This window comes from Mytilus galloprovincialis, chromosome 14 (assembly GCF_965363235.1).
Source record: "Mytilus galloprovincialis chromosome 14, xbMytGall1.hap1.1, whole genome shotgun sequence".
In the NCBI taxonomy this organism is placed as follows: domain Eukaryota; kingdom Metazoa; phylum Mollusca; class Bivalvia; order Mytilida; family Mytilidae; genus Mytilus; species Mytilus galloprovincialis.
Genome location: NC_134851.1, coordinates 49037042 through 49109130, shown reverse-complemented (window position 1 = coordinate 49109130; position 72089 = coordinate 49037042). Strand labels below are relative to the sequence as shown.

The 72089-nt window shown below is 32.0% G+C and overlaps 2 protein-coding genes across 3 annotated transcripts; both read left to right on the top strand.

The window, feature by feature from the left end:
- The first annotated feature begins 6586 nt into the window (after positions 1-6586).
- On the top strand, positions 6587-12717 carry LOC143058354 (uncharacterized). Of its 2 annotated transcripts, XM_076231828.1 has the most exons (4): positions 6587-6871; positions 10287-10406; positions 11030-11084; positions 12540-12717. In XM_076231828.1, the coding sequence occupies exons 1-4, from the start codon at positions 6865-6867 to the stop codon at positions 12715-12717; spliced, it is 360 nt and encodes a 119-aa protein (XP_076087943.1). In that variant the 5' UTR covers positions 6587-6864. The 2 variants fall into 2 exon arrangements, 1 of the variants encoding a protein (XP_076087943.1); XR_012973022.1 differs by lacking the exon at positions 11030-11084.
- A 31471-nt stretch (positions 12718-44188) lies between these two features.
- LOC143059555 (perlucin-like protein) lies at positions 44189-64291 on the top strand. Its single transcript, XM_076233074.1, has 5 exons — positions 44189-44387; positions 47282-47355; positions 54725-54806; positions 61316-61525; positions 64182-64291. The coding sequence occupies exons 1-5, from the start codon at positions 44195-44197 to the stop codon at positions 64187-64189; spliced, it is 567 nt and encodes a 188-aa protein (XP_076089189.1). The 5' UTR covers positions 44189-44194; the 3' UTR covers positions 64190-64291.
- The last annotated feature ends 7798 nt before the right edge of the window (positions 64292-72089 follow it).

The window sequence follows — 72089 nt, the reverse complement described above, 5'->3', positions numbered from 1 at the left end:
GCCACAACACCTCCTCCCCCCCCCCTTCCCATTATTTTAAGACTTACAGACAAACAACCATAAACTAAGATTAAGCAACAAGATCAAAAGCAATTATTAATCGTATCTTTCTATTTGCGTTACTAGCATCGGGTCTCAATTTTAGTAGCAACGCAAATGTACACTGTTAGAGCTGGAACAGTCTATCAAGCATCAATTAAAGCGGCCTCAATTTTTTGTCGTATTTGACGTTTAGCGTATATTTTATTTTATGGTCTGAGTAGTGGTTTGCCACGTTATATTTATCTGTTCGCCTTATATGTCTTTCATTAAATCCAACGAGTGTATCATAGCCATTATATCTTGGCATCTTATCAAATTGCGTAAAAAGATAATGCGTTATTTATTTCCAATGTTGTAAAGTTTGATTGGAACAATTTTGATCGTACGTGTTTGAAGAAGACAAGTTCATGCATTAAATTCCCTTTCTGTCATCTTCTTTATTACATGCAATCTTTATATTTTAAGATGAAAATTATGATATGAACCGACATGATCTTTCAATGTTAACAACACGTTACAGAAAACTGTTTGACTCGGTAACCTAAATATGAACTTAATTACAATTTTCAAAAAGTAACGTAGGAAATATGAATAATGCATAATGACAGGAAATGGAAACATGAAATACCAGGAAAATAAATATTTAAAATATCTATGAAAATAAGCTGATTTCAAACATGGACAAAACGAGTGATACATTGGTATATACATTTTTGCTATTAATGTATTTTTTACGTAAGTATAATTAAAATGACTTATTTTAGAATAATAGATCACATATAACAGCAAAATAATCAACAACAAACTAAGGGCCTGTTTATTGAAGATATCATAGGCTATTTCCTATATGCGAATTTAATAACTCAAGTCGACATCAAGCGATATCCTATCATCACTTGTTATGAAACCTGAAATTACAAATAATGTTGACAAACATTAAGAAATGATTTTAAAAAACTTACAGGGAAATCTAAACTTCCCCTACCAAAACTACTCATTTTATTAAATAATGATCAAAGCTCTTGTTTTTGCCATTTATAGATGCTATTCTCTAGTACCGATTTTGACACTTATACCATGAAACATCTTTGCACATGTTCACCCTAGATCTGATCTAACCAGTTCTATTTTAATTTAGATCAGTTTTGGGAAGAACTACCCTAGAACGGATTTTGAAAGTTCTATTATTCTAGAACAACTCCGAACCGTTAAATGAAAAATTATACTGAAAGATCATAAGATAGACTAAAAGGGATCCAAACTGTTCTCTAAACTTGCTATAAGGGGAGACAAATCTCTGCATGTGTAATATTTTATGGTTGTCTATGGTATTTTTTTTACATTTTATTAAGAGTTTTGATATAAGTTCAATCTTATGAACTCATAAATGTAATTCAGTTTAGATAGTCGTGTCTCAGTAGTTTAATCCCAAAATGCTGTCAATTATGATTCATATTTTTATGGTTTCTGTTTGATATTTTTTGTCGATCTGATAAATCAAGACTTTTCCAGGGGGAGTAGGTGTAGGTAGATCCCTCTAAACTTTAATCACCCTTCGTGTTCCTCTTTGTAAAGCTTGTTTTAATATATCCGCTCTGTTACAATACTATCACAGGGGGTGGGTGCTTTCATAGCTAGAAAAGTTTAATGCTTTTCTCCGTCGTATTCCGTATGCTGCTGATTTCAAAAGTTTAACAGAAAATATAAAACAAAAATATTTTAGGACAATAGAAATTTCCACAAAAAGCACCAGGCTACATTGAAATTATTTAAATTAAAAAAAAAGAATTATAACGATCAATATGCAATATTCAATAATTGTCAAATGTCTTAACAGGGCATGCAAGCTCTAAAATAGTCTAGAATATTTGTGCAGTTCATTCTCATTATTGAAGAGCTTTATTAAAACGAGCTTCCCAAAATAAATTCTAGACTCATATTGCATTTCAATTTATCTACACACACAAAAATAATTCATCGTTAAACAAATTTGGTGAGAACCCAGCTTCACTAATTTGGTAATTTTTTCGAGAAAGAAGCTCTGTGATACGAGTACTACGAAATTCAATACAAACTACACTAGGACCGATCTGTTATAAATGTTGAATATTTGAGAGGTAATGTTGATCGGCTAAATCGCAATTCTATAACAATAAACTACAAAAACACACAAAAAAGACCCGTGCTATGTTTTAGCCATAAATATACTATGCCTTCACAATATATAATACACATGCTGGTCAATTTGCCGGGTTTGTTTCTTTTGTTTTATTTTTTATCTTTGGTAAAAGTTATGGTTTCGTCGTTTGAGAAGAGCCGATAATCGAATTGCTGCATAGACTATATACAATAAATTTTATTTTTATGTTAGGATCATCTTTACAAATAGCAGTTCACCTAAATGGAAAAAATATTATGAGAAAAGGCAGCATCCTACCATTAAACTGTTCAACGGATACAGTACCGATAGATCAAGGCACGGATATCCAAATAAACGAAGCATCTCATAATTATATACGGTTACGAGACGGGATGTGTTTGTCAACAGTTTCAAGAGGAACATGTTTATTAGACCTTTGTCAATGCTCGACACAAGGTTTATGGTTTAGCTATAACTATCATATCGGACAGCCTGAAGGCATCATTAATGTAACATGTGCCATGGTATTTGGATCTCGAGGTTTATTTTCGGATACCATTCAAGTACAAATAATTGGTAATTAAGTTTTTAATCATAAAAGCAGAATTTATTTATCTAGATGTAGGAATATGTGGTATGAGTGCCTATGAGACAACTCTCTATCCAAGTAACAATTAAAAAGTAAACCACTATAGGTCAAGATACGGCCTTCAACACGGATCCTTGGCTTACACCGAACAGCAAGCTATAAAGAGCCCCAAAAATTACGAGTGTAAAGCTGTGCAAACGGGAAAATCAACGGTCTATATAAAAAACGAGAAACGAGAAACAAGTATAAATTACATAAACAAACGACAACTACTGTACATCAGATTCCCGACTTAGGACAGGTGCACATATTTGCAGCGGGATTAAACGTTTTTATGGTTCTAAACCTTCTTTCTTTTCTGAAACGATAGTAGAACATCACAACATAGAAAGACACACTTTAAAGTATCAATTGGAAGGTTTAACTCAATAAAAAAAACAAGAATGTGTCCAAAGTACACGAATGCCCCACTCGCACTATCATTTTCCATGTTCAATGGACCGTGAAATTGGATAAAAAATATAATTAAGCATTAAAATTAGAAAGAAAATATCAATAAGAACATTTTTCAAGTTGATTGGACTTCAACTTCATCAAAAACTACCTTGACCAAAAACTTTAACCTGAAGCGGGACAGACGGACGGACGAACGAACAGACAGATGAACGAACGGACAGACAGACGAACGAACGCACAGACCAGAAAACATAATGCCCCTCTACTATCGTAGGTTGGGCATAAAAACGCAAATTAACACACAATAATGAGCGAATAAATTTGATCTGTGATGCCTGCATGCAAATCAGATCATGATTTAATCATTTGATATGCTATGTATTCTCTTTTTGTTGACGTCAAAGTAACCAGTGCCAATACCATAGATAAAATTATCTTATAAAAACTATATATTTATATTATTCTGTTGGAAATGTATTTGAAAGTTAAATAACTGTCAAGTTTTCATGGCTCTCAATTCAATGACAGAATTCGAAGTTAAGATATTGTGCTTTTGAAATAAAACATTATTTCGTTTTTTAAATATGATTTTCAATTGATCTATCTTCTAGATTTTAAGGGTCCCAATCTAACCACAAATGCAACATTTCCAATGGTTGCCAACTCTGTAGTTGTTTTTTCTTGTAAGATTGAACAAGCATCGCGAACAATTAAAGTGCGATGGGAATGTCTTGACAACGACACAGGTACAGATAGAATGTCTACTAAATACATGTACATGTATGCATCAGTTATAAAACGAACAGCATATCTTCGCTATGACAATCAGACGTGTGATTGCATAGTAGATATTGATGGATACATCGCAGTAGCTTCAGTTCAAATACAAATTAGCAGTAAGTACAATTGTTTTTCAGTCTTTTGTTATACGTCGAACAGGCCATAATTACCTTGAATCCGGACTTATCACCGACGTCTACAGGAAAAGTTTGACCGAATTTATCAAGACCTCTTCCGTGTTTCTCGTTTAGCAACAAAAAACTACTGTTTTCGCTTTTCATTTGATACCTTAAGGTAGATTGATGGTATACCGCCATCTTGGATTGTACAATTACAGTACAAAATCGGTCTAGTTATTTGCCTAACTCTGCAAATTTAGACACAGATTTGCAATTCAATAGTTTGACTGTTTTTTCTATTTGAAGAAAACTTGTTAATTAATCCTATTATACAAAATATTTTAACAAATATCAATTTTTTGGTTTTAAAATAAAAAAAAATCAAATAAGCCATTTAAGGAGAGATAACTCTTTTAGTACAAAATTTATACTGGGCTAATAGGGAAATTTTTTATTTTTACTTGTAGCAAGAAAATAAGTTCGGTGACACCATGTTTTCTTTTTATTTTCTTAAAACATCTTATAAAACCTTTCTTCTCACAATTTATTTCAAAATTCTATCTCATAGAATTTTTTTTATGCACACTAATGTGTTTTTATATGAACAAACTAACCAAATTTTGGCAATTTTCAACGACTCATAGCTTGAAAAATAGTACGGTGACCTATTTTTACTTAATTTTTGAAAAGAGCATAGTAAAATCTTTATTTTGGCAAATTATAAAAAAATTCTGTCTCAAAAAATATATACTTGTGATCTACCTTAATTACCAAATTATATTCTACATAGTTTTATATCTACACCAATAATTAAGAACCGTTTAATGTGTTTAAGTTATATACTATTTTCCAGCACCTTCCTTTTTGATAGGGCCCGAATAGGTAGTGTTATATTTGTACATCTTAATAAGTCCATCCACATTACCTTTGCAAATAATTCCGCTCAAATGTGTGATAAATGCTGTTTTATTATAAAACTTGCATTGAGGTGAGATTTTTTACCACCGTGTTAAAAGCCTCACTGTGATATGGAGATTAAGAACAACAATAAAAGCGCTGTTCCTTCGGGTTTTGTTTTGTGGCTTTTGTTTTTCTGTACTGATTTAATGTCATGGATGCATACCCTATGTCATTTGTTTTTCTATCAGATACAGTCCAATATTTATAATTATCATTAAGTCTTTATTTGAATATTGTATAAAACTCACTGTTCAACACAATATGAAGCCTTCTCGACGAATGCGTCTTCTTATTCGCTTATTCTGTAGTATTGTTATCATTTTCATTAACTCATCATATTTATTATTGCACCAACCACAGAAAACGCCCTTCCCCTTTACATATGAAACAAACACTCAAGAACAAACATACAAAACAGCATCATTTGCCGCATGGCTGCAGCTGTGTTTTGAATCTGATGTAAACAAATCAGACGAATTTTTCAATTTTGACAAAATGGGCATTTGTTTCGATATAGATTGTGTGGTGTAGAAACTGCATTTTTTATAGATATCGTTGAGGTTTGCGTTCGACTGTATTGTTCAATGGAATAAACTCGTCATGTTGATGTTACCGTTGATTCTCGTATAGTTCTGTGGTTTTAGTTTTCTTCCTTTAAAACATATCTTATAATTTATGTAGATTGTCATTTCAAACAGTAAAATGAACACCATAACACCATAAGATATGATTTTTCGTATGTTTTACAAGTGTCATCAGAATAAACACAATCAGGAACACCCAAATATTACATTAATTGAGAATATGAACCTGTTAAATTTAAGCATGTTGTAATTATTGTATGATTTCCAGTTTCATCCGAGTTATTTTTTAATCACAATTACTTATATTATAAAATTGAATAAATAATACCAATATGAATATGCTGTATTTTTCTATATTTATTACAATTATTCTCAGATTTTGCAAATTTAAAGTGTTCAGTTTATGTTATAGGTTGCATTTCTGTAAATATTGACAATGCATTTTCCCATAGGAACTCCTTTTACGGCTAAAACTGTACCACTTTTACTATGAAGTTTTGAAAAAATCTTATCTTAGAATTGAAAGTTCATATGCACCACAATTTTTTTCAAAGGTCAAAACATAGGGCTGTGCGGCATATTTTCAACGTTTATATGCCCTGAACTTCTCAGAGTTTAAACTTACACTAATTTTCTTAACTACCCCTACCTCGAATGAAAGGTTACCACAGATTTCAATGTAAACAATATGCACGTGTTTATTTACTGGTAACATTCCCAATTTCTATCTCTGCGATATGGAACACAGAGAGAATAACTGGGAAACAGTATGTAAACAAAATTATTTTTCTATGAATATTCAATTACTCCCCAAAAGAGGCGTGTTTTGAGAAACAGCTGTATTTACAAAGTGCAACCTATAAGTGCTACTTATGATTTTTTTGAAAACTAAAACTCTTTTTTTTCCCAGAAAGACCAATTATTCTTACAGATGAGTCAGTCAGTTGCACACGTGACTTATCCGTTACACTATCTTGTATTATTTCCAATCCATTTCCGGACTTTGGCTTCGGATCATGGATACACGGATACGATGGAATATTTATACGCAACGTAACTGGGCAAAATCAAGGAAATAGGTCAACATTGACAATTGATTCTTGCAGTCAAGAAGACACTGGGAACTATACATGCTTTGCATGGAATGAATACTCCGGAAGAAAAATTTATTCAAATAAAACCGCTTCTCTCACTATGAACGGTAAGAAATATATCTAGCTTTTTTCTTATACATCAATATAATATTAATATAATGTATGTTTATATGAACAAAAGAAACGTTAGGATTCAAGTCACAAGGAATGACATCAAGACGTCATATTTGTCTTTAAATGTGGGTCAACTAGCTGTCTTCATCCAAAGCATATGTCTCTACATTGTTGTGAAGCTTTAAACACGTACGGTGACTTATAGTTGTAAATTTCTGTGTCATTTTGGTTTATTGTGGAGAGTTGTCCCATTGGCAATCATGTGAAGTTATGATTCTAAATATAATTGTGAGTCAGTCACTCTAATATCGGTTACTGAACACTACACAACACATGGATTTTATACAAAAGCATCATACACGCTCCGTTCATTCTACACCAGCTGCCTTATAACAATTGATTACTTATCACCTGATTTTGATTATTGTCCGGTTTTTTTTCGAGAGAAACTGTGAAATCGTCTGGGTTTTTAGACAAATGGTCCGGTTTTTTTTACAGAAAATTTGAATAAGAAAAAAGGTATTCTAGACTTTAAAAAATAAATTTTCTAGTTTATACCTGTAATCTAATGAATGAAAATATTATTTGTTCTCAATAAATCATTAAAAAACATAATACAACATTGATCAAAACTAACCTGTTTGAATCTAATGCAAGTTTTCTTTTCGGAAATCGTTCTACCGCAACTATCCAATATTAAATAAGAAATTATTAGATCCTTTATAAAAGATATTTAGAACAAAGTGCAGGAGGAATCATAATCTTTTTAACTTCATTTCATTGTATTTTTGTTCGTTTAAACATATTTATTAATTATAGTTGATTGGGAAACAAGTTATTACAACTTATATTAACCCCTTTCCACTTTAGTACTTCTGTTGTCAAAGTAAATAAAAATTCATGGTATTATGGTACAACGTTGTATATTCGTCCATCGTCCATCGTCAGCATGTCAGACAAAAACTCAAAAACGCTGTAACCAATTTACATTAAACTTCGGTGAATTGTCTTTTGAGGTATTATCCTTTTCGCATCTTTAGAAATTATTGATTTTACGTTTCCGAGTTATGGGATTTTATAAAACATTATAGGATTTCTGAAGAGTCTGTGTCACTCACCTTAGTGACAATGTATTATTGTCATTTTATTTATTTTCTTTTGTTACATCTTTCGACATCAGACTCGGACTTCTCTTGAACTGAATTTTAATGTGCGTATTGTTATTCTTTTACTTTTCTACATTGGCTAGAGGTATAGGGGGAGGGTTGAGATCTCATAAACATGTTTAACCCCGCCGCAATTTTGCGCCTGCCCCAAGTCAGGAGCCTCTGGCCTTTGTTAGTCTTGTATGATTTTAAATTTTAGTTTCTTGTGTATAATTCGGAGTTTAGTATGACGTCCATTATCACTGTACTATTATGCATATTTTAGGGGCCAGCTGAAGGACACCTACGGGTGCGGGAATTCTCGCTACATTGAAGACCCATTGGTTGCCTTCGGCTGTTGTTTGCTCTATGGTCGGGTGGTTGTCGCTTTGACATATTCACCATTTCCTTTCTCAATTTTATTAGTCTATTTGCTGCAGTGCATGTCTAATAAAGGGCACTCTTCAACATTAAAGACAAGAATAGAATTGATTCATGGCAAAATTATCTGTTATGGTAATGGTGACTTGTTTGTAAATCTTATTTTACTGAACATTCTTGCTGTTTACAGTTATCTCTATTTTTAATGAACTTGGTCAAGTAGTTTCAGACGAGAAGATTTTTGTAAAAGTTAAGTTTTTGACATTGAGAAATTATTTATAGGTGTCATAACGAGTTATTTAATTTCAATATAATAATATACGAGCCTTTGTTGAGTTCTTATTACTATTTGAATCAAATAACGAGTTGATATCAAGTGGTATCCCATTCTCACAAGTTATTAAACCTAGATGTCTAAATACGGCCAACACTCTCATTGCGTTAAACTAAAAATTCCGAGAATTGTTGTTCTAGCATTTTGCACACGAAATGTACATCGTCATAACCTTTGAAGGTCATCAATGACCTAGCTAGTGAAAATGCTGTAATATTGTCTTATGATGATGTATAAGGTGTCAGACCAATTAAAATTCCCTATCTGTTCTACCAAAATATCTTACCCCAAGTTTAACTGCCTAGAAACCAGGTATTTCCTGATATGAACATTTTTTTGTATATGTATCATCTTTCTACATGCCAATACCCTTAAAGCTTTCTAAGAAATAAAACTTACCTTCGAATAGAGGTACTCCAAAAATAACCCTGGTCTTCTCTAAATCTTTACTTAGTATACAATGGAACGCAATAATCCTCAATTTTTAATTCTAACTCACAGACAAGTAAATTTTGGCTCAAAATTGTCTAAATATAATTCTCTTTTACCAAAAGTTTGATTTTTGAAAACTTGTTGGTTAGTTTGAGTAAACAAGGACATCGAAACAAGATGTTTTGTAAAGTGTCTGTATTTCTAAGGATATATAGATTCCATGTATGCTTTTCCTTCAACATTATCAGTGTTATGTGTATAAAAATGGCTTTATTCTGTATTTTGGAACTATTTTTTATCTTTATTGAGAGTATGAAAACAATTTTAATGGTGGAACTGTGATTTTTATTTACGATTAACGCCAAAAATGGGTAAAGGTTGTTGAAAAATGGGAAAATCATCAACATTTGGTACTTTCAAAGGGCCGTAGCAAAAAAAAAAGAAGTGCACCACCATATGATTTTCTCCTCACCAATTATTTTTGTACAGTCATATTGACCCAAAAATCAGGTTTAGAAAAAAAAGTTTAATTCTAGAAATTTTTGGCTCCTCAGAGGTGTACATCCTTAAGGCTTATTTTAACATTTTAACGTTAAATAATGTCGGGTTAGTAATGTTTTCCTATATCAAATACTATCATACATAATATAACTTTGTATATTAAACACAAGCGTCTATATCACGTCTTGTTTGAAATGAAGTCTGTTTGTTTACATTTTTGTTCATATTCACTCGAAAAAAAGTGGTCACACTCGAAAAAGCCCGATCAAATCACGCGAAAAACCACGATTCTAGCCGGACACTTTACCTACCGTGGAATTAAATTGTGCACATTGAATGGAAAGAAACGTTCATACAGAAAGTAATATACATGGATATTAGAAAATTAGCTACTTTCTCCACATTAACATGTCATTGCTAAGCATGGAATAAAGTTATAGGTCATATCAAAATGATCCTTCTTTTGTCAGAAAATATCAGATTTTTAATTTATCTTTATAACCTATAACTTAAAATTATTTGTGATATCCAATAAATACGGTTTGAAGTATCACTCCATAGTTTGAAAGTTCTGTTCTATTCCTAAGCAAACATATACATATTCAATTAATTTAGATACAGATCTCCAAAGTTCGTTCGAAATCCAATCAGTTATTTTTGGAATCGTTGCCATTGGAATATTCATTCTGACAGGGACTGGTACTGTTATGTTGTCTACAAGAAGGAAATGCAAGAGTAAGTGGGTAACTATAAATCTTTGTGCACGATGTGGATACTAGTAAGCGTTTCACATTTTGAAGCCTATAAAAACTATTACATTTTAGTGACCTGACTAGTCTACGCATTTATTTGTATGATAATATATAGCAACATTGCGTAGGTTCACTTCATTTGGATTCAGTTTATATACAGCTATTTGAAAATAAAACCTCATCTTTTTTATATACACAAGTCAATAGTATCGGTCAAATGTCTATGCTTTTTTCAATTGGAACTTATGGTTCAGCCCCTTTTCTGTTATGACTGTAGTAAATAAATTGTATGGTCCTTGTGTGAAACATCTGTAGTGAAATACAAAATTTTTTAATATAAAATATTACATTTTTACATGTATCTGAGACGTCTCCCACTGCTAAAGCGCATTGCTTCAACTACATGAGAGCAATGAACACTCGATAGGAAAGAATAGGAGTCCTTTAAGCTATAATTTTGATATTGAAATTCTTCCAACAGATTTTTTTTTTAAACGGACAACGGTAACAATAAACGTTATTTTATAGAGGTTAACTCGAAAACAAAAAGAAACATACAGCTGCTGGGTTTTCGTAATACTCATATTTTCAGTAATATTTTTCCAGATATCATACTTATAGTTGGCCCTCACGACCTACATGTATCTCCTTCTATACCAATGTAAGTATAAATGGAATAGTAATGGTAATGTTGAACAAACAAATTTAGATGAAACATTACCTTTGCTGATATAACTTTACCGTTGCTACGTATTTATACATCATCGGCTGTAAAGTACAATGTATGTTTGCGAGTTTGTGAGTTCGTGATGAAGTTTAATCCAGTCAATCGCTTCGAACGGACGAACTTCATAGTGTTATTTTTTTATTAATATACACAGTTGAACAAAGAGTTAGGGCTTCTATTTTTTTAATTCAAAAACAAACTTTTATCAGTTGTTTACAATATTTTATAATTATTGGCATAAGAAAATATGGACTGAACACTTTTGGTGCTACTGTAACATAGAGTAATTCAATTTAATCAGACCATCGCATTTATTCCATAATACCAGAACTCATGCTATAATAAACTAAACTAAACTGGAAGTCCAATACTTCTTAACCTCAAATAAAACATTCGAAAAAGAAATTTTATTACGTTGGATAGTTAAAATTGTAAATCACGTGTTCGCTGAAAAAAAATATTTATACTCAAACTCTTATATATTTAGTTTCATATTGTACATGTTGATATTTTAATAAATAACAATAATTTCATCAGTCCTTGACAAATCATTCTTTTCTGGATTCATTATGTACATATCAGCGTCATTTTAGTCATTGGCGAATATGTGTCTCATTGGCAATTACACCACATCTCTTTATTTTTTCATCGTGTCGGACAATGCTGTTTTACTCTTCTCCTTTTTTGCCTTCTCCTTGGAAAAAGAAACACCAATATGCATTATGATCTCAATGTATAATAGATTAATTATCGAGGAATAGTTACATTAAAAGAATGGCTCTTTGTCTTTTTTTTGTCGGGATGTACAAGTACCCGTCCACGTCCAATTGTATTTTTGTCCATCTGTTGAGTTAAGCCTTTTTCAACTGATTTTTATAATTCGTTCTTATGTTGAACTGTTATACCACTGTTCCAGGTTAGGGAGAGGGTTGGGATCCCGCTAACATGTTTAACCCAGCCACATTTTTTTAGTATGTGCCTGTCCCAAGTCAGGAGCCTGTAATTCAGTGGTTGTCGTTTGTTTATGTGTTACATATTTGTTTTTCGTTCATTTTTTTTATATAAATAAGGCCGTTAGTTTTCTCGTTTGAATTGTTTAACATTGTCTTATCGAGGCCTTTTATAGCTGACTATGCGGTATGGGCTTTGCTCATTGTTGAAGACCGTACGGTGACCTATGTTAATGTCTGTGTCATGTTGGTCTCTTGTGGACAGTTGTCTCATTGGCAATCATACCACATCTTCTTTTTTATACTATGAAGTCATTTCCAACAACATAATTGATTTGTAATTTGTACTATTTTACATAACTAGATACAGTTAATTATGAATGACATCAATTTGCGTTTAAAGGTTAAGCTATTAACGTTTATTTTCCTTTATTTTTAGATACCATTCAGCCCCAGGCTCAGAAAATGTACCTCAAATTTATGATACTGCTAATTCTGGATACCTTGAAGTTGTCCATGATGGTCTACAACAAGCCACTTCCTTTGAATCTGACGAGGACATTAAAATCGAAAACGAAAATTTAAATGTCATAAATGTTTATGAAGAAATAGACTGATATACCCCGTGGGTAACTCTCGATTAATACATGTACCTAATATAAAGAGGGAACGACATTTCTATATTTTGAATTATATTGTAAAACTATTCTCGTTTCAGATCAATTGCGACCGTTATACGAAACTAAATATGTTTATTGAGTTTGTCATGGTTTCAAAACATTTAAAAATGCATATCATGATTTCTACTTACAATGGGCAAGGATTCGTAATACACGAACTTGTCTACAGTAAAGAGACCGTTAGTTAGCTAAGATTCTAATTGGGCAATTGGTCTAGGTCTGGGATTAAGATGTATCTTGGGTATCAAAAAAGGGGGGTTGTGTTTGCTATATCGAAACATTTTGAAGTTTGTATTTTTGGAAAAGACATTTCCAATTATCTTAGTGAATTCAACAATTTCAAATAACTAATATTATCATAATAAAACAGAGCACATGGGAAGCGTGACAGTTAAAGGAATTGAAAGATTCATGGTAGTAGTTTTTATATTTTCCATGTGTACCCATATGTTAATTAAAATATTCCTTTAGAGTTATTAAATGATTTATTGTATTAAATTTGTTCTGACAGAATCTGAGGTCGTGTGTTTACATTCTTTCATCACGGTTTTCCCCAACGCACTTATGCTGTGCGGTGGCCGAAGTACATGTAATAACGAGAGGTCTCGTAGTTAAGGTCGGTTAAGGTCGATGTGGATACTTAAAAATTCCAAAGATCTTTTAGAGTACATACAATCTAACTCTCTTTCATCTTATAACAGTATTAAAACATTTGACTTTTCTACTCTTTACACAAGTATTCCACATTCCAAACTAAAAGACAAATTGAAAGAGTTGGTATTGCTTTGCTTCATAAAAAAGAATGGCCAACGTAGATACAAGTATCTTGTCTTAGGGAGGGATACATCCTACTTTGTAAAGGATCACCCTGATTAAAACATAAAATTCTTTCAAACTGATATTATCAAGATGCTTGATTTCTTGATTGACAACATATTTGTTACGTTCGGAGGACGTGTTTTTCAACAGACTGTCGGCATTCCAATGGGAAAAAACTGTGCCCCTCTACTTTCCGACTTGTTTCTTTATTATTATGAGGCTGACTTCATGCAGGAACTTCTTAAGAAGAAAGATAAGAAGTTAGCAATATCCTTTAACTCTACTTTCCGCTATATAGATGATGTTCTTTCACTAAATAATTCAAAATCTGGTGACTATGTGGAACACATATATCCCATCGAACTAGAAATAAAGGATACTACAGATACAGTAAAGTCGGCCTCATATCTTGACTTACATCTAGATATTGACAATGAGGGTCGGTTGAAAACAAAATTTTACGACAAAAGAGATGACTTCAGCTTTCAAATTGTGAACTTTCAATTTCTAAGTAGCAACATTCCAGCAGCACCTGCATACGGGGTATATACATGTATCTCCCAATTGATACGATATTCCCGTTCTTGCATTTCCTATCATGATTTTCTTGATAGAGGGTTGCTGCTCACAAGAAAACTATTAAACGAAGAGTTCCAAATGGTGAAGTTGAAATCATCTCTTCGTAAATTTTACGGACGCCATCACGAGTTGGTTGACCGTTACGGAATAACCGTATCACAAATGATATCGGATATGTTCCTTACGTCGTAACTACAATCCCCTTCCCTTTCATGAATGTGACCTACCGAATTAGACTATTTACCGGATTTGTTATCACATAAGCAACACAACGGGTGCCACATGTGGAGCAGGATCTGCTTACCCTTCCGGAGCACCTGAGATCACCCCATGTTTTGGTGGGGTTTGTGTTGTTTATTATTTAGCTTTCTATGTTGTGTCATGTGTACGATTGTTTGTCTGTTTGTCTTTTTATTTTTAGCCATGGCGTTGTCAGTTTATTTTAGATTTATGAGTTTGACTGTCCCTTTGGTATCTTTCGTCCCTCTTTTATAAAGATTTGGATAAAACAAACCAGTTTCTTTTAAACAAAAAAAAAGGTAAATGTACATGTTCACTTATTATAGAGTAAAACTTAGCCCTTCAAGTATATAAAACATGTTTAACTTTTTTTTTAAATTTGAAGTTTCAAATGACTTTAAAGTATATGTACATTGTATATCATTTATTTGAAATATACATTTAAGAATTGAATGCTTCTTTTTGTAAATTTATTGGGGTGTAAAAGCGTTGACCGAAGTACATTTTGTATTCTAAAAATGTACGCACGGTCAACGCTTTTACAAACCTATAAAGTTACAAAAAGAAGCATTCAATACTTATAATTACATTTTTTAGCTATGATTATGAAAACACGAATTTTATATATTTTATTGTTGGAGCACGTGTTATCATGAATGAAAAGTTGTATTGAGCAATGCAACTGCTTACGGAATAACACGTGATGTGCAGTTAGCCAATCAGAATAAAATATTATAATGAAATATACATCTAATGTAATTATTTGTTAATGTAACTGTTACGGTAGTTTTGTGATAAAGTGATCCCGTGAAATGCGAAAAAGCATGGGCGATTTAAATCAAAGACTCTAAAATGTTGGTATTTTCCTCTCTTTGGCTAACAAGCTGAATTTTAGAGTAAATAAAAGGTAAAGTCTCCAATTAGGAACAGAATTAAGATTAACTTTCTTTGTTGGGTATTATGTCGTTTGTCGGAATGTTCATTTGGTTTTAGCACGTTAAAATCCATCTTAAGGTTGGTCTTTAAGACAGCAGAATATTCAATCATATTTCATAAGCATATTGTCATCTACAATATGCATGTAATACTTGACACTGAACACGACGAAGCCTTCAAACATTCAGTCATGTGCGCACATATATTTTTAAGACATATTCTTTTTAAAATGGCAACTGATAAAGGGACATTATTAGTTACATAGTGTGCTAGTGACCTAATACGGTATATATGGGGTCAGTTACTAACCCAATATATACCGTATTACGTCACTAGCACACTATGTAACGAATTTTATCTTACGGACTATGTTAACGTGTGAAATTTAGACTAGTGACCAATCAAAATGAGCAAGTCTTCAATACCGTTAGCATTAAGAAACTACTTCCATTGATCCTACAAAAACAGATGCCAACAATAACAACTTGTTAGGTTTAAATGTGTTTTATGAATTTATTTCAATCTTCATCATCAATTTCTTCGTCTGTTTAAACCTTTAAAATTTTTTCTCAGTACCGTTTTGTTTTTATAGAGGGCCATAACACCACTACTAACCGTGTGTGAAATAAGCCTCGCCTCCCTACTAACCTTATATGGAATATACACGGTCTCAACGCGGACGCTTTTAACCAATCATATTTCAAGAAATGTATAGGAGGTAAGATAAAAAGAAATGCAATATCGTTGATACTTTTTAATAGTTTCCAATACTATATTTCGGACTGACATACCGGGGTATATGATCCATCATGGTTGTATGAAGGCTATACATGTATAACACCTATTTGTTTTAGATGATGTTTACACACGTGCAAAAGTATTAGAAAAACATGTGTGTAAAATTGAGAATGGAAATGGGGAATGTGCCAAAGAGACAACAACCCGACCATAGAAAAAACAACAGCAGAAGGTCACCAACAGGTCTTCAATGTAGCGAGAAATTCCCGTACCCGAAGGCGTCCTTCAGCTGGCCCCTAAACAACTATAACTAGTTCAGTGATAATGAACGCCATACTAATTTCCAAATTGTACAAAAGAAACTAAAATTAAAATAATACAAGACTAACAAAGGCCAAAGGCTTCTTACTTGGGACAGGCGCAAAAATGCGGCGGGGTTAAACATGTTTGTGAGATCTCAACCCTCCCCCTATACCTCTAGCCAATGTAGAAAAGTAAACGCATAACAATACGCACATTAGAATTCAGTTCAAGAGAAGTCCGAGTCTGATGTCAGAAGATGTAACCAAAGAAAATAAACAAAATGACAATAATACATAAATAACAACAGACTACTAGCAGTTAACTGACATGCCAGCTCCAGACTTCAATCAAATTGACTGAAAGATTATGATTTCATCATATGAACATCAGGGACAATCCTTCCTGTTAGGGGTTTAGTATCATACCATCATAATATATATGAGAAGAACACAACCCGTGTCATGCCAACAACTGGTTTTTTAATATATGTGTTTAGTTCCGATGCAAAGACCCTATACATGTAAGTGAATCAATATTAACGCCAAAATATGCAATCTTTTATGACCTGACAACAGTATCGTAACTATATCCCTTCTTAATAAGTCTATTCAAAGGTTTTGTTAGTTTTTGAGGTGAATACTGACACCTTTGTGCTTTATAAAGAATATTTCCATAAAAAATTGGATGTGAAATACCTGGACGTATAAGTAGTCTGTATGTTGAGCTATATTTACGAATGATGTCCTTATACAGATGATAAAATGTAGTAAATGTTGTATGTCAAAGCGACAGGAACCCAAAAACTGAAAAATGAAATACATTAAGAAATCAACACAAGTTTTCCAACAAAAGACAAATGTTTATATAGTTTTATCCTGTTTGGGCCAAGCTCTAGATTGGAATCTTAAAGATAATAATTGTAACAAGGAACACCAAAGATTTGCGATCGACATCAAATCCCCTTTTAACTAAGTATTTGGATATAGTTATATCATGACAGTGAATACTAACAAACTGTTTAACTGGTATAAAATAAGGTTGACTGGGGAATAGAAATATAGTCACTTGGTCTTCTTCCGACCGGCAGTAAAACGTTTGGCTGTGCGGGATGTATCAAGTTTGCAGCCACGTCCGGTCAGAATGGGGACGTTAAATCCGATGCCTCGTGTAAAGAGAGTGCCACGCTCTTTGCACGTTAAGAACCCTTGCAACAATTCTTTGAAGGGCCCGTAGGTGGCCTGTTGACAAGGCAAAATTTATGTCCCTATCCAATATATACCCTCATTTCTCCAGTGGCAGTCTAAATTTCCCCGACGATCATCCCGGATGGCCTCTATTACAAGACCTACCTAATGTACTTATTGTTAACTTGTTTTCGTCCTGAACATGCATGAAATGTTTGCCACTGGACGTTAACATGAATTTAAACTAATGTAATATAAATGACAATAAATTTTCCTACTGTTATAATGGTTCGATTCCTGTTTTTATCTTGTCAAAATTAACAAAATCTCCCCCCCCCCCCAAAAAAAAAAATTTAAAAAAATATGCCACTGAATTGATCATACTTTAAATTATTTCTTCCCTGAACCTTATTCGCAATCAACAACCATTCAAATTGTTTAATCGATTTTTTTACAGTTAGAATATAGCAAAGTGCTCTCGACCAATGAAATTGTAGGATTCGGGGTCTCTTAATTGTGAAGAATGACTGAAATCATGTTCTTAGTAGACATTTGCGGAAACTAGGTATATACCTAGGATTACACTTAGACCTACGATTACAGTTGACTAAAAACAAGGGGTCATCTCAAAATCAAAATAAAATATAGAGACTACATAGTTAAATCAAATCATTTTTTTTTTTGTATTGAAAATAGGTCTTTAATTCAGCGTATATGGTCACAACAGATTCGAATCGCTGTATAAGATGTCACCAAAAATTCCCCATAATTTTGATTTTTTTTTTTAATTCTCCGACGACATGTTACTCTATACTCTATACATTTTTAAAACTTTATAGTGTGTAATAAGTCTACTTAAATTTCTACTCATATTCTACATATTCTGGGGGTTTCGAACGATCTGTTGTCTTCTATAAAGTGTCAATACTGGATGTCTGTTCGCATATTTTTGTCGCTCACGAAAAAACTCCAGATAACCATACGATCTCCACGAGAAACGGTGTTTCTCTGTATGTTATCTTTAAAATTTTGTCTTCATTATCTTAGTATAGACAAAACAGCTATCCCCAAGGGTGACTGGGAAAATGAAATATGGTCACTTGGTCCTCTCCTCTCTTTCGTCAAGTTTTCTTTGCTTGATGGAAGGTAATGATCATTTTTACTTCTGAATCAGTATAATCCAACCTCAATTAATTACATACAGCGACGCAGGTTCAGACACGATATTGGTCTTGTTTAATTTTTAAAGATATATATTAAACTTCCAACTATTTGAGTACACCTATTCCACATTTCAACAGAGTCTAACGAATATTTTACATTGTATATTCGACACAAAGATATTTATTGATAACAGTGTAATTTATTTTCCAAAAGTGTTTTCCTAATTCAGAAAAAAATTAAAGATAATAAAAATTTACCGAACGTCAGTACAATGCCATGAATAATTAATATATTTTTGTCTCTTAAACAACCACCCGCTGATCCCCTCATTCTCTTTTTTTTCTTTCAAAAGGTGGGAAATATATATCTATGCATTAACATTAATTATTGGCAACATGCTTTTTAATTGATCGCCTTCACCAAGTCTTGTTGAAATTTTCTAGTTATCTGAACATAGCCACTGACAATTGCGATTTTTTTTTACGTCTCGTGTAAAATTTATTAAATGATGTTTTACATTCTATAAAACTCCGTACATATGCATCATGTCCATCCTTGATAACACAATGTATAAAAATTAATGTTAACACATTACTACATACATTTTTTTTCAAACTCCGTTGTTCAACTATAGAAAAACTTCATACAATGGGCCCGAAGCACTTTGTCCACCTTGAAAGAATAAGTGATTGAAATTGACTTATATTAATTAAGTTTAAAGTTAAAATTTGAAACAAACAAAAAATAAATATAAAAATTAAATGAAGTTAACTGGTGCAGTAACATTAACAATATCAAAGCAACGCAAAAAAAAAATAAAATTATTGAAAATTGAGCACTTTACAATATTCTAACTTTGTAAGAGAATGATAATCCCTTTCTTCATGATTAAGCACGAGCGTTACATATGCTTGTTGGGAAGCAAACAATAGTATTAATGACTTTCATTAATTGGTAGTGGATTATGTTTTCTTTTTGTTACAGCGCTAAAACTCCTTTGAAACTATACCCACTGATGCGGTCACTTTCATTTAAGACGGAAACAGTCTAAAATTTAACTAAAATGCTAAAATTGTGAAGATTTCATTAATTTAGCATGACTTAATGATGCTAGTTCCCGATAAATGTGCATTGTATTGTCAAAAACAGCCCATATTTATGGCGCAGAAGCATTCTACTATCCAATAATGCCCTTAACATTCAGGTTACGTCTGTGGTTAATTTTTTTTTCAAATATCAATAACTTTCTCAAACCTTCATAAAATTTTACGAAAGTTACCGAAGCTTTTTTGCGATCTACAGTTTATACAGCGCAGAGTGCTGAAAATGTATTTTTGATTTTTTGAATGTTTCTGGTGCTAGCAATTTCGTTTACTGTTTTGTTTGATGTTTTACTTTGCCATCTTATTTTTAGGATCTTTCTTAGGCATTGGTGTTCTACAGTATTACGTTTCTTTTCTTCAATGTTTGTAAGTTTTCATGTTTCGCATCCATACAATAATACAGGTCTAACTAATGATTTATTCATATATATATATGTATTTTTGTTTTTCGGCCAATTCCTCTTGCATACCATATATTTCTAAGGCGACTTTTTCATGAAAATTGGTACAAATAATCTTCATACGTAATCCAACCGAATGTCATTTTAAAAAAAAGGGTCAATGAACTCGTTTAAAAGTCAAATCAGTTTGAATGATAAAAATCAGTCGAAAAATGCATATTTACCCCGATATGTCACAGTTCGACGTCGCGAAAATAACATTTTACATTATTATACTTCACGTTAAAATGCCATATTTTGATGAGCTAATACGAAGGTGTTGATTTACTCTATTACATGGCTGAGCGGGTGTCAATTTTTTTGAATGTTACCCTCTCGTCCGGACCAATCAGAAATCGTTAATTTAAAGGACAATGAATTGAATTAAAATCAAGTATTGTAATTAAATGCAATGCCTAAATTCTAAGTTTAGGATCAGATTTGATCATTTGACTGTCAAAAGAAACAAATAGAACATCTTGCCTCACTTTTGTTGTTTTTTCTAATATCCGTAACGTTGTTATGTACGTGACGTCATAGAAAATACGTATGTCCATGGATAAATTTATGCAAGCTTCTTATCAATGCTGTATCTCTTTCAATTAAAATACAGAAGAATAAACAGGGTCATGTTTTTCTCCAATTGGTCCCAAATGTAGTGGTCATTTTGTCGTGACGTCATATATCGAATGACGTGGTTGTTTGGCATGTTACGTCACAGACGTTGAGCTGTCGTATTTTCCGGCATATGAAATGCAACCTTGAAAAACGGTCGGCAGCAAGAGGGTTAAAAGAAAATTAATCTGTAAAAGAAAATAATGATAGGACATTCAGTATAATAAATGGAATAACACATAGCTGAGAGGGTGATAGAGCAGATTGATACCCCTCGAAAAAGCATTGTCAACCTTGGCTTCGCCGCGGTTGACAATGTTTTTCTCGGGGTAACAATCTGCTCTATCACCCTCTCAGCTATGTATTATTCATATATAAGCAACGCCATTACCTCCCCTGTAACTGTATCGTATGTCCTTAATGACGCATACGCCACTACTACCGTCGACGTCGAAATCTAGGATAGATATGTCACACTAACATTGATGTATGTGAAGTTAGCAGCCGTTTCGTTATTCGATATTCGATATTCAATATCCAAACGGCTGCTAGCAGTCACTTCGTTATTCAAAATTTAGCTGAAAATCATAAAAAAAAATAATACTTAATAACATTTAAAGCATGATTTTTATAGTTAGAGGACTGATAAAATACGTAGGAAATTGTTTCATGACCTCTTCAAGCTGTGACAGTCGTCAATTCTCGTTGTTCTCGAATATAAACCCTTTTCTAACTTGCATATTTGTTTTGATGTAATATAGATTGTTGTCAATAAAAAGACTTCAAAGATGTACTTTTATTCAGGATATTTCTTAAAAACAAAAAGAAAAACCGATAACTCTAGAAAACATTTAGGAATATAAATAGAAATATGTATGGAAAGCACAAAAAACAAATATATAGTGAAAACCTACCTGAGACCGCTTAAATGAGTGTGAGACCCCCCCCCCCCCCCCCACACCTGGTCTTTCAATGTCCACAAAATTTAATTAAATCATAGACTCTGTATATATAACGCTTGTCTTGGAAAGATTCCCCAGAATAATGTCATATTCGATATCTATGGAGGGCTTATATTGTCACTTTTCAGCTAAATATTATCAAAATTTTAGGACAAAGGGCACAGGGCAATGCTGAGAGCCCCCTGATCTCTCAATCTGCCCTACATTGCCCTGTGCCCTTTGTCCTGAAATTTTGACAATGTTTAGCTGAAAAGTGACATTCTAAGCCCTCCGTAGATATTATATATATACAGAGTCTATGAATTCGTCCAGTTTTATGTACATTGAAAGAACAGGGGGTCTGACCGTCATTTAAGCGGTCTCGGGTAGGTTTTCGCTATATATTTTGAATATTCAACTGGCACCTTGGGCCCTCCGTAAACATAGAAGACAGGAAGTGTACCCAACCCAAATTCCTTTTAGTCTCGTTTGTATCTACATATTCACTAACCATCTGCTTAATATTAGACAGATTGAGAGATCAAGGGGCTCTCCCCATTGCCCTGTGCCCTTTGTCCTGAAATTTTGACAATTTTTAGCTGAAAAGTGACATTCTAAGCCCTCCGTAGATATCGAAAATGACATTATTATCGGAAATACTTTTGATACAATCTTTATATATACAGAGTCTATGAATTCGTCCAGTTTACTGTACATTGAAAGAACAGGGTGGTTTGACCGTCATTTAAGCGGTCTCATTTAGGTTTTCGCTATATATTTTAAATATCCAACTGGCACTTCGGGCCCTCCGTAAACATAGAAGACAGGAAGTGTACCCAAATTCCCTTTAGTCTCGTTTGTATCTTTTCTCTCCTTTGAACTATGAAAATCATACTTTCAATGTTCAAATATAAGATTTTTTTATGATTTTCAAATAAATTTGAATATCGAATATCGAAAAACGAACCGGCTGCTAACTTCACATCCATCTAAGATTGTGACATTAATGTCGAAAGCCCGACCAAAAAATGCAAAGTACATATCGTATCTCAGTCGATTATGAATGTGCATTAAAAAAGGAAAATAAGTAGACTTCAGACTTTGACAGAAAATAACAAAAAAATATAATGTGGTACAATTTGGATGCACGGTAAATTTCGTCATTTTTATCTTCAATTACATGTCAAAAGGCTCATGTGATTTTTAATTTATTTAGATTAATCATTTGTCTTTCAATATTCATCTGTACTAACGGACTCCTTGACGTAAACGTAGCTAAGCGCCTTACTTGGAAAGATTTCCCAGAATAATGTCATATTCGATATCTATGGAGGGCTTATATTGTCACTTTTCAGCTAAATATTATCAAAATTTTAGGACAAAGGGCACAGGGCAATGCTGAGAGCCCCCTGATCTCTCAATCTGCCCTACATTGCCCTGTGCCCTTTGTCCTGAAATTTTGACAATGTTTAGCTGAAAAGTGACATTCTAAGCCCTCCGTAGATATTATATATATACAGAGTCTATGAATTCGTCCAGTTTTATGTACATTGAAAGAACAGGGGGTCTGACCGTCATTTAAGCGGTCTCGGGTAGGTTTTCGCTATATATTTTGAATATCCAACTGGCACCTTGGGCCCTCCGTAAACATAGAAGACAGGAAGTGTACCCAACCCAAATTCCTTTTAGTCTCGTTTGTATCTACATATTCACTAACCATCTGCTTAATATTAGGCAGATTGAGAGATCAAGGGGCTCTCCCCATTGCCCTGTGCCCTTTGTCCTGAAATTTTGACAATTTTTAGCTGAAAAGTGACATTCTAAGCCCTCCGTAGATATCGAAAATGACATTATTATCGGAAATACTTTTGATACAATCTTTATATATACAGAGTCTATGAATTCGTCCAGTTTACTGTACATTGAAAGAACAGGGGGGTTTGACCGTCATTTAAGCGGTCTCATTTAGGTTTTCGCTATATATTTTAAATATCCAACTGGCACTTCGGGCCCTCCGTAAACATAGAAGACAGGAAGTGTACCCAAATTCCCTTTAGTCTCGTTTGTATCTTTTCTCTCCTTTGAACTATGAAAATCATACTTTCAATGTTCAAATATAAGATTTTTTTATGATTTTCAAATAAATTTGAATATCGAATATCGAAAAACGAACCGGCTGCTAACTTCACATCCATCTAAGATTGTGACATTAATGTCGAAAGCCCGACCAAAAAATGCAAAGTACATATCGTATCTCAGTCGATTATGAAATTCAATGTGCATTAAAAAAGGAAAATAAGTAGACTTCAGACTTTGACAGAAAATAACAAAAAAATATAATGTGGTACAATTTGGATGCACGGTAAATTTCGTCATTTTTATCTTCAATTACATGTCAAAAGGCTCATGTGATTTTTAATTTATTTAGATTAATCATTTGTCTTTCAATATTCATCTGTACTAACGGACTCCTTGACGTAAACGTAGCTAAGCGCCTTACTAGTTAAACATGATCTTCTTTCCCTTTCGGAGCACGTGAGTTCACTCCGATTTTTTGTGGAGTCCGTGTTTCTCGGTAATAAGGCTTATATGTAGTGTTGTGTGGACTTGTTTGTCTTTTTGTCGTATTCTGTTTCTTACCGCGGCTATGTGAGATTATTTTTTCGACTTAAATGTATGACTGTTAAAAGTTCCAATGGTATTTTCTGCTTTTTTTTATATAGCTAAGGTATAATACATATTTTGAATAGGTCTAATAGGCGAGTGACATTTTCACAAAAGACGCTTAGTTAGTGACTTTAATGCACACATCTAACACACAGCTGAATTGTTTATATGTTATAGTATAGTATCTGAACTTTCTTTTTTGGTCGGTCGTAAGAAAATAGTACGGTGCAATTTTGTAAAAATTGAATTAAATTCGAGATATAATTCCGAATTGAAAAATGACCAACAGTGTTGAGGCGTGAAAAAGTAACATGTAGCTTTATTTTCTGTTGTCACAATGCAAAAATTATATACGTTAAACTTGTCAATGTATAAGAAAAAACTTTCAAAAATAAAAGAAGTAATTTTTGCGGAAAAAAAAAAGATTTTTGTAACATTTTTGGATTTTTTAATAAAAAATGGTGCCAATTTTCATTTTGTTTTCATTTCTTAGATATATTTGGCTTGAAAAAAAATTAATGATGTTCGCATTATTCAAAAGGTCATTACTTGTTTAATACATATCGTTATCACTGTTTTATTCTGGATTTTATACACTTTTACATACTCCAGCTCCCCCTTTTCAATCAAATTTCAAAAATCGCTTTGTCTGTTAATTTCCCTCAAGTTAACGGACCTAAAGGCTTCCAAAAAGAGTATGAATAACCATGAAGGCAATTCTTTTGGTATACGCAAAGTATAAAAAAATAAACCAAAAGGACCATAGAACATGTAGAAGCTGAGATGTCAACGTTTTCTCTTGGTAAAAAAACAATATCTTATTATTCTTAGTCAATTTGCACTTACAAAAGGCAGAGATTATGAATAACTATTGAAAAATACTTCTTTCTCAATTGGATCAATGCACATTTTAGTTTTACAACTAAAAGTACGGAAAAATGTTTCAAATCTGATAGTTTTCCCATGAACTTGAACGTGAGATATGTCCACCTTTTAAATTTCCTACCGTTTTAACCATTGCATACGGTAGACGTATTGATGGTGCAAATTTGATCAGTATTTAAGAGGAAGCATAATGTATGTGCTTGGGCCACGTCAAGAGCCTGTATGTTGACATGCTATAATTACTTTAATGTATGGGGATATCTATTCATTCATTGACAAATTTTTAATTCTTCGTAGATATTTGAAATACAATAAATGTTCTAACTCAGGCGTATATATTACCTAGGCCATATCTTAAATAGGATTACGTGTTTTTAAATATTCTTCGAAGTTTTACTTGGTTCGAGCGTCACCGATAAGTCTTATGTAGATGAAACGCGTGTCTAACGTAAACAATCGATCATATGCCTGATATCTTTCAAATTGATTTGTTATTCATTATAGTTGTCGTTAGTTGCTTTTTATGATATTTGCTTTTGTTTGTAGTTCTGAGCATGAATCAAGCTTTTGGGTATCTAATTAAAAAAATTAGAACCTTTATAGCTTATTATACAGTGTTGGCTATTGCTTCTTGTTTTAGGCCATACGATAAGCTATAGTTGTTTACCTCAAAGCATTTAGTCTCTGGTATACAGAAATCATAGTGTCCGTTTAATCATACTTATCAAAAGTACCGGGCTTATAATATGATATCTTCAGGCTTCTTATTCTAAATACGGATTAACAATTTAAGAGGACTAATGTCAGAGGGTCAACGATGACCTGACACTTCGTTGTATTCTAGACATGAACAACTGTGTGCTTGTTACGAGTTCTATAACCAGTGGGAATTATGGTTGGCGATGCACCATGTTAATTATTGTGCATGTATAGTTTCTTTTATTAAATATATATATAAAAAAGATGTGGTATGATTGCCAATGAGACAACTATCCACAAAAGACCAAAAATGACACAGACATATGTTCCTTCACCAGCAGTTCATGCTCTTACAGGTTCTAATAGCTCATCATCTATCTTTGTTCCTAAGAAAACTCTCTTTTAACGCTTTCGAAATCATCAATAGATGGCGGGTCTATCACAAATTAACCAAAATTCATATTGACATGTCTACAGATCGGTGCTGCAAGAAAACTCTTAAGCGTCCTTAACCAAAAATAAGTATGTATAAGTCAAATCAAGACACTTTGAGCAAGCTACATATCAGACTTCCAACCAAAAGGATTGCCATCGTATCACGCCTACCAATATGTGCATCATCATTCAAACTACATGTTCTAAAAGCTTTCAAACAAAGACATGGCGTCATATAACAAACAAATACGGCAGTAGGTTTACCCATGTATGAGTACGGATGACAAAAGTGGTCTTAATACGTCATACTTTCTGCAGGATTGGATAAATAAAGGCAACAGTAGTATACCGCTGTTCAAAGCTCATAAATCCATGGACAAAAAACAAAATCGGGATAACAAACCAAAACTGAGGGAAACGCATTAAAAATAAGAGGAGAACAACGACATAACACTAAAATGTAACACATATAGACAAAATCCCACGAGAATAACAAATATAACATATATATATAACATCAAAACCAAATACATGAATTTGGGATAGACAAGTACCGTGACACGTCATATAAATTTGTTCTTGTGAAGGAAAAATATATGCATTAGGGAGCTTGTGCATGTACTGAAATCATTGAAAGCCTCTGTTACACAAAATTATTTCAGTAACAGCGAAGTATCAGGAATTATTCCAGAAAAGTTTTACAGGCTCAGTTTTAAAATATGAATTTCGACTGTCTTATATTGTTAAAAAATCACAAAATTGAAAACTGCATTATTTGTAATAAATTAGATAAATTTCTTTTCTTTTAAAGAAATAGAATATTCACAGAAACAGAATGACAAAAAAAAAAACAGTATATAGGTTTAGCCGAATTAAATCCCGCAAATTCCACCTTCATATAAGTTGATAAATATCTATATATATATATCTAAGTTTTGAATACTGGTAAGAAATCGACGCTTGCATTTTCAACTGCAAACCTTTTGACTGCACAAATGTGAGTGAATATAAATGCAGTCGTAAAAAAAAAAATACGTTAAGAAATTAAAGTGTTTGTAAATTATATAATCCAAAATGTCAAAATAAAAGTCACCGTGGAACCTAACTTTAGTTTGTAATTCAACGCATTCTAATTTTGCATCTGGGGTCAGTTTCACAACGAATCTTACGACTAAAACTGGTCGTAAGTCATGAATAGTTCAGTTTACTTACGATTAATCTTGTCTTAAGTTTTTTTGTGAAACCGACTTCTGTATCTGAAGTTTGGTAAACCTTAGTTTTGCAGCTATTATATGTCGCGGGCAGGATTCCATTATGATTGGATCAATATCACAGTGACCTGATTTTAGTTTATGACCATCCCCTATTATATGATGTATATTCATATACTTAGTTTGGAAAAACCAGGTTCAACGGTTCAAAAGATATGGACCGGACACAAACCAGACAAGAAGGAATCAAACAATGTTTGAAAACTTAACGGCTCAAATGTCAATGCCAATGTCAAAATGAACTGATTTAATTTATGAAGAACCACGTGCCATTCAATTATACATTTCTGAAGTAAGTGTACTTAACATCAGTTCTATAGTTCAAAGCAATGCATTCTATATTTGGTTTTTGGATGAACTGTATATCTGTATATATGCATAAATTACCTGATTTGATTCGACACAAACCACAAACAAGTGGGGACTGACGGACGGACAGACTTAAAATGTGATTCATGTATCCTCTTTAACTTTGCTTGTGGTTGTATTAAACATGTACGATAGTGATTTCCGATCTTGACACGGTTTGTAGGCTGTTAACAAACAGGAGACTATTGTCACTGTTGATGTGACAAAGACGTCTACTTTTTACTCTCTTTATTGCGTTGTTTTGTCTCCCTTTTTTCGTCCAACTTACAAATATTTCATCATATTTTTTTTATTTTGCATGGCACACCATCAATTATGGTAAATATTAACACATTTAAGGTCAAATATTTGTTATTATACTTCGTTTTTGTAGAAAGTACCGTTTTACATATAGCAGAGTGAAAACGTCAAAATTTAATTTATCGCCAAACCATGAACGATATGCATCTAAGAATCAGAGAGACGTTATAATAGTATCGTGTAAAGTAAAATTTGATTTAACTATATTACCAGCTGCTTCAAAAAAGACAATAATACTACAAAAGTGTTATTCTTTCATTTTTTTATGAATGACCTTTGACCCCAATTTAAGAAAAATTGCACCATATTTCACTTTTACGACCGGGGAAAATGGAATCTACACATGTTTTCTTTTCGAATGATATATAATACATGTATAGCTGTGTGTTAGATAGGTGCATTAAAAATATTTTTAAGGTCAGAATGTCACTCGCCTAATAAGGTGTAAACTCGGCTAATACAGAATAACTCGGCCAATATAGATTTCCTGTATTGGCCGAGTTATTCCATATTGGCCGAGTTGGCACAAGTGCAGGATTTCGGAACGTATCTAGTGTTTACATCGAAAGTCATGGAAAACAGAAACTGAAAAAGTAAAAAGTTGTTTTGAAGACGCAGTTGTCATTTAGTCATCTAAACAATACTGAAAATGTCAGTATGGCATACATTTCAGGCTAAAGACAGTCACATTAATTTAAAAAGTATTTTCAAAGCAGACAATACAACTATTTCAGGTTTGGGGAACGAGTAGATTATCACAAAGTTAATTTCTTGACGACCTCGGACCTGTTTACTTTTGCTCTTTATTATGTAAACTGACATTTATTTTTAAACCCGAACAAGGCATTCTGTAATTATGAAAATGTCTGTTCTTTGGTAATTTGGCTTATGGATAGTGTTATCAATATCAACCTCTACATCATTGGCGGATCCAGGGTTGGAACACCCTTTTTTTTTTTGGCCGATCAATGCATTTGAATGGAGACATATAGTTTGAACCCCCTCCCCCCTTTTGTCCTGGGCTGGGAACCTCCTTTTTTAATTGCTTGATCCGCCCCTGTACATTTTTTAAAAATATATATTCAATTTGTTTCTGCATACAAATACACGTAAAGGCAGTACCTTTCCAATTACTATTTATGTGTTGCGTCTAAATCAAAATTGTAACACTTTATAGTGACTGGAAAGGGTAAAAAAAATAATCAGATGAGAAAATGCTGAAGACACCCGAAAACAGCACCAGATCATTATATATATTGCAACTTATAAAGAGGAAAATGAGATTTGGATAGTTCCACTTCAAGGTAAAAATATTTATCTCTTGTGAAATGAAAAAAATTAAAATTGTAACACTGTAGTTAATTAATAAAGATACTATTACGTGTATTTAGGTGTTTCCACTTTTCTGTGGAAAGACCTATTGTTTTTCTTCTGATTATTAGGTCTTTCCACTTTTCTGTGGAAAGACCTATTGTTTTTCTTCTGATTATTTTTTTTTTTTCTTCCGCCTAATTTTGTTCTTGCGATAAACATTTGTTTCGCAATATGTCGCTTAGATATTTTGTATATGATATCGAACAGTTTATGCGCTTTTGAAATTTACCCTGCGTAAACGAATACTTTTCTGTGTAGGAGTTATCTCCCCAAACACTGTTTTCCTTGTTAGCGCATCTCCTTCGCAACCGTTAAAGATTATGACAAATTTATTTTACAAAATTGCTCGTTATATCCTTGGCATGATTTGTCCTGTTTTGACCGAAACGATATGACCGCTCCATATGAGAGTTATTTCCCCTTATGCATCTGATATAAGTGATATGAATTTCTATCTTATAAATCATAAGTGATAGAGACCTAGGATCTTTTGATTTGAGGTCCTTGGTCCCAAAAAATAAAAATTAGGTCAAGGTCAAAGGTCAAGGTCATATTCTAATATTTGAATTTGGCTTATTTTCACTTATATCCAAAGACTGTATAAGATATCAACAAATTATTCTTACTAAATTGTTAGTTGCGACATGTCGTAAGATGTAAATTTTGATTGCAAGCGTACGTTGAATGTAAAAGGGAGTTTTCTCCCCTCTTGTATTTAAAAATACGCGTTTGGTGATATAACTCATTAACTAAATATAATTAAGACCTATGGTCTTTTGATTTGAGGTCCTTGGTTTATGACCTTGAAATTGATCTCAAGGTCATAGATCAATTTGACGTTCTAGTTTTTGACCTTTGCTTTCAGGTCATGTTTATACATGATATATCCATGAGACTTTTGGCGAAAGGTATCAAACCATTTAACCTTGAAAAAAACAACCGGAAGTGACCTTGTGTAAACCGGAAGTAGCTATTTTTGTACTTTATTAATAAAAAAGTATATAGAACCAAATCTTTTTGGAATCAGTGTCAATTAAATATTCAAATATTATCGGAAGTAACATTTTTTCAAACCGAAAGTAAAAAATTATCTCCCTTATTTAAAAAATATTGTATAGAAACCATATATTTCTGGAATCAGCGTACAATAACCTATCAGTTGACGATTGAAATGACATTTTAAACTTAATTTTACAACTTTCATATTAAAATACATTGTTTTCAGTGGAAAGACCTTCAATTGTTCTCTGAACAATTGGTTTTTAATTCTGTATAGGCCTTGTTATTGATCCTCGGCCAGCTGTATTGGCCTTCGACTTCGCCTCAGGCCAATACAGCAAGCCTCGGACCAATAACAAGGTCAATACAAAAACACTTACGTAATAATATCATAATACAATATGCTTTATTTTAAACACTCTCCGTCACATTGTAATGTGAAACAAGAGGAAAATATATACATAATACAAACATATTTCAACTTTTGATCTTCAGTGTTGTACAACTTTGTACTTTTTTCACTTTCGATCTTTTATATCTGGGCGTCACTTGTAAGTCTTGTGTGGACAAGGCGCGTTTTTGGCGTATTGAATTTTAAACCTGATGCTTTTTGTTATCTATTAATCATGTTTTTCTTTGTCTAATATGTTCTATTAATTTGTATTGTAGTCCTGTAATATTATGTTGTCATTTCAATGTTATATTTAACTTTGCCATTAAAGTGCGAGGTTTGGCATGCCACAAAACCAGGTTCAACCCACCACTTTTATTCCCCTTTAAAAGTGTCCTGTACCAAGTCAGGAAGATGGCCATTGTTATATTATTGTTCGTTTCTGTGTGTGTTGCATTTTAACGTTGAGTCGTTTGTGTTTTCTCTTATTTTTGAGAAATTGAGATAAGACGTGGCACGGTACTTGTCTATCCCAAATTTATGTATTTGGTTTTCATGTTATATTTGTTATTCTCGTGGTGTTTTGTCTGATGCTTGGTCCGTTTCTGAGTGTGTTACGTTTCGGTGTTATGTCGTTGTTCTCCTCTTATATTTAATGCGTTTCCCTCGGTTTTAGTTTGTTACCCCGATTTTGATTTTTGTCCATGGATTTATGAGTTTTGAACAGCGGTATACTACTGTTGCCTTTATTTATACAATCGTATTTTTTCAATGATTAGTTTTTTAAAAACAACCACAAAAATATGATGTTAACAACTTATTTTATAAAGAATATATAGTTATCTTTTTAATTTAAACACAAAGCTGCCTCAACATTTGCTTGGTAACGAAATTCCTGTATTTTTTTGCAATGCAAGTATTGCAAATTTATTGGCTTTTCTTAACGTAAAAAAGAATATGCTTACACCTTGCGTAATAAATAGTTTTATATTAGATATCACCATTTTTTCATATAGACTGTGCCAGTTTGCAAACAGTAGATAAGACCATAGCAGAATGGCAATAATGTGTTCATGCTGTTCAAGGCAATCCGCTGAAAATTCAATAAACAATTCGTTAAATTCTGAAACCTGCATCAATTCAAAAGGTAACTTTTACAACATACAAGTCAATTTTAATAAACAGGTCATTGACTGGGCGAAGATGTAAAGATTCAATGAATTTTTCATGGTGTCGCTCAAATATAGAAAGCTCGTGGCGGTAAATTTATCTAAACCAAATCATGCTGTTAGTAAATATTTGCAATGACTTAAAATGTTAGGAGAATAAGGTAATTCAATATATTGTGCTTTTTGAAATGAGGATTTTGAAGGTTTTGAATTCACTCATTATTCTTCATTTCTATGATATTGATTTTTTCAGAAGCCGATATGACACTGCCATACATTCGAGAAGTACTTAAAGATACAATCATGGCTTTTGGTATCCTGTTGATGGCATATGTAACTGCGTTCATCACATATAAGGCATTCACAAGATATTGTCAAAGATCCCACATACATACTACAAATTACAAGAACCTTATTACTGCCTAGGTAGATCATGGTACGAGTTTATCCAGCATTCTGCTGTCGATACTGATGTGTTACAATGAAGAAATGTATTGACTCTTTTGAGTAAACATTTGACCTTTCCTATTTGATTTTTAATACCTAGAAGAAAACATCAAAGACATTACTTAACATTTCAAGAAAATATGTTGTTGTTATTTACAAATTTGTGACTGTTGAGTTGTGATTATCATTCACTATGTCTTTAGTAACAACATTAACGGTACCAATTTTCCTACACCAGATGCGCATTTCGACAATACATGTATCTTCAGTGATACTCGTGACCAAAATATTAGAAATCCAAAGCTTATATAAAAGATGAAGAGCTATAATCCAGAAGGTCCAAAAGTATACCAAAATTTGTGAAAGGAATCAGAGCTTTGCATAAGGGAGATACATTCCTTAATTTATAATAATTTCTAACATTTTGTAACAGCAAATTTTGATAACACAAAAAAAATCAAAATGTTTATGTAAGTACCGAAGCCATCATGGATTACAAAACAACAGAGTAAAAATGTTTGTAGACATTTTCAAATAAAAAAAAAAGAAATTTAATTTTAGCTTTAGCTTGTCTATAATAAACGCGTACAGTTTTGATATTTTGTCGAATAAAATACTTAAATAACAATAAGGTTGAAACAGTTATCAAAGGCTTATACATGTATAGGCCAAACGCACATTTCGTCTATATGTGACTCGTCAGTGAAGCTCAAATCAAAATAGTTAGAAAACAAAACATGTATAAAGTAAAGAGCATTTGGGACCCACGTTTCAAACATTGTATTAATTTAGTGTTTGTTTCGATCTACATTTTACAATGAGTTTTCTGGCAATGTGTGGATGTTTCGATATTCTATAAGAAACAGCTACATGAGCTAATAACGTTTTGAACGTGTTCATTGTAGATATTGTCTTTTAAAATCATAGTTTAGTTATCGTTATAATTCAACAACTTTGTAGAACGTTCTACTCAAAATCGAAATAGATAATATGGACTATTGACACCTACATAAAACATACATCAGTGATTTTGGATCAATAGTAAATTTGTCACTGTCAAACTGCAGACGTAAAAGTAATGTTGTTGTTTTTTTTCTTTTCTTGTATGTTGAGTTAGTTTTTTGATGGGGTGCAATGTACTAAAAATCAGGAATTAATGTATGCCTATTGCCCCCTTTTTATAATGGCTTTCTTTCAGACAATTAACCTGATAAATGGAAATTAATAAAATACCTACGCTTTCATGTGGCTTTCCCTATTATAATTTTACATAGTGCTGTACTACTTTTGGACAAATTATTTCAAAATCAAGGAAACGTCACCAGCTCCATCTGAATGTATGGATAACTTTATGTTAGGGGATCGTAAATTTGTTTGAAAGCTTAAACAAAAAAAGTTTAAACCCTATAAAACTGGACTAAATCACTCCGTAACTTTTTAAATTCATGCCAAAATTTTTCACAATGTTTTTTTTTCGTATTCCCCTTCTTCCTATTTTAGGCATAAAACATGCAAACATAAATTATTTGCAAAGATGTAAAGAGTATAAAAAAGCAAGTAATACACTGTCAATTCAAGGGACTATATTCGAAAATCAAGAGACGATAACTGTGACCCCAGACCGTATATTATTGCAATTCCTAATAAATTTACAAACATTCTAATCATTGCAATTTCAGGTATTAGCCGCATCAAGGTGTAGGTTTCAACTGTATGAATGCGAGTTTTTTTTTTTTTTGGTTTTATTTCGAAACACTCCGAAAACCGACCTTACATTAACATTTTGTATGTGAATTACACTCCTGACAGCTTAGAAACAACATCTGAGTAAATTATGTTCTCGATAATGGCGTCAATTTTGTCATTTTGTCACGACTGTGTCCAAATAGAGGGTACACAAAACATTTAGAACATGCAACAATTGAAAATACAATTAATCAACGAGTATCATTGTAAACAAACCTTTCTTTCATGTCGTACCACAGAAACAAAGTGGAAGCGTGGCTGTTAAATAATTATCAAAAGCCCTATATTCGAAATTCGTAGTTCGGAAATAGTGTCTCTTTTGTCAAATTCTAGAATTGCTAAACGTATAAAAAATACAATCTCAATAGTAAGGAAAAGGACAATTGTTCAACTTCTTTGTAGACATTTTACTCTAGTCTTTTGAAAAAAAATTGGCATGAACAATTGAACAACACAAAGGGTACAACATGTCAACAGGGTTTTCTTACACCATCGATGATTGGACAACAGACTTACATCAGGCTAGAGAGCATAGTCAAGATAACGAAAAGCAGATGGAAACAAACAGAAGGAATCATTACCTGTATTTTACAAAACGAGATAACATATGCAGAAACCAAATTAAAAAGCATATTGGGTTTGTGCTATCTGTGACGAATAAATTTTCTGACGTCAGACACGCGAAATTGTTTCTTTTAAAATTGTAACACGAGGATGACTGCTGTACCCATATTTTGACTATTTTATTTATTATGTCTGTCTAGTTCACGCATCATTGTAAATATAACAGAATTTGATTTGATAAGCCTGTCGTAAAAAATGACAGTTGTTGTCCATTCGTTTTTGGTGTGTTTTGTCATTTAATTTTGCCATGTGAGTAGGACCTTTCCGATTTGATTTTCCTCTGAGTTCAGTATATTTGTGATTTTTTTTTGGCAAAGATTAAAGCTAAATGTTGTGGTAATTTTCGTATTTTATTGTTTGTGTAATCATTCAAATTCAAGGATTCTCTTACTCCACTGTGAGTTTTTATGTGCTGGTTTAGGTTGTTTTAATTTATGTATCCGTTATAATTCTGTAGTTAGTCACTACTTCGGTTTTATCATGAATATCTATTATATAGTCATTTTATGACAATTTACTGTTTGCAAAAGTATAAATTATTTTAAATGATAAGGATGTTTTGTTATCCCAGGCAGAAACCATAAGCCGTATTGATCAATTTGTGAAACTTTTGGTCCTCAATGCTCTTCAACTTGTTTTGGCTTTTTTTATCTTTGCGTTACTGTTTGGTCTTGTCTGAACGAAACGCGCGTCTGGCGTAAATTACATAGTACCTTTGATAACTAGTAATAAATTTTTTAAATGGTACCTATTGTTAGCTATTATTCGTATGTTTTTCTTTCCTATATGTTCTCTCATTTATCTATATTGTAGTCCTGTTATGTAATGTTGTCATTTTAATGTTATATTTAACATTGACATAAAAGCGGGAGGTTTGATATGCGACAAAAAAAGGTTCAACCCAACATTGTTTTCTTAAAATGTTATGTACCAAGTTAGGAAAATGGCCATTGCTATATTATAATTCGTTTCGGTGTCTGAATACATTCTAATGTTGTGTTTCTGTTGTATCGTAGTTCTCCTCGTATATTTGATGCGTTTCCCTCAGTTTTAGTTTGTAACCCGGATTTGTTTTTTTCTCAATCGATTAATGATTTTTTTAACAGCGGTATGCTACTGTTGGTTGTATTCACATTTATTGTGAAGGACGAACTAAAGAAAAATCCACTGTTTCAAGATTGTTTGAAGCAGTTACCACTGATGTCGGAATACTGTCAGGTTTTGTGGACTTATACCTTTTCATTAAACTTAGAGATGGTTTTCATAAAAAAAAACTTTAACATATCTAGTTGGTATATATAGTATAAAGATTGGATTTCTACATTCATTAGAAGCACACTAATTAAAGATTAACATTGATTCTAAAACCTCTCTACACAATATAACCTTTCTATTTAACAAAAGAAAGAAAGGATAACCGAAAAGACATATAGGAAGTATATATCTCCTAGTTGATATAATATTTCAGGGCTTGTATATCCTCTCACAATTTTTTGATAGATTGTTGCAGCTAACTGGAACTCTTTAAAAAAACAAATTGGCAAAGTAGAAATCACCCTGTAGTTAAATTCATGGACGGCGTCAAAAGTTGGTTGATTGTTGTTGAATATATGTACATGTATATGGATAACGATATAGCTGCTTGATTTTATTTAGTAAATGCCTCTTTTATACGCATGTCACATAAAATTGTTTTCATTGGCTCTGTATTGTCTGTTCTGCATAGTTGTATTTATCATATAGTTAATTCAGAAAAGATTGAATTTATAAAGGATGGTGTTTTGAAAATGTATAAAAATGTGGAATTGATTATTTTGATTCTGTTGAGATCTATATACATCAGCCTAACAATATTTACGAATGTGAAATTGAAATACATCAGGACGAAAACAAACTCAACTTAAAGATGCTAAGATACAATCAAGTTATCAATTATTTGATCGTTCCTCTGGAAGCTAAGTTGGTTTTCAACTACAGTGCGTTTACAGTTTTTCCTTGACAATGATATCAAGGGGTCCCTTTATTCATTGTAGTTGTACTTTAAATTGTTTACTGGTTAACATTACACATACATATGCAAATAAAAATTAGTAATGCTAGAAAATATATATAGGAAGATGTGGTGTGAGTGCCAATGAGACAACTCTCCATCCAAATAACAATTTATAAAAGTAAACCATTATAGGTCAATGTACGGCCTTTAACACGGAGCCTTGGCTCACACCGAATAACAAGCTACAAAGGACCCCAAAATAACTAGTGTAAACCATTCAAACGAGAAAACCCACGGTCTAGTCTATACAAAACGAGAAACGAGATCCACGTATAAATAACATAAGCAAACGAAAACTACTGTACATCAGATTGCTGACTTAGGACAGTTGCAAATATGTAAATTGTTGCATATTTGTCCTACTTTCTACAAACCGACACGCTAAGTCAATTGGTTAGCGTACTAATTGAGATGGAAGATGTATCATTTTTATTTGTGTTGAAAAGATAATACGATATTTATATCTAATAATGACGACATGACTGAATATACCATAATATCAACTCACAAGAAAAACGCACATTAAGAATAATAAAGATACCAAAATACCCCGTACAAGAAATTATTTAAAAGTTTTTGGCATTTTTAGTATTGAGATCACGACGTCAATGTGTTTGCTGTAATATGTATAATTCATCATTCTAACGCTGATGTTTGACTGCTCAACGGATTATTAATTACCTGAATATAAACAAATACTTTAACTCAACGCGTACGACAGCAGCAGTAGAAAAACAACAATAAATTGTTCAATGTCATTGTCAAATTGGTCTTTTGACCTACAAGACAAAACACAAATCAGCAAGACGGAGATAAGTGGAATCTGAAATATAAAATAAAGCTCACCAATTGATAATGTGGAATGAAAAACTTAACTGGAATCGACTTGCGTATTGTAAGAAGATTTTCGCACTAAGTCTGCATGTTTCAAACAACTTGTACAATTCAAACTCGTACACATTTCAAAAAAGTGCACATAAAACATGTTAATATATATTCTTCTTTAGTTTGATTCATATTAACATATCAAGTGTATCAGTGAAGATACATAAAAATAAGGTATCAAATTGTTTAGCGATTTACGCTATTACTCAAAAAAGAAAGGAAGTGAACAAATATTGAAAATACCCTACCTTTACTTTTCATAATAAATTATTTATATCTCGAGAAATGATCGACTTTGTTGTTTTAAAGAGACCTAACTTCTGAATAAACTGCAATGTAAAATTATGTGTCCTTTGAATAGCGTGAGTATACAGACAAAAGCAGAAAGTTGAAGGAATTGTATTTACATAGCAGTAAACACATGTTCACAATAATACACATACTACATGTATGTGTTCCAATTTGCTATACATATTGCGCCTCATATTGTATATAGGAATTGCCCACCCTGTTCAGATTACATCATGATGAAAACATGAATGTTTTTATTTTTTTTATTATTTGATGGTAACAAAAAAGAAATCGACAAAATTCTTTTTCTGTAGAGTGTTTAACAACCTCAGGATTGTTTGGCTAATTTGTATCTTAGCGCTTCAATGTGATTTTGTAGGAGTTTTTTTACGTTTGTCAAATAAAGTTGTCGTTATGTTTTTGAAACTCATAAACTGGTAGGTGTATAATCCTTGATTTTTTTTAATTTGAGGTTCCTGTGTCCTGACTTAGAGAATGAGGTCAGGTTCCAAGGTATAGGCCATGTTATAAATTTGATTTTACCTTGTTTCTACATTTTTCTTACACTTTTAAAGATATACAAACATAAAATAATGCAATAAATTTGTTATATTATTATGACTATATCATACATTAAGTCTGAAACAATCAAATGACATCTATTAGGATGTTTTGCTCAAAGTTAATTGACTATATATTTCATCAACTGTACTCATAATAACGCGATAGGGTCTTTAGTTAAATGTTTGACGACGTATGACCTAAAAATATCAACCGAAAGTGACATTGAGGAAAATGAAAGTAGCTGTGTTTGCATTTTTGTTTATGGAAAAGTACTTAAAATCCATATATTTCGTATTTGGCATACATACAAACTTTATTAGAGACCACAAAATTACATTCGATAACCAAGAAAAAGCCAATTATCTCCTTCAAGATACTTCAAGGTACACAAAATTAAATGGAATCCACATATTTATCGTATCAGTATATATGTTACAGTCAATAGGTGAAATTAGGAATTACGCATAATTACTAAAAATTTCAGTAAATATCTGTAATAACTAGTCAATTTAGTAATTACGTGTATTTACTAGTTGTTTCAGCGATTACCGAAACATACATTTTTAAGAAGTTTATAGGCAACTTAGCTAGCTTTTTGAGACATTAAATAAAGCCAAATAGGATTAAATGATCTTGATAATGCATTAAATCTCACAATTTTGTTAAATTAAAATCTCTATTAGAAATACTTTGCATATCGACTTACAATGACACGAGTTAAGTTCATTTTACAAAATAAGTTTAACTACGACTTCTCATTTTGTCAGACATTGGCGATGAAGCTGACATTCTTCACAAACAAAATTATACAAATTTATTGCGGTAAAAGTCACATTTTCGTGTTTCTGTGTTTCTGTGTTTCTCTTTTTTATGAAATTTTTAAGACCTCCAAACTGAGGCGAAGTTGTATACCTGAAACACAATTTTATCATCGTTTTTACCTGTATAAGAAGATTTTTTTGTGGAATGAATAATGAAACGGTCCATCCCTTTCCTTTTACTTACAATGTTGACATTCTTTTCCTTTTCGTCGAGACTGCAACTTTTGTCCCAAAAGCGAAACAAAGCGAACTTACCTTAACTCTGTCGCCAGCCGGGTCCACAAATATTCACTCGGTGGTTATATTTTTTTTTATAAATTATTCTGGATTTCTACCAAAATTGAACAGAAGCTAGTTTATGATCAAAAAATAAATTTCAAGAAGTAAATTTTGAAATAAATAAAAAGTTTTTCTGTATTTTACATAAAAATGAACTTAATTTTTATGTCAGTTAACATTACATCCACACTGTCATGACTGTGGTTAAAGTTTTTTTTTTAAATTTTAATAACTTTCTAAAATATCCTTGATTTCTACCAAACTTGGACTGAAGCTTGTTTATGATCATACGATAATGTTCAGACGCAAAAATTTGTAAAATAATATCCTTTTATCGTATATTACTTATAATAGACGGACTTTTTTTTTAGTTACCATAACATACACTTTGCAGTTAAAGTTTTTAAAACATTTATTAGATTTCAAAAACAATACTGAATTTTTACTGAATTTTGACAGAAGCCTCTCACAGAATTAGTCAAAAGATAGTTTCTAGAGGAAAATTTTAATATTTGTTTTTCATATTTTTGTTGGGCCTGTGACTCACAACAAAAGTAAGCGAGACGCTAGGTTCTGTCCGTTTTAGGAATTACTTGTATTTACTGAGTACATCGGAATTCCGAAATTTTGGTAATTACATGTAATTCCTAAGTGCACCTATTTACTGTAACATATATAAATGTATTTATGTACGGCAATAGCAATTTTACAAAATCTAGTTTACTATCAATGATTCAGAAAATTAAATTGACGCGGAATGATCTTTAACTGGTCTCTGATCAATTTGGCTTCAATTGTTTACCCTTCTGTTCGAAATAATACAAATTTTACCTAGAAGAAAATGAGAAATAACAATGAACACTAGGTGAACAGTAAAATAACAAAACAAAAAAACTGAATTCTGAAGAAAATTCTTAACTAAGATTCCTAATACAAAGATTAGAAGCTTAGATTCATCAAACGAATGGATAATAATTGTCATATTTAGAACAAGCGTTTTTCATGTAATAAGTAAGGAATAAAACCGTACATAATAACGTATGTTTCACAAACTAAAACTACCACATTATGGCCCCTGAATTATGCATTATTTGCGTAAATCAGTTTTTGCAATATAATGCATTTTTGAAATTTTACTGCGTCAATGGTCCCAAATAAATTCTGTAAAAGACGTTAGAGAGCTTAATAAACTCAGCAATTTACAGTATTTATAAATTCAGAAAAAATGTAAACGCATTTATGTACATTTTGGAATATTATCTACTTTCAACTCGAGACAACATAAGTCAACTGTGTTAGTTCAAATTTCACAAATCGATACCAATCAAGAGTGATCAGCAAAAACTGGGAACGGCAAAAGGAGCGAGACCGAATGTGTTCGAAGAGTAAACATCTTCTGCTTTGCATTCATCACCATGCAATTCTGTACTTTTTTTGTATATATAATATACTGGCCTTGTATGCAATTGTTTCACAAGTGAGAGGTTTAATTAGCTATACAAATGGGTTTAACCCGGCATTTTTCTACTTGGGGAAACGCCTTTTTCACATCAATAATAGGAAGGTTGTTTTCCCTTTATTTGCTGTGATGGAGCTTTTGATTTTGCAATTTGTTAAGGGACTTTCCGTTTTGATTATATATATATATATATAATTCTTTGTATGCGAAACAAATTAGGAGTACTATTTATCATATACGAATAACCAAACTCATATTTGTATCTTGGTGTTGGTGCTGTTTTCTTAGCAGATCATTTAGTATTAAGAATATCGCATTTGTACTTTACACAAGTAAAATCGCAAAACAAAGTAACACATGTTGCCATATTGCCATGACATCACGTAAGAATCGTTGTTGATCTAAGTGTAAAATTTCATTTCATATGTTATTATCATGTTTCCGTTTAATTTGATTGAGTCATTCACGTATTCTCTGTTATAGCAGGTAAGTCTTCTTTTTAACTGTTCTTTATTGTTCTTGTGTACAAGGTTTAGAACTTTTTTCCTACATGATTTTAAATTGATACTATTCAGACGATTTATTACTTTGTGGTCAATAAATAGAAATCAAACAATGTGTAGTTAAATTGTCTACAACCCAAAATATAAAATTAAAACTTTATCAACAAAAACAAATATAAATTAAAGAGAGTTAAATAATATGCATGCCGTATATTAATATTAACTATCAGAACTATCAAATAGTATTTTATTTATACAATTATAAAGTGTTATACCTGGTCTCACTATTTTAAATATGTACATGTACCACCACTGATAATCATTAAGTATGACGATACATTGTCACTGCTGATGAACAAAAAAAATGTTTACTTTGTAAAAATATATCCGTACTCCTATCAACAAAATTATTATATTCAAAAGTACCTGTGTAGGTTTATATTATGTAATACCATTTTGTACAAGGTCTTACATTGTTTTCCATCACTTCTTTTTTTTTTTTTTTTTTTATCCCTTTTGCATTTGAATTGTAAAATAGATAAAATGTTTTCGTTCAGTGTATGTTTATACTTGTTTTTGTTTATATGTCCTTGTAATTGAGCGGAGTCATTTCAAGTGATATTTAAAAGTGTGTCTTCGTAAAGATTGAATTCTATGTCAGGTTAGAATGGATGTTTTCGCCTCAAACGTTTATTCCCGCTGCATTTGTTTGCACCTGTCCTAGGGAACCAGTTTTATATTGATTGATTGATTGTTGTTTGCTTCATGCCAAATTAACACAAAAAGGCTATATCGCGGCGAGGGGTAATTCGAATATATCTACAATTTTAACAACTTGTTTAAGTAGATGGTTTTCAATTCTCGTTTCTCTGTTTTAATAAAGCTTAGACAATTAATTTCCTGTTTGAATTATACACATTGTTTACACGAGTCATTGTTTATACTTTACACTTGCAGTTCGGTGTTAGCTAAGGTTTCATAAATCATGTGAACCCATATAACTAAACCAAAAGGGACAACTAAAACGAAGTTAACTTATGTTGTACTGTTATACTTTCCCCATTTTTGAAGATCGTACGATTACCTACATTTGTCAATTTCTGTGTTATTTTCTAGTTGAGAGTTGTCTAATTGAAATCATACCACATTTTCTTTTTTTATATTAACCCTGATCACTCTCTCTCGCTTAGATACACTATTCTTATTTACTGTTTAACACAACGAACATTTTCCTGTAGTGTTTGATTGATAGTTTAAAATAATAATAAAAGATATAATACTTCCTATAAATTAAAAAAAATATCTTAAAGTATCTTAAAACGTAAAGAAGGTAATTGAAACAATAAATAAAAATGATTGAAGCAATAGAAGAACAGATTACAGATAAAAAATGTTTCGAGTTATAAAATCCTACAATAACAACAATTATGTAAGCATATATTCCTCAAACAAGCGGTGCATTATTAAGGACTTTTTTAACCGTATTTGGAACTTCACTACCTTCAATATTAGCGAACGCTTCTTTGTTGTGTAATATACATAACAGTCATAGAATGTCAGATGCTCTCAAATGGTCTTAAATTCGTGTCTATCTTAACTTTGTCCCTTTTTAATTTCAAAAACAACTATTTACGCATAAGATTCGTAATTTTAGAATTATTTAGTTAAGTATTCACGTATGCGAGAAACTATCAAATATTGTTTATCAATATTTTTGGTAACATAAATACATAAAGTATCACTAATTCTTGAACAGTACATATAAAAGCCTACTCCTTATAGTAAACCTGTCCCAGCGGAAAAACAATGAGTTTGTCTAGATACAAATGTGTATTTAAATGAAGAAAACATTTTTTTTTCGAAACATGCACTGACTCTGTATTTAATGGTGAATGGTATAAAAATACGAAAACAGTGACAATTTTCCCACATGTAAATTGCATGTCGCATGCAAAAGAACAAAGGAGATTTATATTTTTAAAAGTCAAATTAACACGAAATAATGTCAGACAAGTTAAAAGAATCCAATCACTTATCAATATATTTAGTAATGTGATTTATATTGATAACGTTTTTTTTTATATAACTGTAAAATACTTTCCTTTGAATGTTTTCTTAGCAATGTATGTGTTAACCTTCGTTGTTATTCTGACCCTGGCAACATCTGATGTCTCCTCACTGCCATGTCTTTCAAGCAAGGCTAAGAAAGAGTTTGAAACTGTAAGACAAAAGCTCAAAACTTTACATGCTGATCTCGGGAAAAAAGTTCTAGGGCTTGATACTGATTTAAAATCCATGGAAACAAATTTAGCAAGTAAGTTGACTTTAATGCAGACACACATCTCTCAAAATTGTTTTCTTTTATATAAAACGTATCGTGTGATTGTGATTAATTAGTGTGTATGTTATTATTCCTATAAATATGTAGGTTTTCATTTCAATGGGCAAGCCTGACTTGGATTTTTTATACACTTATCTTAAAAATGTGTTAATGAGGAAACAATATTCGTGCGTTATGTATATGAAACATGAGCAATTTGAAATTCCAAAGACCTTTGTTTGGTTATTGTTGTTAAGTTGGTTATTTATTCCTTATTCCTTACTTATTCGCTTTTAGTTAGTACTGTCAATGGTAAACCGGTTAACCCTAGGAAGGACCGAATATTTAATACCAAAAACGCTGTCTGGTTAATTTAACTTTTTTTCAATTTTAATAGATTTGATATAAATGTATATTTAAATCATTACCATTTTTGTTCTATTTAAAAATTTACATCCTGGTAATTAATTTGACAGATCTAATATCCGGTATGTTGATGGCTATTGTTAAAAAAAATACAAACATTAAATAGAACTTTTAAAAGAATGTGTATATCTGCACGATTGACATACTAGTATTCAGTATTTATTTTTTGATCTAGTGTTGCGTAGACCTACATGCGAATATACAACCTCCATAGTGCAAAGCTGTGTCATACTTTAACGTTTCTCAAAATTTGTTAAATGGTAATCAACGTGAATGTAATTCATTTTTAATCGATGGTACGAGTAACACGCTTTATTGTTTCAAATGGAAACATTGCACATAAATCTCTAAGACATGAAGAGAAAATGAAAAAAATCATCGGTTTCAGACATTTTTAATTCGACAAGATCAAGAAGATTGTTATCGTGTCAGTCTGAAGTTATTACAATCACCAGTGCAGAATTGGAAATTATAAGTCAAACTTCGCCAAGAATACTCTAATACAAGCCCTATAATGCTAAGGGACAAACTTCAAATTATTGTATCATAAAAACGGTACATGTGTCGAATACTACGGATAAGGCTTTCAAAATTCAACCTAAACTCCCGGTAAACGGGTTAATCAGACGAACGATCATCCGAGTAACCGGTTAGGCAAAAATGTTCGATTTGACAACACTTCTTTTAATGCATTAATGCCTTTTAATGGTTTTTGTTCTTATTTCTTGTCTCTGATATAAAGTATTGGCTTGGTGAGTTCGATTACCTTGTAGTGCGTATGTTCCCATATCTGTTACTTATCATTTACTTGTCTTTGTCCCTTGTTCGTTTTTTAATGTGTTCCCCCCTTTCAATGCTTTTCTTTGTTTGTTTTTGAAATCACATATTTTTTCAATTGTTATTTTCTCTCCTTAAACCACTGGATAAAATGAAGGGATATAATACTTCCGTTATTCTATTACGCGATAAAAATAACTATTGAAATTGTAGGTACAGTCCGTTCTAATAATAACCAAGAATATGTTTATCATATACAAATATGTTTCTGGTGCGTTGTAAACGGAATGCAAATGAGTTAACTTATTTAAAGTAGCAAATAGCTGCAAAATAAATGGTCAAATGAATGTGTTACAAAAGTACATTGACTTTGGTCGATATCTTTTTAGAAATAATTATAAATTAAGGAATGTATCTCCCTCATGCAAAGCTCTGATTCCTTTCACGGATTTGGCTATACTTTTTGGACCTTTTGGATTATAGCTCTTCATCCTTTAAATAAGCTTTGGATTTCAAATATTTTGGCCACGAGCATCACTGAAGAGACATGTATTGTCGAAATGCGCATCTGGTGCAAGAAAATTGATACAGTTAATTTTATTTTAAATAACAGAAAAATATTAAAAAAAGATCAAGGAACCTAATAATTGGGTTAGAATGGGCAACAAGTAATTTGCTTTTTAACGGACCTAAAATTTCTGTACACTTCAGTTAAGATTTTACTTTTGTTCGGCATTAAGACAAATATTAGAGTACATTTTATGAAGCAAAGTCCTGTCATTTAATAACAAATTCACATCATTTGATTATCAAAAAATTGTTGAAATAAACCCTTTGGCTAAACGTAGACCCCTATGAGACAGACGAAGTAATTTTAAATAAAAAATATGAAAATAAGTCAACAATTATAATAGTACAGTTCAATTTTTTTTAATGACATGCATGTGATGATTCTTTTATAACTGAACTTGATTAATTTTAATTGATTTGATATAACTGTAAACCATATTATTTACAAAGTTTGAATTTGAGGAAATATATTTAGAAATTTTAAATGTTACTAGTACTTGTTTTGTGTCACTGAGCTACAGTAACCCCAAGGGTTTATACATTACAAGGTAAGTTTGGGTGTACATTTGCCCTCCCACCCCATCTACAAGTATAAAAAGTGTTACATGTCTAGTCACGTTGATCCTACAGTTACCACATGGGTTTAAATATAATTGCAAGTTAAGCTTGGTGTTAATGTACCTTTACCTTTCTAATTGGTGTCATCCCTGCTTGCCTTGCTTTTTTCCCAGTTTTTAAGACAGGCGTGCACTCGAAATTAGAGTCAGAGATTACCAAACTGTGACCCTTGTGTAATGTATCCCTTCGGAAACCAGACTATTCAGTTTTTTTTTTATTGTTTTTTTTTTTTGTGTTTGATTGTTAATTTGGACCATTTAAACTTAAGAAAAGTAATAAAAAAAATCTGGCCAAATATTTTCATACTCTCTCTTTTCTTACAGAGAATTCATGTTAACATTAAAGATAACAAAAAAATAAAAAAATAAAAATAATATTGTTCTATAATATCACTATCGAGAAATGAAGTTACCTGCGCTTAAAGTTATTGTAGCTGAAAAGATTTCATTATGATCGCATAACTGTAGTTATCTTATTATAAAATACATCTTATACAGAAAAACAATGGCGGAAATACAGTGGTCATTGCTATTATTTTGGTGACGATGTTAAATCCTGGTTTGATGCTGAGGTAAGACAAAATTTAATGTGCCTAATATTTCAACTCTTAAATTGTTTGGAAAAATGCAAAAGTGAAAGAATATAAACTTGATGACTTGTATAAGCACATATTTTGATATGTTTAGTAACAATGACGTAAATCTTAAACGTGGTGAATTTCCAACTAATGACATTCGTCTCGCAACATAGAAACTTTATATCCCTGTTATGTTGTAATCCAAAGTATTGTGTTAAAGTGTTGGTCTTTTTTAGGTTTTGATTACATAGGCCTAAAATGGAATGACCTAAAATCTACAGGGATCTTTCGTACACATTATGTGTGGCCACTAACTAGTATTCAGTTTAATTGTTGTTGCAATTGGACATTGCCATGTTTCTGATAAAGTATCCGTACACAAATGTTTCTAATTGACAGACTGACTTAAATGGAAAGGTATTTAAGGCATGATGCATTTTTCTTGTCAAGTAGTCAACTTATTATGATATTGTATCACTTTGTTAGTGATTGCCTTGCCTTGAATTAACCGTATGTTAAGTAGTAAAATGCCAAAACTAATTCGCCTTAATTAATTACAATTTCTCAAGTAATGTAATGCAATGTGTAATTTAGATTTTTTCAATTACAAGTAATTGAAAGTAATAAGATATATAGCCACAATTTTGTGTCTGAATGTATCTGAATTACACTGAGTTTTGGATTAGAAAGATTGAATCGTGAGTCTTCTCAAAAACAAAGAAAGACCCAGGCCCCGGCGCCATAAAACTTTTTTTTGCTGAGTAAAAAAATATTCTCAGACTGAATTATTTTACTCAGCTAAGAATGAGAACTTTTTTATCCGCCATAAAAAAATATTCTCAACGTTGAGAATATTCTCAGCTGAGAATCTTTTTTCTCAGCTGAGTATTTTTTTCTCAGCTGAGTATTTTTTTCTCAGTGATGTAAGTGGTAAAATAGTTGTTTGAAAACTAAATCGTATACAAAACTTCTCTAAAACGCAGTTTTATCTCTTAAGAAATAATGTAAAACATAAAAAGAATCTATGATAGATAAGATGACAAGTAGCATTTAGTAAGCATCTGTAACCACAGTCCTGCATGACAAAAAGCCACAGAATATAAAGTCGGCAAATAATTTGTGTTATTGTAAGAAATATAGAACCTAATAAATAAGAGAAAGATCTTGAAATACTAACGTTATTTACCCGTAGCTTCTTATAAATATGTTTATATATTTTTATATATTTCTTTATTTAGATCTATATTTTGTATTTTTTAAAAGATAAAATGCAATCTTCGTTGACGTTTACTCGAAGAGTGCTTTCTTTCACGTCCGCACTTCTATCGAGTATGGCGTGCCAAATAAACATTTTAAAAATATAATTATTACGGATCAATAACATACATTATGTATTCAGACGACATAAGACACCATGTGACAATTTTAAGAGAAACAGGGGCCTGGTTTTCGAAAGTATCTTACGACTAAGACATGTCTTATGATGGTCTTAGGACATGTCATAGTCTTAAGATATGTTTTCGAAAGTGTCCCAAGTTACGATTTGTCGTAAACTTAAGACCCCTCGCGACATGACTTATGATGGTCTTATGATTATGAACTAAAAGTTTAATTACTTTTCATGTATTATTTCATGTTATTTGCAATAAAAATATTTGTTGTGTTTCTCAGTTAGCTAAATAATAAAGATTTTATTTTTCTCAACTACGTGAATTAAAATTTGAATCTCCTGGAATTCTTTTCTAACTCATGGTTTTGTATAAGAAATATACATATTATTTTGTTCCAAGTATATTTAATAGTACTATATTAACGTATGTGCACGGGCACGTTAAGCGGGTACTCGATGTACCGAATCTAAAAAGTATTCACAGCTAAATAACAATGCATGTATGATAATACACGAAAGCGAAGTTCAAGATTTATTGTTCAAGATTTATTATATATTACATACTAAATTTAAACAAAATTATCAACTCATATTTCAATTCCTTTTTGTAAAAAAATTCATGTTCATTGAAAAAATAAAATATTCGAAAATACTAAGAATGGTTTAATATAATTAATATGTTCATACTTTTCATTTTCATTTTTATATTTATCACTTTTTAAACATTATTTAAAATAAATAAATGTTCACTTATGACAGTCATAAGAGCATCATAGCAATGACTCTCTTAAGACAGATTTGATTTACATCCTACGACATATCATATGATAGTCATAAGATGATCATAAACTATGTCCTAAAATATATCTTATGACATATATTATGATACTTTCGAAAACCAGACCCCTGCAGAGCTACTTTTTTTTCACATCTACAATGGAAAAAAAAAAAAAAAACCACAAACCAAATATTTTTAAATCAATATGAAAGCCAGTGAATAATTTGAATCCGTTTTCAATATTCAAGATACATGTAACTTTGATATTAATATAAATCCAGGGGCCGTGTAAATGAAAGTATCTTAGGACATGTCCTAAGATAGGTCTTAGGACATTATTTAGGATGGTCTTAGGACTTGTCTGAGACATGTCTTAGGATGTCAAACAAAGCTGTCTTAGGACAGTCCTAACTACGATGGTCCTAGGACCATCATAACACATTTATTTAATTGAAAATATATGTAGAGATTTGTACGACATAGATTGAATTGTATTTTAAAACCTATATGTAAAGAGAGGGAGGATGACTCTTATATAGAAAACAATTAACGCAAAATAAAAGTTAAAGTTTTTACGGAATACTAATAAATACGTTATTAAATATGATAAAAGATATAAATGAATTTAATACGAAAACAAAAGTAAATGGTCACAAAACTTTGTGATATTCGTGCTGCCATTTTAGTACATAAACTAGTTTTGTCCTTAGGCATTACATGTATCGAATCAGGATTAGGTAAAAAAGAGGTAAACTTTTTCCCATATTTGAAAGTATGTTGCTTATGGTGATAGTATTGTTTAGGCTTCAAAAAAGGCATCACGAAATAATTTAATATAATACAATTAAATCTTTAACAAACATTAAACAATATTTTTTTTAATTAATTTTATCTAATGATAGTTTAATATTGTATTAGTATTTTTTGTATTGAGTTTATGCCATATTTGTTGTTTTTATTACGTTTTAGGACGACGTAACCTTTAGGACTATCCTAAGACACCTAATTGTATATCCTAACTTTATGACCAAATTTAGGACATATCTTATTTTAGGAGACTTTCGTTAACCCGACTTAGGACTAAGACGTGTCCTAAGACCATCCTAAGACATGTCTTAGTCCTAGGACAGCTTCGTTGACACAGCCCCTGGTATATTTGATTTATACATGTGTTTGGTTTAGTAGATATGTGGTACCAGTACTGCAATCTAATTGATGTACCAGTAGTAAATTGTAAAAATAGATTTAAGAGAGAAAAGACATTGATAAGCCCAACTGTCCAACAAAATATAAAAAAAATGCCTATCTATCATCTATTTTGGAGCATATATTTAAAATTTATTGGAAGAGAACAAAAAAAAAAACCCAAATAATCGAAAACAATGTAATTATCCGTCCTCGAGTATCAGTCAAACAGCCCTTGTACCAAAATATGTTGTATTAAATTGCAATGAATTATGGATCTTACAAAACTGGAACATAAGACGTAGTAAGCATGCTGGCAAACGTGAGCTCAGACTTTTTTGATTCTGTAATTTTATTTAAAGTCATAATAAACAAGTGACCGGTTCTTGAACCAATGCATACAAACATCAAAAAACTAAGTCTTCTGTGCACGATTTGATCAAATTTTTTTTCGCATAAATTTCGTATAATCGTCAATTTTTTTTTCAATCGGTCAGTGTTGTGAAAATATAGCAGGTAATTAAAGTTCGTGTTTTGAAGCCGAAGTTTAACGATTGTCACCTGTTTGTCAACAATCAACCAAAAAAGCATGGATATTGAGCACGTGTTTAACATGTACAATCAGATAATAGTTTATTTTAAGGACACCCACGCGTATTGCGATCACCGGATTTTTACGAGATGGGTCACACGGAGGTCACTTTGCATACGGAAAATATGTCGGGGAATTGCTTCCTTGAAGGAAACAATTAGAATAATGTAAACTTCTTCTTAATATGAACAAATTAAAGAATTTTCTTCAGAAAAAAGTATATCGTACACAAGTTTTATAATGAAAACTATCCATTGAGTTATAAAAAGCATATGCATTTTTTTTTAATTTCTGACACAATGCAGGAGAAGGATGTTAGGTTGACTTTGTCTGTAATAGTGGACGAAATGATACCTCAAGATTTGTTAACTCCTGATGGAAGATCGTGATTTTTGAGCAAAATACTGATGGTTATGGATGTACAGAAATTGAAATGCTTACGTACATCAATTGACCAATTCCGATTACGACCAGTTCAATATTTCACTCGTTTTAAAATTGAGAATGGAAATGGGGAATGTGTCAAAGAGACAACAACCCGACCATAGAAAAAACAACAGCAGAAGGTCACCAACAGGTCTTCAATGTAGCGAGAATTACCTTATTCTTAATTTTTATATAAGAAAATTGTACATTTTAGCACCCCATTTTTCAATCTTTTTTCTTTATTTTTTTTTGCACATTTTTTCTTTTTTTTTGGGGGGGGGGGGGGGTATTTTCTTTTCTGTTAATCGCCTCGTTTATTTGGGTAATTTCTAAGAAAGATCAGATATTCAAGCGTCAAGCGGGATATGTTAAAAGTGAAGAAGTATCTACAATGAGAAGCTATTTAATTGGCCGTTTTTTTTTGTAGTATCTTTTAAAATTTGGTAAGATTAATATGGTACAATCGACTAACAAAGATGGGGTTATCAACTTACATTTTTAATTTTCATATGCTTTTACAGAATTATGAGACATATTTCAGTCGTTTTACCTCAAATTACCTTAAAAAAAACATTTAAGATTTTTTTATATACTTAAGTATGGTTTTGGCTATACTCAAATATTTAAGAATATTCTTAACTTTGAGTAAGAAAATATCTGAAATTTTTTTTATGGCGGTGCATTTTGCTGAGAATAGAAAAATTGAGAAAATTCTCAGGCTGAGTAAAAAAACTTTACTCAAATAGTTTTATGGCGCCGGGGCCAGACCTTAGTAAATGTTCTTAGTTGATATAGCAAAGCCTATACATTATAGTCTAGATGAAATTACACAATCATGGAAGATTTTTTGGTTTGTATTGAATTTTCCAAAAAATGAAATAAAAAGAAAACATAAATATTATAAAACATGCCATAATTTGTATAAAAGAAACCATTATAAGTCACTGTCGTGTACCTTAATTATCTTTTTATCTACATGTATTTTTAAATAGATATTGTTAAAACATAGCTTTTATGACTATCCTAAGACACCTTGTTATATATCCTAACTTTGGCACCAAATTTAGGGCATATATCATCAACAATATAACCATTGGCTATTTGTTTTGTTAGAAACTTACTCTTTTTACAACAGTTATGTTTGTGTTTTAAACAGGGTTTGTGTCAACTAAACTGTCCTAGGACTAGAACATGTCTTGGATGGTTTTAGGACATGTCTTAATCCTAAGTCAGGTTAAAAAAGGTGTCCTAAAATAGAATATGTCCTAAATTTGGCACAAAACGACACAGGCATTAACAACTATACGTCACCGTACGGCCTTCAACAATGAGCAAAGCCCATATCGCATAGTGAGCTATAGAAGGCCCCGATAAGACAATGTAAAACAATTCAAACGAGAAAACTAACGGCCTTATTTATGTAAAAAAATGAACGAAACAAATGTGTAACACATAAACAAACGACAACCACTGAATTACAGGCTCCTGACTTGGGACAGGCACATACATAAATAATGTGGCGAGGTTAAACATGTTAGCGGGATCCCCCCCCTAACCTGGGACAGTGGTATAACAGTACAACAAAAGAACGAACTATAAAAATCAGTTGAAAAAGGCTTAACTCATCACATGGACAAAAATACAAGTGGATGTGTCAACTTGTCAAGAGACAACAACTCGACCATAGAGCAGAAAAGCCGAAGTCCACCAATGGGTCTTCAATGTATACTAGTTCAGTGCTAATAGACGTCATACTAAACTCCGAATTATACAAAGAAACTAACATTAAAAATCATACAGACTAAACAAATGCCAGAGGCTCCTGAATTGGGACAGGCGCAAAATTGCGGGTTAAACATGTTTTTTGAGATCTCAACACTCCCTTCATACCTCTAGCCAATGTAGACAAAAAGAAACGCGCAACAATACGCAGTAAAACTCAGTTTAAGAGAAGTCTGAGTCTGATGTAAAAATATGAAACAAAAGGAAATAAACAAGATGACAATAATACACAAATAACAACAAACTACAAGCAGCTATTGTAGTTGTTGCAAACTTGTTCTTGTCCTGAACATGCATGAAATATATGCAACTGAACGTACAGCAACAAACGATAAATCAACATGTCTTACTGACTATTCTGTTCTGCATTTTTTTCATTAAATTATCCTGACCCTTTTTAAATATAAACCTTCATCCCGTCTTATTTTTGTTAAATGTGCCCTCTGTACTGTTTTACTCAAAACTCCTGTCCGGAATTTTTTTGTCAAATTTCATTCTGGTCCCGGCCCTTTAAATTGAAATGCTATTACTCTTACTTGCATCTTCTTTACTGCTAAGTTCCTTATGCATGTAGAGCAAGACTTAAGTAAGCTTGCATGCTTTGTTAGTATATTGTACTATTGTACTTGTGATAACTTCCAGTCAAACTGAAATATATAATATATACAGGGTTTACTATGCATATTTGTATTATTTGAAGATGTCAATCTTATTAATAAAGCTTGAGTAAACTTTTATACAAACAATGCAAGGAAACTTATCAAAAATGTAGTCTACGTGCATCAGGAAATTAGATCTAACACTGGGGAAAACCTGCAATGGAGCACAAAAAAAAACATTCTAATAACAATGACTCGTTCATTTTATTACAGCGTTTGTAAAGACAAGTTGTTTACATTAAAATCCTCGGCATATAAATTGGAAGCTATATATATAGTCCCCTAATTAGTTCTTGATTTTGTGGTTGAATGGTGGACTTGCCTTCTTTTTCTCACGGAGAACCTTATTAAATTACAAATCACCATTTAACACTCCGCCCCGATCCCCCCACCTCCCCCATCAGTAAATGACTTGGCTTTTGTAGCGATTTGATTCGACAACCAATAAGTAGTCCTTTTAAGCCAAAACCCGCGTGACGAACAAAATTATATGGTACGTCTGATGAAATTTTACTCCGTGAACGGTTATTGTGTAATTTTTTGCATTCCAGCGAAAATGTAAACATATTGGTGGCCACCTTGTGAAGATAGACGATGGTTCAGAAAATGCTTGGTTAAAATCACAAATTGCAGGTATTAATTTCAATGTATGCATTGCAGAAGGGACTTTGAATCTGTCAATATGAGCTTACAATAATATAACTGTTATCATCACATCTCATGTAGCATGTGTAGCCGTATGTGAATTTTATAAAATATGTATCTCATACAGTAAATCACTTATTAAACTTCTTTTTTTACGGAGCACCTGTCAACACATACTAGTACCTACCAAAGGGATAGCTGCAAGAAGGGAAAAGTTTTACCCTAAATTTAATGAAATTTCACTGAAATTATGAAATCAACAAGATTTCATGCATTACGAATTCAAATAGAGCATGATGTCGTCAAACATGTACACTATTACGACGGTGTGTATCTCATATAAATCCGGAGCATATGCGTTCACTCTCTGGGTTTGTTTTGCTTTCCCTTCATTATGTTTTTAAAGAGTTAGATGTTGTTGCTTTCTCTTTGTAATTTTTAGTGTTTTTCATGGTGTTGAGAAGTTTTACGATTGCCATGATATAACTTTCAACCAAAGATTAAATGCCATGGATGTAAGCCATAATCTGTTTTTATTGACTTGTTAATTTTGGTAATCACTATGTTATTTTTACTCATTTTTTTTTTAAATTCCTGTTTGTTTTGTATAAAAGTGACACTCCAAATTTCATATTTAATGTATTTCATTGTTAAATAATTTACATGAAGCTTAATAAGTATATATTTGTTAATTGCATAGCTTTTGCTATTTGAATTCATTGGTTAAATATATTTATTTATATTGTAAGTTTAATATTTGTATCGTCGCAAAATCTTTGGTTACCGTCTTTGGTTACCTTTGTGAGAAACTTATATATTTTACAGATCCCATTATAGATTATTAAGTTACCGTCCGCGGAAGGGCAGTAGAGCTAGTCAATGTGTCTTCTTGAACCTGTACATGTTGGAAGAATTATGAGTCAAATCATATGAGGCCTGATATTTCAGAGTATTAAGTTATTTGTTGGAATAATAATACGTTGAATTATATGAGGACTGGCATTGAGTCCACACAGACAAGTTAAGCCTTCCACCTCCCTTTAAAAAAGCGCAAACTAAATGGCTTGTCGTAATAAGGGTAAATTAAAGTACGGATTGCTCTTTTTCTACTATCAAACGTTGGGCACGATGTTTCTGCAACCCGACGTTACACTTAAAAAGAGCGTCGAAGAGGATTTTGACTTCGATTAATTTTTGCAAGTTTTATTCGTTTTTCTATATGTTGGTTGATTCTGGTTCTGTTCGTTTTGTGATGTCATTTTATCATAAATTACCTCAAGTTGTGAAAATCGATTTAAAGATGTATACCCTTTTTAAAAGTCATTTCAGCTAAAAATGCATTACTGTTGAAAGTAATGTAGGAAGGAAAGATGTGGCGATAGTAGATATAGGAAGATGTGGTACGGTTTTCCATAAAAAAAATTTTTTTAGATGTACGAAACTTTTATCATATGGTGTTTAACTTTCAAGGTGCATATCATCTGTCATTGTAAAATTTCTATATCTTAATTCAACCCCAATACAAATATATCTGACACTCTGCTAGCAAATCGAACATTTTTACCTAAGCTTGGTTAAATTTGAATAGAATTGTATTTTCCCTGGCACATAAGTTGTCAAAATACACCCCTTCAATTACTTGAACCTTGGCTTGAGAATTATTTCCCCAAGTCATCTATAGTGTTTAACTTCTAATATACATTTTAAAATATAGTAATCTACTCCTGGATCGTCCGCAAAAACGGCTTATATAATCCCGGGATTTTATTAATTCGATGAAACGGTTTTCGTCGCTGTTTGGGATTTGTCTTTCAGTTACCTCCATTTCATGCACAAGTTAATATTGACGAAAAGTTCCGGCTTTGCTAGTACAGGAATTGATTTCATCATGACAGTTATAACATGAATAGCAGGACAAATCGCGAAGTAAAACATTCCGTGAACTGGTATAAGTCTTTTAATATTGGTTATTGCACCTTACTGAAGTGACGACTTTAAATGATCTATTTCGGAGTACTTCCACAACATCAATTTTAATTCGCATTTTACATTTAGAGGACTGTATGTCTTGGTGTCTCCAATTTGTCTTTGTAAAAGTTGGACGAAGTTCATGTAAAGAGATTTTTTCCCCATTTCACCATTATTTTAAATAAATCGTTAAAAGCTATAAACGATTAATAAAAATTGCAATATTTAACCTGTGTCGAACCTATGTCACCGGTTGGAGTCTATAGCAACATGCGCTATCCTTTGTTTTTCGGATGCAATCATCAACCTCTTTTTCCTTTCACAACACGATTTGTTTTAATTATCATGAACATTTAATTGAAATTTCAGCACATGTAACGACGGAAATTGGCGTTTTTCGGATTTTTGGACAAATAACCTACCGTTTTGTAAGGTGTGGAAGTATTTTATTCCTTTAAGACCCAAATACAATGTATGTAGTTAATAAGAAAACAATCTTGGCATTTTTTACTCTTCGTGTATCTAACTTTTGTTTTGATCAATTATATAAAATACGCGTTAACTGCTTTGAAAAATGAAATATCAACTTGGAAAAAATGGCTACCGTTTGAAAAACGACTGTGTAGAGAAGATTTTATTGAATCAGCAATATTTGACCTCACGAACAATGAGGCAAATATTTGTACTTTTGTTAGATAGTATTCATTGTCTTACTCTTTTTATTCATTTTCTGCTATATCTTCTTACAAAATTCACTTTCAGTCGATGAGTTAACGAAAAACGTCGTTGGACATTTTCTTATTCCAGCTTAATATGAAGCCACCGAGTCAAATAAAATTTGGCAAAATAACGGCTTTAACGCCACAAAGAACCGACACATGTCGTTGTTCCTGCCAAGAATCAAAAAGATCAGAGAATAAGAAATAGGATTACTATACATAAGAGTGAAAACAGTTTTTCATAAATGTAACGTTGGACATCCGTTTTTTTTTCCACATAGCTTTGTTAATCTGATCCTCAAAATTACTAGATATTACTTAGTATATGATCAAGAGCTGTAAAAACATAATTTGAAACATATATTGAATTTGTTTTAATATTGGTTCGTGTTTTTTAACATTTTTATTTTGTTTTGCGGATGAAATTTCGAAGATTCTGTTTTAAATCCTAGAGGTTGAAGGAACATCGTGTCCAACGTTTCAAAGTAGAAAAAGAGCAATCAAAACTTCAATTCATCCTTATTACAGTAAGGCATGTAGTTTGCGCTTTCTTAAAAGGAGGTGGAAAGCTTTGCTTGCCTTTGGAGGATCGAATGTCAGTCCTCATATAATATGACTTATAATTCTTTCAAGGTGTACAGGTTCAAGAAGACAAATTGACTAGCTCTACTTTTTTTTTTTTATCTTTATTCAATTGACTAGCTATACTGCCCTTCCGCGGACGGTAACTTAATTATCTTCAATGGGATCTGTAAAATATATAAGTTTCTCACAGAAGGTAACCAAAGAAGGTAAACAACGATTTTGCGACGATACAAATATTAAACTTTACAATATGAATAAATCAATTAACCAATGAATTCAAATAGCAAAAGCTATGCAATTAACAAATATATTCTTATTAAGCTTCATGTAAATTATTTATCAATGAAATACATTAAATATGAAATTTGGAGTTTTACCAAGGGAGCTTATAATTAATTAATAACACTGTCTGCCACACAGCATTTCGGGGGCTCTCCCACTGGTATTTTTCGTCCCTCTTTTATAGCTGACTATATGTTGGGGCTTTTCTAATTATTAGCGGCATTATGATGACCTATAATTGTTAATTTCTGTGTCATTTAGTCTCTTGGCAATAATACATATTCTTTTATATACATAGCGATTTCGTTATTACGACATAGCGACATCGTTAAAACGACATAGCGATGTCGTTAAAACGACATAGTGTTGTCGTCATTACAACATGTTATGTCGAAATAACGTTGTAATTACGATCGGCTTCCGTTACATTCTATTAGTTTTTAGTTAATAAAATAATGCAAAATTCTACGTCCACGGCTCTCCTTTTCTCTTCACATAATTTCAATCATTGTTTTCGTAGTGCAATGCAAGGTTCACGTTCGGATCCATATTGAAATATATTGGTTTTATTAATTTCCTGCAATTTTTTCATGACATAATCTATAATCATAATAGAGGTAGATTCCTTCTGATAAGAAATTATCAAGTTTGGATTATAATATAGTTATTACGCTATCTAAAAATTTAATATGTTTGCATCAATCCTACGCTAAGTATCCCGATATCCAGGAAATTAAATAAATGCATGCACATGGATACTTCCCTTTGAACTGAATATTTTAATATCTAAGAGGCTTGGAATACCTGATGAGGAAAAGCCTTGGTAATTAAACCTTAACCGAAACACCCCAAAACAAAAGCTATTTAAATAGAAGAAAATATCAAATCGAACAAAACAGAATAAGAATAGAAATCAAATACAAAGAGTATGTATTGGTATATAAGGGCGTTTTTCATTAAAAGCGTAACTTTCAGACCCCCAAAAAATTGAAAATCAACTTGTCTAAAATTTAATTTTACAAGTTATTTTGAATACCTCTATTGTAGACCTGCTTGTAAACAAAAAGTGCAATCTTAAATATTCATTAAAATGATATTATTTTCATAATTTGTGTACTGTTTCGTATGGGACTTTTGTCCCTTACGAAACTTCTTCTAAACACACAAATGTTTTGCAATTGTAAATGTTCCCTATAGACATTCCAGTTTGTTTACTTTAAATACTAGAAAAATCTCATTTTGTTCTGAATTGGAAAACCATTTTTATCGATAAAGATTAGACAGTACTTGTACAACTCATGTTACGTAGTGGACATTTTTATGCGTTTCGTAGTGGACAAACCCGTTTCGTAGTGGACAAAAAGTTTCGTAGTTGACATCAACGTTATTATACATGTATGTTTATTCAAACATAATAAAAATTACATGAAACTAACCCTTGTTATTTGTTTTGCACGAATATAATTGAAAAAAGATTAAAAAAAGACTGCAGAGTAGTGGTAGTGTCCACTACGAAACGTTTTTCTCCCATACTTGTTTCGTAGGGGACCGTTTCGTAGGGGACATATTCGCATGTTTTATTTTTTTCCCCACAATCCCTATATTGCAATAGTAACAAGACTGATTGTATTCATTAAAGAATTAATTAAGCTGTACACTGATATTTTTTGTCATAATTTTAAAACCAGATACTGAAGGAGATTTCACCCGTTTCGTAGTGGACATTAACAAAAATACGGTATCACTCTGGTCCATTTGATGTGCTCAATTTTTCTTGCCAACGATTTAATTGCCGTTATAAAAGCACCACTTCTTTTGTAAGACCCTAATGTTTATATCTCTTGCAAACAAATATTACATTGATTTTATAAAACTGTTAATTGGCAAATTTGAATGACTTCGTTTCGTAGTGGACATTTTGTGAGGGACACACCTTCTGAAATTAAAAATCCTATATTGAAAGCTGTTTATTAAAATATGTTGGCTCTGAACATACTTTTGAGTTATTAAAGAACTTAATATGTAAAGTAAAAATAACATTTTTTTTTTCATTTTTTACGATATTTTAGAGTATGAATGTTGAACAGGCGGTCTAGGGACATGTCATTTTGGTTGTTTTAAACCATTCAGGAGTCAATATCTTATCAATCCCTCTAAAAATAAACTGTTTCTTTGCTTAAAAATGTTAAATCTAATTCAATGTACTGACTGCACAAAAAATTACTTGCAAAGATCAAACACATTTTTTTTAAGTGGCTGGGACAAGAAAATACGTTTTTATTGAAAAACGCCCATATAGGATTGGTTATGGACTCGTGATTTTTCATTCAAGTATCCATATATTTAGAAAATTAAATTACATGCGCATTGATGCTTTGAACTTTCCTCCATATATATATTTTAATAAATAAATGTGGTGTATTTACTGTATTCTGATTGGTCAATTGTATTACTTTTATTTTCAATGTCGCCAATTTGTCTGGGGACACGCACATTCTGACGTTATATAATAATACGCCAACATATGTGTACGTTGTTATTGCAAAAATAAATAATGTAAAAAAAAGTGCCTTATTCGGTGCTTCCCGGATTATTCAATGTAAAAACTCAAACCTTAATTTTACGGTTCGATAAATTATAAATAAATAATAGCCATTCATTAAGTAATTCAGAGGCTCAGAACCTCATTTTTTACTACCCTCATTTAAACCAGTTTTACAGTGTAGGCATAACGCTAGTCATTTATTCTTCCGATATTCGACAATACAAACATTTTCTAAATTGCTTTTATAATAAATCTCTGGGACAAAACGGTTATGTGTGATAAAAGTGCTTTATCATTATTTTAGAAATTGATATAAGATATAGTATCATGACCATCTTTGAAAAGTCAGCATGCATCATTTTTTTTTATTTGCGTTTGTTTAATTTCGTTGTAAATAGGTTCTCCTCACTGGATTGGTCTTATTGATTTAAAGGAAGGTGAATTCCGATGGTCATATGATCAACAGCTGGTAAAGTATAAAAACTACAACAAAAGTGAACCAAACAATCATGGAGGAAACGAAGATTGCGTTATCATGTTGTCTAAAGGAACGTGGAATGACGAAGTGTGCTCCAATACATTTATGTATATTTGTGAGAATAACTTTTGTAAGTAAATTATACTACTATTTTAATATTCATTTCAGTTGAAAGCTTTTTTTTCAATATTTGATGGATAAACGCTTTTTCCGTTTTGTAAGTCTCTTTGTGGTGTTTCTTTTTACAGCGGACTTTAATTTTCGACATATATTTGTGTTTTTTACAGTGAGTTCGTGTGGAATAGGTGGGCCCATTGTATTTGTCCTTTTACTATTTGTGTGTGGATCTTTTTTTAAAACAATTATTTTATCGACATAGCACGTATTTGTGAAAATCTGTTGCCTCTTTATTTCCAATGATTTAAAATACAAAGTGCCTCAACAAAACAAACTAACACATCATGAAAGCTGAAGAACATACTTTATGTATCCATAAAAATAACAGCCTTATTCAAAAGTAAAATGTACCAACGTCGATATATAAAATATTAAGTACAATAAACATATTGATAAGCCATAGTCATTGTAATATTTGAAAATAACATCTGCTAGTATTCAAAAGTTCAGACGCATGCAATTTATAACTTGTTGTTTTCAATTTTTCAATCAAAATCACAGTTTGACTGCTTTTTTTCATTTAATATACAATTTGTGTTGCGTATTCTTTAGTTTTCTATGTTGTGTCATGTGAACTATAATTGTTTGTCTGTTTGTCTGTTTGTCTTTTTCAGTTTTAGCCATGGCGTTGTCAGTTTATTTTCGATTTATAAGTTTGAATGTCCCTCTGGTATCTTTCGCCCCTATTTTATAGTCTTTGTATGAGGTCGATAATATTAGTTACATAGTGTGCTAGTGACCTAATACGGTATATATGGGGTCAGTAAACTCCATATGGGGATTGACCCCATATATCGTATTAGGTCACTAGCACACTATGTAACGAAATTATCTTACCGATTTTCTTAACGTGTGAAATTAAGACTAGTGATTCTCAAAATGAGCAAGTCTTCAAAACTGTTAGCACTAAGAAAATACTTCCATTGATCCTACAAAAACAGATGCCAACAATAACGACTTGTAAGGTTTAAATGTGTTTTATGAACTTATTTCAATCTTAATCATCAATTTCTTCGTCTGATGGAACTTTTAAGATTTTTTCTCAACAACAAATGGAAGTTTTTAACGACCTTGACTGGCTATACAGCCCTTGCACGGTCGGCCCTGGCTTGCGCCTTTTTGGGCATTAAATAATTTATATTTTTACCATGTGGTAATTTAAATAATTTAGAATGATAAGAAAGTTTAATAAAAACAAAAATTTAAAAAGCAAAAATTTGGATAAATAAATGAATAAAAAAAGTAAACATTTTAAGATAAGTAGATAATAAAATAATAAAAAAGAATAAAAGAATATAAAAATAAATATAATAAAATAATATAGAAATAATTTTGTATAAAAATAAAAATAAAATAAAACAAAATAAATAAATAATTATTAAACATGGAGCCACCGGAAGTAGGAACAGGAGGAAAGCTTGGCCAAGCAAACAGCAGTGAACGGCAGCAACGTTGTCCTGGTACACCAGCAGCCAAGTAAAGAGCGGATAATTTTGATATGCCAAATTGTGTATGTGAATTTATATGCCAAATATCATGTATAAACCACAATAAGCCTAAATTTGTGTATGTGCGTTTTGCAAAAATAATTAGTGGGATGTTTTGTATGTACTAGAAAAAAAGAAAAGTGAAATAAAATAAAATAAAATAAATAAAAAACCAAAGGGTGTATGTAAATTTTGACTGCTTTGTGCTAGCCTACCGTAGTTGCAGGACTTTAGAGTGCTAGTACACTGGAACACTTATCCGCAGGAAGACAGTGCCCCACGCTAATTAAAACTGGATTAGCGCAAACCAGATCTTGCGAAGTACCATTTTTTAAGTCTTAGATTTGACTTGTGATTTTTTCTCAGTACCGTTTTGTTTTTTATAAAGGGACATAACACCACTACTTACCGTGTATGAAATAAGCCCCGCCCCCTTCTTACCTAATAAGGAATATAAAGGGACGTAACTCCACTACTAACCGTGTATGAGATAAGCCCCGCCTCCCTACTAACCTAATATCAAATATACACGGTTTGCACGCGGACGCTTTTAACCAATCGTATTCCTGGAAATGTATAGGAGGTAACATAAAAGGATATACTTCTTTGTATTGATAAATAGGCTATACATGTAATTGTTATATTATTAATTTCTGACCATATTTGTATTAAAATCGTAATTTGAATTTGACAATTGGAAATTCATATATATAATATTTTCTCCCAGACCATAAAAGATATTATTTGTTATTTCATTTTTTCCCTTTTTTTATACATCTTATGTATTTGAAGATTTTTTTTCTTGAAATAATCGATCATAGATTTTTTTTTATTAAACTATTAACAATATAATGAAATTCATTACATGACATCACAAAGTATATCGGGTTTTAGATATTCCAAAAATAACCGTGCAGTATGCCTGTTGCTGTGCAATATGCTTTGTGCCATCCGCCGTTTTCTCTCTACCTACAAAAATATAGTTTAACATGTGACTATTCCTGAACGAAACGAATTAGAAGTTAAAGTATACGAATTAATGATATTGTTTCGTACAATATATATGTATGAAATATCGTCTATATCCCACTCTTCACTAATCTATTTTATTTCCTTTTTCAGGCTATTAAATGACAACGACAATCCCATCAGAAGCAGAACATACCAGGATTACAAATTTATTTTCATAAAAAATTAATAAGTTTGAAAAATAAATGATTATGTTCAACTTGTTTTCTGTATATGATTTTTTAGAACTTCAATGATATCCTTGATGATGGCTTACCCAAATTTACAGCCAGGTTGCGCAAATTTGTCGAAAAGGTAATAGTGTCAAATCAACCAAATTGAAGATCGTTATATATGTAAGCTAGACTTTTTTCAGTCGTCTCAAGCTCTTATTTCGTTCGATAGTTATCAACAAGAGGGGGATGTGTCAAATACCGTTCTAGCTGAAATTCTGTAGGGCTAGCATTGAAAAATGACACAGTACGCTAGGTTTACGGTGCCGATCAAACCAATTCCATTATCCCTATTGTTTAAATTTCCACGACAAAGTGTAACTAAATTCTGTATCGGCCTGTTAACGACTTGTACACGACTGCTACACGACTGCAGAGTCGAATATAGGTCAGGTTTGGATTTATTAATAGTGGTAGTAGTCGGTCAGTGATCCAGAAGCATTGTTCGAGTATATCTAAAAAACAGATAAATCACAGATTAATGGCATTGAGCTCAAAGCGATCGGATATAATTATTTAACAAGTCAAGCTGATCGAGTACTGACCAGTAAAATATGTAGGACAGAAAGTCACTAGACTAAAAAATGTCACGGACAAACAGTCACCTGACAACGTGAATTTAGTTCTGAGATTAGTTTGCTTTGAAAAAGAAAACACTTATTCAAAAAAACTAAATGGGGAATGTGTCCATGAGTCACATGCAGATAATGCCCCCGCTTGCATTAAACGTTATAAAGGCCCATAAGTCAAGAACATTAAAAGTGACGCTACCCAAGCAAGAGTGTTCCTGATGTGAGTTTTGTGGCAGTAAGCATTTTTAAACTTCATAAAATTTGGTTGAGGCAAACTCGAGTTAAAGAAAGGAAACGAAAAATTCAATAGCAATTTTGCCTATTTGTAAAAGGCATAACTCTAGAACGGTGAAATTAATGAGACCAAAATTCAAACTTGATATGTGTTATGTGGTAATAAGCATTGTGTATGAGTTTCAATACATTTGGTTAAGGCAAACCAAAGTTAAAGTTTGACTGTCCCTTTGGTATCTTTCGTCCCTCTTTTAAAGAACGGATACATTTTTTTGAACGTACGGACGTATTTAGTACATTTTTACGTATACGTACGATCGAACAAGGTTAAAATTTAATGCCTCCTCCGCAACGGCGTGACTGATTGTAAGTCTGACTGTTTGTCCTATAAAATTTGTGACTTTCTGTCTTGTGACTTTCTGTCCGTTTACCTTAAAATATTTGTATGATGACCTATTCGAATTTTATTGTCTTTCAAAAGTTATCGCATAGAAAGTTGAATCAGTGCCAAGCAAGATAGACACCCCGAACATTTTCGTTGAACGAGTCAAATCAGTCTTCTGGTGGCTTTATCGATCTGTGTTGATTGAGTCTGATCAATGTGAACCTTACTTTGTTACTTAAACCATAGCTTAAACATTTAACTTTTCTTTTCTTACTCGATATTTGACTTTAATATCGATAAGAACTCGATGATGGGCTCTCTTTTATATGAAACCTGCCTGGACTACATTTTTAGAACTGTTTTGGCTGTCAAATTTACAATTTTTAAATAAAACGTTAGCCCAAATTAGCAGCCCAAGATACCCAAATTAGTAGTTTTATTAACCACAAAGGTAAAAGAAATATTTATAATGATAATCTTTTTTGCAAAACATAATACCCAGACGGGTTATTAAAATGCAAACATAATTTACACAATTATGCATATAACTAAGACGATGTGGTATGCTACGGATCGATAACGAAGCCGTACAGAAACATACATGTATATAGATACATGTACAGTTTCGATCAAGTTCTGTCGCTCTGGGTGCTGTCATTTGAAAGACAATTTCTCTTTATTTTCAAGGAATCCCTATTGCCAGTAAGATTTTATTGAAATATTAATGTTTATAAACATAAAAATAAATAGACATTTCAAAAAGGTTTTTTCCAAAAAGTCCTTTTAATTTTGAATTTGATTTATTCATTATATGGAGGTAGATGTTAGCCATTAAGACTCCATATACCTGCAGTGGCGGATCCATAACTTTTCAGTCTTCATTTTAAGCTATTGCAGAGATGCACCACACGGGTGTGTGTGTCAAAAAATGTCAAGTATATAATGGATGTGAAGTTAGCAGCCGGTTTGTTATTCGACATTCGATATTCAATATCCAACCGGCTGCTAGCAGTCGGTTCGATATTCCAAATTTATTTGAAAATCATAAAAAAAATTATACTTATTAATAATTACATTAAAAGCATGTTTTTCACAGTATAGGGGTAAATTCAGTAAAAAATCTCCCATTGCACGGTGGGTATGGTTGTCCTGCGATAGAACGTTCTGTGCTGGTGATTTGGTCCTGTCAGGTGCTGGTGGGTCCTGATTCTGTGCTGGTGGGTTTGTTTACATTGTATCAGAACTGCAATAAAACGACTGTTTTGTTGCTTAATTTTTCTCTGATGCGTCATAAGTACCATGCAAAGTATATTACAACAATATTATATTGCAAAAGTCGTGCAAGTTCGTTAAACGGAATTGTCCTGACGCTGTGCTGGTGATAAGAAAAACGGTCCTGGTTCTGTGCTCCTATGTCCTGGTTCTGTGTCTTTATATTTTAGTTAAAAGTGGCATATATTCAAGATCATTGAAGCTGTACTGTAATTAACTAATTAACTGTTGTTAGCTTTCTTCAAATTGACATTGTTGTGAATCTGTTTACTGTTATTATGAGAGAAAAAAATACGCCTATTTTTTATTTTTTTTTAAATTAACTGTAATCTTATTTATTGGCCTGTTAATGGAACCCTTCTTGCCCCCTTTTAAGATAAAAAAATATGTTTACGATTTTCGGGATTACGATCATTTTGCAAGATCACCAAAATACGTTGTAATTTATACAATACTTATATAAAGTAGATGATGCAGTGGTATGTTTGTTGTCAATGGACAAATTTCCATAAGAAACCAAAGGAAGTATGTGTTAACAACCATACGTCATCGTACGACCTTCAACAATAACCCATAAAATAAAAATGTAAAAGGTTTTGCATAAAAATGGAGAGCAAAAATATAGAACAAAGGACTTTCTGAGCGTTTGAATCATATGTCTTTAGCAGCTTAAAACACATTTGTTTGTGAACAATTAAGTGCTGACTATAAGAATGACAATAGTATTGCGGGTTTGTTTGTTTCCGGGTTTTTTTTTTTTTTTTTTTGGGGGGGGGGGGGCGGGGATGGGGGATAAGTTAGAGCGAGGTTACAGTGAAAGTTTTAAGCTTGGAATAGTTTCCCGTAAGATTTAAAAGTTTTATTTTAAAAGAAAAATGTATCTTATAGCTATTAAGAATCACTTGCTGTATCTGTAAGATTTTTGCAACATATTTTTTTTGTCTGAACGGTTATCAGGTATTTTTTTCGAAAGTTCGATAGAACACACAAAAAAATTTCACTATTTTATGAAAGGGCAGACTAGAATATGTCAATTTCAAAAATTAAAATATCTCGTAGCTTCATACTACCAATTGAGTATAAAACAAGTATATAAGTTTAAAAAATAAATTCTTAGATTAAACACCTACATTTAACTTTAAAAGGTCATAACAGTTTAAAACAATACAAATCTACACATACAAAAAAAATGGCCTAGTTTCAACTGGTTATCAACCCGAATCGCTATAAGATCATATCTAAACTCACCTGTGTCGAGGGGTCGTGTGAGGTTCATGTATTGTCTTGGCGTCCACAATTACAAAAAGATCTTTTCTGAAATTACTTGACCAAATGTTACCACATGATTTTTCAAGACTGAATCTAGGAAAAACAATATTCATCAATTAACAAACATGACCACTGTCTGTTAAAATATATTAGAGTTTTTAGTTACAGCCGATTCCATTGAGTATGTAGGCAAAGGTAATATTTTTGGTTAGCTTGCTTGTTAGCTAAACCGTGAAGTCATTGTTAGGTAAGGTATACTACCCTCCTTTCGAAGTAGCCTGGTCCTACAGACAGAATGATGTGTCATTTATCGGACTAGTCTACTCTTAAAGTAGGGTAGTTTACATAATCTAACAATGACTTTTCTGTTCAGCAAGCAAGATAACCAAAGATATTCCCTTTGTCTACACACTCATTGAAATCGGCTTTAATATTGCAAAAGTTCAAGCAATTAGGGCAAAACTTACCGAGTAAAAAAAATCAAAGGCCAATGTCTATCTACCTTGCACATTTCAGAAAATTCAGATCAGATAACGAAACTGGGTCCAGCAACATTTATAAGCAATTTAAGAATTTTACCCTCACAGTTTCCATTCACCACAAATATTCTCGTTACAACGAATCATTTTAAATACAAAAATACCAGTTGCAGCCTTTTGCTTATCTATTAATATACGTTTACGGATAAAGTTATGAAAGGCAGCAGGATCACCAGGGTGAGGAGTCCATGTCATCTGAAACAAATGCTAAGCATAGATCTAGAAAGCGACAGATAATCATGACATTAAAAAAACTCTCTTCTTTTCGACTTTTTTCGAACAAATTGACACATAAAATGGATTATATAGTATTGTGGAATTTTTAACTTGTGTTCAATTCATTGGTTATACCTTTTACTAGGATAACAATCCTGTCAAGTATGAGCTGGGTAAAATATTTCAGAAAAGAAGATGGAAATGTGAAAGTTTCCGTGCGTCAGGTGCAACAGCATACGAACAGCTAACATGCCTCGTCAGGGTGGAAGCTAAAAAGTCAACGAAAATTTGATTTGAAACCTTTATTCGTTCCAACAAAGTTATTGAGATTTTGTTGAGGATTTAACCATCTACGACAACAAGTTTTTTTTTTTTTAGAATTTACAGCTCTTCTATTAATATGGTATTAATATATGCAAAGCAAACCATTGATAAAATTGCTTGCTATGATTGTTTGGATGTTTGTAAACGACAGGTAAGTAGTCTGTTGACTAATACTAGAATTTGTTTGGACATTAAACATTAACTTCAATTCCTGTCAGTTTGTATTTGTCCAATCAAATCCCAGTATGTATTGAAACTCCGCCTACCTATTGTTTGAAAACATCCAAGCAAACATAGCAAGCAAGTCAATCAAAGTTTTTTTTTTTTTTTGCATGCTTTTTTAGAAGAGCTGTACTATATAATGCAAAGAAGCGTTTATGTCTTTCGCCAAAAAATACTATCAATTTCTTTTTGTCCTATGTAAACTTCCGTACCATTTCCTTCCATTCATGATCATTAAATTGAACTGTAAAATATTTCTTGGTACCTTCTTAATTCCTTTATAAGTCTTATGTAAACATAATAATGACAATAACTGTTGTGAGCACAAGATTCACTGCACACTTTTAAAGTTCTGCTTCATCAAACATTAAATGTGAACTAACTGTTGTGAGCACAAGATTCACTGCACACTTTTAAAGTTCTGCTTCATCAAACATTAAAATGTGAACTTAAGTTTTAAGACTTTTTTAATCGACACGATTAGGATTTTTGTATATGAGAACATGGTTTATCTATTAGTTGAAAATGCGGCTTGAACTAGCTTTCAGTATCTGCGAGCATCCGTTGTTCAATAATGTGTATCTTTGTGTTATTATTTTATGTGATAAATTGTTGTGTTGGTACACCACTGTAACAATGAAGGAGGAAATGAGGAGGGTTGGTTGGGTAGAAGTGGGGAGGGGTATGCGGAGCGCTAACAAACATTTCTATGCGGCATGGGATTTGATCATTGTTGAAGCATCAATGTAAGGGGCATTTAATATCTTAATAAAAGTATTCTTATTTTAGATACTATATATTGTTATCTGATATTGAACGACAGATGTTGCCCTTTTATGTAATTATGTAATACAAGTTACGATCATTTGAAAACACACATTAAACAGCCAAATGGATGCACAAGAGCTAAAATAGGAGTCATAGATCCTATTGACAACAATTACAAATGTATCTGCCCAATTTTATTGATTTTGTAACATTTGTTTCAAATATGACCAACTTCTTATCCGAAATCACCAGCACCGTATCAGGACCCACCAGCACAATGACAGGACCCACCAGCACAGTATCAGGACATGAATAAATTGAGAAAATGCTAAATTTTAATAAATTGCAATGTTTTTTTCACAAAATAGTTTTGTCGTGTGGATTGCGGTGTAGAAAGCGGACTCTATGAGCATTTTTGTTTTATTTTTTCAGTGATAGATTTTCTGAAAATGAGCATTTTTGTGTTACACTTAATGAAACAGTTTAGAGAGTCAACTTTTTAATGGTTTACATATAAACCCATAAGAAACAAAATTGAAAAATCTCAACTGTTTTCTTCCATTTTTTATGAGTGAAAACGTCAAAAATCATCATTTTCGTCTTTGTTTTCATTTTTTCATTGATCACCAGCACCCGTCAGGACCGAATCACCAGCACAGAACGTTCTCTCGCAGGACAACCATACCCACCGTGCATTGACTTTAATGCTAATCTATATGTGGAAATAAATGTATACCTGATTTACCTTTAGAAATTAAAAACTTTCATATATCATTCATGAAAGTACAAAGGTAGCCTTATCTTTTGCAACAATAAAAACATAGGGTCATGCGGCATTTTTGGGCATTCACATGGCAAACACATACAAACAATGTAGATTCGCACTGAATTCCTATACTGACCCCCTTTACTTTTCAACCATGTAGGGAAAAAAAATAGTACATTCAGCATTTATTTTTTATTTTTTTTTCAACTCTAGTTTTGATCCATATAGCAAAAAATATTTATTACAAACATTATCTACCAATCAGAAGAGCACAGGACTTCACTTTTAGACAGAACTGATGACTTATATTTATTTACTGAATTTACCCCTTTAGAGGACTGGTAAGATACATAACAAAATCGTTTAATGACCCCTTCAAGCTGTCATAAATACTCTTTGTCCTTGAATATAAACCTTTTTCTAAGTTGCATATTTGTCTTTATGTAACGTAGATTTTTATCAATTTAACGTCTTCAAATATGTACTTTTATATATGATATTTCTTAAAACAAAACTATAACTCCAGAAACATTCAGAACTATTAATAAAAAAAGATAAATTTATGGAAAGCTCAAAAAAGAAATATATAATGAAAACCTACCTGAAACCGCTTAAATAAGGGTGAGACCCCCCTGGTCTTTCCATAAAAATCGACGAAATCATAGATTGTATAAGCCAGATTGAGAGATCAGGGGGCTCTCACTATTGCCCTGTGGCCTTTGTTCTGAAATTTTGGAAAATTTTAGCTGAAAAGTGACAATCTAAGCCCTCCGTAGATATCGAAGATGACATTATTCTGGGAAATCCTTTTAATACAATCTTTATATCTATAGCGTCTATGAATTTGTCGAAATTGATGAACATTAAAAGAACAGGGGGTATCGCCATCATTTAAGCGGTTTCAGGTTGGTTTTCGCTATAATATATTTCTTTTTTCGGGGATTTCCATATTTTTCTATTTATATATCTAAATGTTTCTACAGTGATCGGGTTTTGTTTTTGATTTAAGCCATTTAAGAAATGTTAGATATGTAATACGTAATATGATAGTTTTTATTGTCGTTTTATTGATAAAAATCTATATTAAACAAATACAAATATGGAACTTACAGAAGCATTGATACAAGGGTTTATATTCTTAATTTTCTCTCTTTAAAACTATGAAAATTTTGCTTGTTATTAAATACTATATTTTTTATTATGATTTTCAACTAAATTTAAA

What these genes read in the sequence shown, in the direction of transcription:
- LOC143058354 (XM_076231828.1), top strand. An exon ending in TACAAGAAGGAAATGCAAGA is followed by an intron (nt 10,407 to 11,029) that starts GTAAGTGGGTAA and finishes ATATTTTTCCAG; the next exon opens with ATATCATACTTATAGTTGGC. An exon ending in GTATCTCCTTCTATACCAAT is followed by an intron (nt 11,085 to 12,539) that starts GTAAGTATAAAT and finishes CTTTATTTTTAG; the next exon opens with ATACCATTCAGCCCCAGGCT.
- LOC143059555 (XM_076233074.1), top strand. Translation starts at nt 44,195, where the DNA reads ATGTATGTGTTAACCTTCGTTGTTATTCTGACCCTGGCAACATCTGAT. An exon ending in CATGGAAACAAATTTAGCAA is followed by an intron (nt 44,388 to 47,281) that starts GTAAGTTGACTT and finishes CATCTTATACAG; the next exon opens with AAAAACAATGGCGGAAATAC. An exon ending in AATCCTGGTTTGATGCTGAG is followed by an intron (nt 47,356 to 54,724) that starts GTAAGACAAAAT and finishes TTTGCATTCCAG; the next exon opens with CGAAAATGTAAACATATTGG.